The following is a 72,089-nucleotide window of genomic DNA, read 5'->3' on the forward strand; positions in this document are numbered from 1 at the left end:
ACACAGCATTTCTATTAATTAAAAACAAACATTCTGTTACATATTTCTTCCTCTGTGCAAAGAGGGAATCTCAAAAAAAACTGTGCTGCTCTCATAGATTTTCCACTGCTGTGGAGATTACATAAACTTCAGTTTTACAATGAAAAAAAAAATCATTACATCCCCTGTGGTATTCCAAATTATCGCACTGCTGTGCGTTCTATGCTTACAGAAAGAAGAACCAAAAAAAACTACCTTAACATCGTGCGCAGGCACCACCATAAAACTGCCGCACGTAGACCTGTTTTTTTTAACATATGACAACGTGTATATATAAAAAACATGTATAAAAAAATATCGTATATGATACGGGACATATGCCCATAACCAAAATTAAACACATGCCCATAATCATATTAAAAGCTTTCACCAAAAACTGCGTAAAACATTATAGACCATTGATTCCACTACGGCAGTCAACGGGAAAAACTTCCACTCCACTCAAAAATTGATTTGACGCGGGCGGTGGGCAACTTTGGAAATCGACGGCTGAGATCGGGCGCCCTGATCACTTGGCTGATCCAACGAGGTTCACACACCAACCTCGGGCAAAACAAACGGACTTTAGCGTCCGGGGAAAGCGGTTTCGTCGTTCGTACTAGGGACGCGTGGCGGAGTGTGATTGCGGCGGCTCCCTTCATACGGAAACAGCCATTTGCAAATGGCGGTGCGGGGAAGACCGGGCAGTTTTCCAAAACTGCCGCGCTGTTTTAAAATTACAAATTTAACAGTCACTACGGCCTTTGCCACGGTATGATCCTGTCGTATGAGTGGATGTGGCTTCTACGCCCAGTGCGCCTTCAATAAGTGGATCGACCCTATATGACTTGATGCTCTTGCAATTCTTGGTATGGCGAACGTACAGCCTTATCACTCTGGTTGATTGGTTTCTTAGCCTTCTATTGTGTGTTTCTCAATGACTGCAAATGAACTCCTTTGACTCGACCTACGCAATCTTCCATACTTGTGCGGTACGGTGCTTCTCGGATTATGATATTTCAGAATCTACGTGAACCCTCCACTTGTGGTAGCTACATATATGTGTTCTTCATTTACCCTCTGCAATTCATGTGGGCGTTTCTTGTCCAAATCTGGCCTTGAATCTCTGGTTTAATGCATTATCTGGATGGTCGCTCGGCCCTTTTCCCGAACCCACGACGCTGTCCTACTGGTGTCTGGCCCTCACAATTCACCGCCCAACCCACCGCCTCTGATAATAGATCTGCCTAAAGATTAATGTCTTGGCTCTAGATCTCAACAATAGATCAATTTGATCCTCAGCAATAAATCTGGGTATGCAAGAAAAAAACTTAAATTTGACCCTCAGCAATAAATGCAAGAAAAATAGTAAACCTGGGAACACATCAAATTAATTATCTGAAAAAAAAGGGGCCAACTAGGGTGTTATGGTGTACAACAGAAGGTGGGAAATGTCAACTAGGGAAGTTCCCTGCATAAAACCCTTAGGCTGGTAGGATGTTGGGCTATGATACCACTGCAGTATTTTGAACAACGAAATAATCAACTAATTGGTATATCTAGGTGTTTTGTTAAAAATAATTGCAATCAAAACATTGAACACAACGGGATGTGGAAACATAACCTTTATTTATATTAATTTCTGAAGAAAATGCTATATGTTCATACAATAAATTTCAAGCCTTCGCAATGGCATGCACGATCGCTTATCAAAAGACGAGACAAATTGAAGGTGGACCATGGATGGATCCACTGGACAAAATAACAAAATAACACTCAGATGGATCCACCGGACAAATTGGACCTGGTCACACCAAGTTCTCAAGAAAAACACAACAAGATAGATAAATCTGAATGATCCAAATGCTTAGCTTCCACCCCCTTTTATAGGCTTGATAGACTCTCTAAAAACCCTAGTTTATTATTTTCCCTCGAAAACAGAAGGAAAATACTATGGGAAACTACTTACAACTCCTCACACACTGTCTCACACGGTTTCAAAACACTAGTGTTGCTCTCATACTAAGAAAAGAAAACACAGAGAAATTTGCTTATGAAAGTCATATTATAAGATATAAGTTATTGGAGACTTTCACAATTATTTATATTATTGTTAGGGATTCTTAATAAAAACTGTTTAGAATTTATAATCCTTCCAACTTTTTAATGGAAACTCCATCCATCATCGAAAATAAGTTAAATTAGATAAATAATTAGAAATCATTTAACCTAATTCATATTAAAAAATTAAACTCTATATAATAATTAATTTTAAAAAATTAAACTCTATATAATAATTAATTTTAATTAATTAAAATATAATGATTAATAAGTAACCATTTAAATTTAAAATATTAATAATCTTTTTTAATTCAAAATAAGAAAAAAGAAAAATAGGAATTAAAATAAGAATTAATTATAAGAGGTTTACTTCAAGTTCACACTATAAGATGTTTATTTCATCCTTTATTCAGTGATACAAACCTATGCATTGTCACTGCTGCCTAAAGTCTGCTGCAGTGAGAGGCATTGTAGCAGCTAAGTAGGCGCACTGTCTCCTCAATACACCTCTTTTGACATTAAAGGTTTTGTAGCCATGAAATTATGAACAGTTTTGCAATCATTTATTTATAATGTTGTGTCAGCCTGCAATTTGTTAAATGATGTTTAAAGAGTAATTGCATATTGGGTAATAACTGCAAATTGGATATTTATGTATGTTCCAGAGTCCAACTTTATTACTGTAATTGTTATTCTAGCAGGAGCAGGAGGTGTGACCATTGACTTCCTGAATGAATGCAAATTCCCCATTTGGCCATTCGGGGCACAAATAGTTGACGCAGGGCCACAACTGGAAAGAGGAGAGTCATGGACGGTTCCACTCACTGCCGGTTCGAAGTGGCAGAATTTGGGGGTGCACTAGGTGTGTGCCCTGCACAACAGCGGAGTGTTGGGGTGTAGTGTATTGCACAACCGGGCAATGCGAGGGTGAACTAAACTGTCGAGAAATTACACCCGCAGTGACTCTGGTCGAGTACAGAGGATACTCGAACCTCGACTTGTATGACATCTCTCTCATCGGCGGATTCAACATTCCAATTTCGTTCGTACCCTATAACTCTAAGTGTCAAGCGATCTCTTGCAGCAACAACATAACTAACAATTCTCTCGCATAATTAAGGGTGAGGGGCGAGTGCATGAGCACCTGCACTGGGGATTACGAGGGGAACAATTTTCATCCCGACGATGAACCACACTGGTTGGTTCGAAACGCGTCGACAAAAGATTGGTTATGTGATTTTGCGGAAGATTATCTAAACAATTTTCATCCCAGTAACTATTCACGTTTCTTCAAGACACAATGCCGCCAGGCGTATACCTATTCATATGACGACAACAACACCTCCTTCACTTGCTCCGCAGGCAGTGATTACACGGTCGTCTTCTGTGCCGCAGCCGTTTAGTTGGTGATGTAGAAGGAAGATGATGTTATAAGGATTAAGTTGTACTTTGTAAGAAGATTGATTTTAAAAAAAAATATTTCATTTTAATTTTATGTATAATAATTTTTGATAGCTAATTAATTTTTAATAATGTTTTTTTTAGGTATTACTATATATTTTAATTTTTTTTTTTAATAATATACAATGTTAATATTAACAACATCTAATGTGTCTAAGCAATCAAATAAAATTAGAAAACAATATTTACACTGAAATCAATGCATTAATCAAATGAGATTAGAAATCAACATCTACACTGAAACCAATGCATTTAGTGAAAGCAATCAAATAGGATTAGAAATCTAAATCTACAATGAAATAAATGCATCTAGTGTAAGTAATAAAAAGGGATTAGAAATCAATATCTACACTGAAATTAATTCATCTAGAGCAAGCAATCAAATAGAATTAGAAATCAACATCTACACTGATATCAATGCATCTAGTGCAAGAAATTGAATAGAATTCTAAGAAAACATAATCTACATTGAAATCAATGCATCTAGTGTAAGAAATATTCTTCCCTCTCTCTGCCCTCCATCTAATCTTGAAAAATATTTTTAAAGTCTCACGATTAACAACATCCAATCCATCTAATGCGAGCAATCAAATAGGGTTAGAAAACAACATCTACACTGAAATTAATGAGTCTAATGCAAGCAATCAAATAAGATTAGATCAACATCTACACTGAAATCAATGCATAGTGCAAGCAATCAAATATAATTAGAAATCAACATCTACACTGAAATCAATGAATCTAGTGCAAGCAATCAAATAGGATTATAAGTCATCATCTACACTGAAATCAATACATCTTGTTCAAGAAATGGTCTTCCCTCTCTCCCCCGTCCATCTATATCTATATCTCCCTTCATCTCTCTTCCTTTGTCTCTCTATCTCACCGCCTCCCAAACACACACGCTTTCTCTCTCCATATATATCCATCTTTCATTCCCTCTCTTCCTCCCTCTCTCCCTCCCTCCCTCATTCCCTTTTTCCTTCCCTCCCTCTCTCTATCTCTCTCTTCTTCCCTCTCTTCACCTCCAATCTATATATCTATCTCCCTTTGCCTCTCCTTTGTCTCTTTATATCACCCTCAAAGCATACACACTCTCTCTCCACATCCATTTATGTCTCCCTCCCTCAACCTCTCCCTCTCCCTCTCTCCCCCTTTTAATTATCTTCCCTCCTGCTCTCCTCTCTTCCTATCTCTCTCTGCCTTATCACTCCCTCTCTCTATCTCTCTCTCTTCCCACTTTTCTCTCTTTATTTCTTTCTTCTTACCTACCTTTCTCTGCCTCCTCCAACTCCCTCTCTTGTCTCTTTCATGTCTTCTCTTTCTTCCTTCCTCTCCCACCTCACTCTATCTCCTCCCCTCTGTCTCTTCACCCTCCAACTCTGTCACTATCTCCATCCCTCTCTCCTCTCTTCTTCTCTCCCCCCTTCCTTCCATCTCTCGATGTTTGTCTCTCTACCTTATACCAAAAATACACACTCTCTCTCTATCTCTACCTTGTCACTCCCCCTCTCTCTCCACTTTAATTGTTCTACGTCTTTCTTTTTCTCTCAGTCTCTCACCCTCCAACTCCATCTCTCCTCCTCTCTCTCAAGTCCTCTCTCTGGTTCTTCCCCTTTCTCCCTTTCTCTCCTACGTCCCTCTCCCCCCCATCTCTCTTTCTCTCTCTCTCTCTCTCTCTCTCTACCCTCTAACCTTGTCACTATTTCTCCCCCCTCTCTCCCTCTCTATCTTCCCTCCAACCTTGTCACTATCTCCCCCCCTTCCATCCATGTGTCTCCCCCTCTATCTCTTACCCTTCTCTCACTCTCTCACACCTCCCTTTCTCTCTCTCTTCATTCCTCCTCTCCTTTGTGACTCCCTCCATCTCTCCATCTTTATCACTCTATCTCTTTGTTCTTCCCTCCATATATCTATAGTTAGTATATATCATAATATATTAATATATATTATAATATAACAAACTAAATATTATATTAAATTTAATATCACATTAATTCAAAGTTATTAAATTTAATAATATTAATACTATAATATATTAATATATTAATATTAGTACTATATTTAATGAATTTTTTACCATGATAACAAAATTTATAATAAAACTACATCAAATTAATATTTTCAAACATTACACCTTTAATGTGGAAATATTTATGTCCTCAAAGATTTTAATATATCTTTAGGATATGGCTTTTCTTTTAAAGATTCATTTTACATATTTTTAGTTAAAAGAAATATTAAAAGATTTTGGAGCAAGATTTCAGATATTTTCTATTGAATTAACCTTTTCCTCTTATGCTTAAAACTTTACTTAATTTATTATTTTAATGTGGTAATTTTTTTTTGTTAAAAGTAAAAATTCAATATATGATAGAGGAACTATTAAAAGCATGAGCTAATTTAATATCCATTCAAATACATAATTATATTTTAATAATTAATCTTATTCCATTAATAAAATTACAAAATTATATATAATTTAAAATTGCTAAAATTATTTTTATTATTTCTTGAAAATGTCTCATATTTACACATCCAAGTCATACTAAATTGTAAAAACACTTAAAACATACCTCTCATCCAAACCATATAAAAAAAACAATGTATCATTCCTCCCAAAAATATGATAACCAGCCGATGTAATTAATTAATTAATTAATTTCACCTATATATACATAAACCTAAAAAAAAAGGGAATACGGGCTAAACTAATCGAAATGAAGCAATCCCAGATGTCCATGTAAACAATAACATAATAAATCGAGAAACTTGTCCCTTCATGGACATCAACGCAAGGACTTTTTATTTTTATTTTTTTAAAGACCATCGCAATTGGGAAGGACTTATATTTTCGGAGTTGTCTATAATGTGATTTTTTGAAGATTCCAGTGATTAAATCTTGATCTGTTGCAGTTAAAATGGTTTTTTAACTACATATTTGGATTCAGCATCCTGAGAAACCCCTGGGACACTTATTGTGCAGAAACTCACTATCAAACTTGCGATTCCAATAAATTTCTGCAGGATTTTGACCAAAAAAACTTCCAAAAAATCGCATTATAGACAACTGCTATATCTTCTAAAGAGCCGGTCATGAGAGACGTGCAAGACACGCCTATAATGGTGAATGGATCTTACGATAGGTCATAGTCACTACCATTTAGAGGCATTTAACGATGGAGAGGGACGGCATGCCTCTAATTGTCAATGCTTTGGAACCGTGCAAAATATCTAAATGGCTCTTACTATGAATGAACGTCATTTAATGGCAAATCATATGTATTTAAGTTTATATATATATGAACTTAAGTCTATTTATTTTAATTGTTTTTTCTATTTTCTTTAAATTATTTTGATATAAGTTGTATATTAACATTTTTTTAGTTACCATTGTGACCGGTCACAGGGAAATTATAATGATGATAATGAGGATAATTGACTTCTTTTAAATCATTAAAAAAATTTAACTAGTTTATTTATAATTTTTTCAAGTTAATATCAAAATTACTAAATGTCTTCTATTATAATTAGTTGGTCATACATTTACTATAAAAAAATATTTTTTCAAGTTAATATCAAAATTACTAAATGTCTTCTATTATAATTAGTTGGCCATACATTTACTATAAAAAAAATAATTTGCTAAAAACCAAAATAAGAGCTAACAAGATTAAAGAGGCATCATTTGTCACAGTATGACTCGGGCTAGGTCTTGAGCAATTGTGTTAAGTGGAGATTTGAGGCCATACTAGAGGTGACCTTCTATATCTGCTAGGGGGCGTCAAGGTTGACCAAGTGGCAGCGTTGGACATTTTGGATTACATTGATGTATGGAATGATTTAATTGCAATCCTCATACTTTTCTTTGAGCACCCTACCCAAGAGCACCTTCATTTTCTAATGGAGGGTGATGGAATTAAAGTATTGGTTGTGTCATCCCCTAATGTGGCTAGGATGTGGAACACAACTAGCAACTTCAATTTGAATATCAGAATAAGAGTAGACATGACTGTCATTAGTGGTTAAAGCTTCCAATTGTTGAATTTCCACATGGATTTTGGGTAGAAGAACAATAAAAGATGGCAGTGGCCACCTAGGCTTGAATCTGAGCCTGATCTCTTGCCAAATGACCATGACCTCCATACCCTCAGTGAGAGCACATGCATTGGCAAGGCATAGTGATTGGAAGAAAACAAAACACAAGGATCAATAACTCCCAGAGGAGGCGCAAACCAATGAAAAAAGCCAAATTATACTAAGAAAAAATCATAAGGAGTTGTAAGCCATGTGTCTAGGATGACCAGGACATAGGGTGAGGCCAAAATTATAGAGGGAGTGGGTTTGGGGGATAGCTCCAAGCGGGGATAGAAAGCTAATTTTATTGATATAATTTTACGCTCTATTATAATATGGTCATTGATTAATTCCACCTTGCATTTTATCCTTTATTATGGGAAGGTTATTGTTTGCCTTATCCAATATTTTTTGTTTTATTGTGGGCTCATTATTAATCAGTTTTGATTAATAACCAATGCTTAGACTAAAGGTCTTAAATCTTGTAGAGCATAAGTTGATGTAAACAATAAGAGGAGCGACTGAATAAAAGTCACTTTTAATAGAAAGAGATATTAGACAATAAAATTGGAGACCAAAAGGTTGATTTTATTAAAATTGAACCAAGTGCAGAGAAAACCTTGAGAAGGAAAGCTTTTGTGGAAGCTCTTGACCAATGTTATCACATACCGCAACATAAACATTATCATATAAAATAATCTGAGAACAAGTGAGAATGGCAACGGATTGAAATGCTTTGTGCAAGTGTAGATGTGGGAAACTTGCTTTCTACAAATAAATAGTCGTTGGCACTCACAAAAGATAGCCAAATATTCAAGCAACAATAAATGAATTAAAAAAATACAAGATACTTAAGATTTTTAGGAATTACAATGGATTCACCTAGTTTTTCAGGACTTGGTGAATCAAAGGATTCCATCACCTTTAGGATTATCCTCTAACTTATGAGAAATTGAAATCAACAGGAAAAATAATTACCATAAGCTTATAACATACCTTTCTTTTCACAACTCCCTCTTTTGCTTTCATAGATCTCACGTGTTTTTAAAGAGGCCCCAAACAGTTTTGCAAGTTTTCAAGTTCAAAATTACATTAAGTTTGTTTCTAATCAACTTGATTAAATAGCAAAAAGAAAGACATTCTAAAGGTTTTCTACAAAATTGGTTTAAATTAATACTTTGAATCTAGTAGCTGAGATCCTCTCTTTTCCTTATTCGATTAGGGTCTATAACCTTTGTCCCAATTCATAAATGGATAAGAAATATGATCCACATAATTGGTTCATTCCATAAAGCTTCGGCCACACTAATAAACACAAACCATGTCATAAGAAAAACATGACCATAAATTTCATATAGTAAGCTCTGTGCCCTTCCATTGGGTTACTTTTGATTTTGAATATTTGTTAATAAAATATATAAGATTTCATTTTAGAAATATTTTTTGTTTGTTTGAAATATATATTAAATCAATTTTAAATCTAGATTTATCAACATTGGAAACTAATAAAATTTTTCATTAAAAAAGATTACACTTCAAGACATTTACATTAAATTTCTCTTATTAAATCCCACATTAAATTTCTCTTATTAAATCCAACTTTAAAATAAGATAAACCAAGAATAATAATATACCTTGCGGTGTGATTATTGATGGACCCAATTGTCAATGGTGCAGGAGAAACCACACATTTTATCGTGAAGTGTAATGTATGTATTGATCAACCCCACATGGCACGGCCTTTAATGCAAGACCGTGGGATGTTTACTGATTGCATTTAGTAAACGCGCTTTTAATTGTGAAAACCGTGGGATGGTTACTGATTGCATTTAGTAAACGCGCTTTTAATTGTGAATCCTTGTTATGATCAGAAAACGTGGAAAACACGGCTCTAGTTGTGAATGATTAGTCAAACTAGAACTATTCAAAATTGGTTGTTGTTCTGGACGCGTTATATGGCTTTTGTCGGGGAGATGTTTGAGTCACAGCGTTTGCAATGGCGAGAGCAAAGGGAGCTTCGCTGGCGTTCATGGCGGTGTTGTCCTGTTGCGTTGTACAAGGTAATAACTGCAGAGTTTCTCTGGCATTCATGGCAACTTTATGCACTTGGGTTATAAAATGTAATAACTGCAAATTGGATATTTATGTAGGTTGAAGAGTGTAACTTTATTACTGTATTTGTTATCCTCGCAGCAGCAGGAGGTGTGACCATTGAGTTCCTGAACGAGTGCGAATTCTCCGTTTGGCCAGGCGGGACACAAATAAACCGAATGACAGAGCTGGACACAGGACAGTCGTGGACATTCCCACTCACTGCCGGTTCGACAGGTGGCAGATTTTGGGGGCGGACTGGGTGTTACTTCCAACAGTCCTGCGCAACCGGGGAATGCGAGAGTATAGAAAACTGTACAGCGACTATGGTTGAGTACAGTCTCAATCAAGTATCCAACCTCGACTATTATAACATCTCTCTCGTCGGTGGATTCAACCTTCCAATTTCGTTCATACCCTCTAACTCTAAGTGCCAATCGATCGCTTGCAGCGGCAACATAACTGTCAATTGTCCCTCAGAATTGAGGGTAACGAACTCATGCATGAGCGCTTGCAGCGGCACGTCCAGTTGCCCCGCAGGCACTAACTATACGGTCATCTTCTGCGGCGCTGCCACTTCCTCCCCTTCTGCGGCCCCTTCTGGTATTGAATCTCACTAACTAAAAGCAATTTCTTGTGGGTCCATATAGCTGTTCTTTATTTCAATTTTCTCTTCTAATATAGCTGTAGCAGCTAAGTAGGCGCACTGTCTCCTCAATACACCTCTGTTGACATTCAAGGTTTTGTAGCCATGAAATTATGAACAGTTTTGCAATCATTTATTTATAATGCTGTGTCAGCCTGCAATTTGTTAAATGATGTTTAAAAAGTAATTGCAAATTGGGTTATAAACTGTAAATTGGATATTTATGTATGTTCAAGAGTCCAACTTTATTACTGTATTTGTTATTCTCGCAGGAGCAGGAGGTGCGACCATTGAGTTCCTGAATAAGTGCCAATTCCCCGTTTGGCCAGCCGGGACACAATTAATCGACGAAGGGTCACACGTGGAAGGGGGAGTGGTACAGCTGGAAAGGGGAGAGTCGTGGACGGTTCCAGTCCCTGCCGGTTCGATAGCTGGCAGAATGTGGGGGCGCACTGGGTGTCGGTTCTGCACAACGGCGGAGTGCTGGGGTGAACTGCATTGCACAACCGGGCAATGCAAGACTGCACGAAATTGTCAAGGAATTACACCCGCAGCGACTGTGGTCGAGTACAGACGATACGCGAACGTCGACTCGTATGACATCTCTCTCATCGGCGGATTCAACATTCCAATTTCGTTCATACCCTCTAACTCAAAGTGCCAAGCGATCGCTTGCAGCAGCAACATAATTGCCAACTGTCCCGCAGAATTAAGGGTGAGGAACGCCTGCATGAGCGCCTGCACTGGGGATAACGAAGGGAGCAATTGCCGTCCCAGTAACTATTCTCGTTTCTTCAAGACACAATGTCCCCAGGCCAACACCGATTCAGATGACGACAACGCCGCCTCCTTCAAATGCTCCGCAGGCAGTAATTACACGGTCGTCTTCTGCGGCGCTGCGGCTTCTGTTGCAGAATCCTCTGGTATGGAATCTCACTAAGTAGAAGCAATTTCTTATGGGTTCATATAGCTGTTCTTTATTTCCTCAGCTTTAAGATTTACACTATTTGCCGCAGGCGATTTTGTCAAAACACAAGAACTATGCACCACAACAACACAAAATCAGAGAGCACAGACTCAAACACTTAGACACAAACACTTAAACACAGAACTTCGAACTTGGAACTTGCCTTCATTTGCTGATTGAACAGATATTTGTACAGGATAGAGATCTTTCTAGAGTTCCATGGGGCGGTGGCTTCTTTAGGAAGCTTGCCCATTTTGTCAATGAATTCTAGAAACTCCATTTAAAACATCTGGTGAATTCTAGATTAATCCAACGGCTGTAATAATGGTGGGTAGTTGGAGTTAATTCCTTCCAACACTCCCCCTTAATTCCAACCATATAACAAATATATAAGACACTGTTAAACATACTCTTAATTGATATTACTGTTGGTTTAAGTCTCAGCGAGGCGTACAATATAATCTTGATTTTCTACAACACATAACTTACTTCTACAAAACTCAAATTTTGCCTTTCCAAGAGGCTTAGTGAATATGTCAGCTACATTCTCATTTGTATTACAGTGCATTAGAGAAATTTCTTTTGGTTGGACCTTTTCTCTTACAAAATGATATTGTGTGTCTATATGCTTTGACCTTGCATGATATACATGATTGTTCTTTGATTATCACATCTGATCATTGTAGGTTCTTGTTGACCTTCACCAACATCTTCAAGCATTCTTCTGAGCCATATAGCTTCACAGGTGCTACTACATAATGCTTTATATTCTGCTTCAGTTGATGATAAAGAAACTGTTGACTGTTTCTTGCTGCTCCATGATATAGCTCCTGATCCTATGTTGAAGATGTATCCAGTGGTGGATTTCTTGTCATCTGGATTTCCAACCCAATCAAAATCAGAATGACTTGTCAATTCAACATTACAAGCATTAGTATATTCAATACCAAAATTGATAGTTCCCTTTAAGTATCGAAGGACCCTTTTTGCAGCTATCCAATGGCTTTCATGAGGTTTAGCCATGAATTGACTAAGTATGCTTACTGCATAAGCAATGTCTGGTCTAGTGGTAGTGAGATAATTCAGACTTCCCACTAATTGTCGATACATTGTTCCATTCACCTCTTTTGTTCCATCATCACTTCTTAATTTGATATTTTGTTCCAATGGAGTATTCACTGCTTTACATTCATTCATATGGAATCTCTTTAGTACTTCATTTGTATATTTGCTTTGTGTGATTAAGGTTCTTCCATTATTTCTCCATACTTCAAGACCTAGACAATAATGCATCTCACCAAGATCCTTCATCTCAAATTCCTGTGATAACTTCATTTTTATATCTGTAATTAATTTATCAGCACTCCCTGTTATTATTAGATCATCAACATATATAGAAAGTAATACTATATCCCCATTTTTATCTGTCTTGACATTCAAATTAGGATCATTTTTACTCCTTTTAAATCCTTGCTGGAAGAAGAATTTGTCAATTTTCTCATACCAATATCTGGGAGCCTGTTTTAGTCCATATAAGGCCTTTTTTAACTTGCATACAAGATGTTCTTGACCTTTCTTTACAAATCCTTCTGGTTGAACAAGATAAATTTCTTCCTTTAAGTCACCATTTAGAAAAGATGACTTTACATCTAATTGATGTAGCTTCCAATCATATTTAGTTGCCAATGCTATCATTATTCTGATTGTATTCATTTTTGCAACCGGAGCAAAAGTATCTTCATAATCTATTCCTTTTTTTTGAATAACCTTTTGCAACCAATCTTGCCTTATACTTGTCTATGCTACCATCTGCATTAAATTTTGTCTTGTACAACCATTTTGATCCTATGGGGACTTTATTTTTAGGTAATTCTGTTAATTCCCAAGTTTCATTTTTTATTATAGAATCATATTCTTCTTTCATAGCTTCCATCCATTCTTTATGATTTTTGGCTTGTTCATAATTTAAGGGCTCAAAAACAGTCATTACTTGAGACATTAAGGCATAATCTTTATATCTGATGGGGGCTTGAATCCGTCGTGTTGTCCTTTTTAGAGGTTCATTACTTTGTGGAGTACCTTCTCCTTTTCTTCTCTGTGGAGTGCCTTTATCACTTCTTTGTGGACTTTGATCCCTTGATGTGTCTTTTGGAATGTCCATGTGTTTTAGTTCTTGGGTTGATTCCTCAACTTCTTCTTCCTTGAAGTTTTCATAAGAAGACTGTCGTGTATTATGTTCATCTTCATTTATTTGTTTATCTACATGCTCATGAAATATAGCATCTCTACTTGCAAAGACCTTGTGAGTGCTTGGATCATACATTTTATATGCTTTTTGATCAGTGCAATATCCAATAAAAATACATTTGATGGCTTTGGCATCTAACTTTCTCCTTTCATCTTTAGGAATATGAGCAAAGGCCTTGCATCCAAATATCCTTAAATGATTAACTTTAGGTTTAAAGCCATAAAATGCTTCAAATGGTGTTTTGTGCTCAAGATACTTAGTAGGGCTTCTATTTTTAAGATATACAGATGTATTCATGGCTTCAGCCCAAAAACTATTAGAAAGTCCTTTACTTTTTATCATACTTCGAGCACATTCAACTAATGTTCTATTCTTTCTTTCAGCTACTCAATTTTGTTGAGGTGTATGTGGCACTGTAAATTGTTGCATAATTCCATTTGTTTGCAATATTTGATAAAAGCTCCTGAAGTGTATTCACCACCTTTATCTGATCGAAGAATTTTAATGCTCTTTCCTGTTTGCTTTTCAACCATATTCTTGAATTCTTTAAAGTATTCAAACACGTCACTTTTGTTTCTTATAAAGTATACCCAAGTGTATCTAGTGCTATCATCAATAAATATAAGGAAGTAATATGCTCCACCAAGTGACTTAATTTGCATTGGACCACATACATCAGTATGCACCAGTTCAAGTATTTCACGTTTTCTTCTATTTTCATGCACAGGAAATTTTTCCCTATGTTGTTTTCCTAGTGCACAACCTTCACATTCAAAGTGTTCACCCTTAATAATTGGAAGACCTTCTACCATCAATTTCCTTTATAGTAACATTAGGTCATTATGATTTAAGTACCCATACCTTTGATGCCAAAGTTCTATGGTTGACATGCCTGTTGATGCCAAAGCTTGATGCCCATTCTTCATTACATCCAACTTGTATAAGCCTCCAACTCTCATTCCTTTTGCAACAACCTTGTAGTTGTCATGTACATCCTTTACCAAACAATGTGATTTCACAAATTCAACTTTTAAATGTTGATCTGTGATAGTAGATACTGATATTAAGTTTTTCTCTAATCCAGGAACATACACTACATTTTGAATTTGTTTTTCTTGTCCATTAGGCATTATAACACTTATATTACCATATCCTTTAATTTCATGTGATCTATTATCTCCTAAATAGATGTGTCCTCCCTTATTAATCTCATGATAAGTATCAAACCAATCTCTTTTTCATGACATATGGATTGATGCACCAGAATCTATAAACCAAGCATTATCATCATCAATTTCTGCTGATAAAGCACCATTGGACACAAACAATTTAAGATTGCTAATATCTTGATTAATTGCTTCATCAACATAATTTCCTGAATGCCTTCTTTGTTTAAATTGATCAGACCTCCTTTTCATGCAATTCTTAGCAAAATGACCAGGTTTTCCACAGTAATAACACACATCATCTCTACTGGATTTGGCATTTGTCCTTGGTAAAGGGGTTCCTTGAAATGATTTTCCCTGTGGCTTTTTGCCTTTATTTTTCTCCCACTGTTTACCTTTGAAGGACTTCTTCCCTTTGGCCATCAATGCTAAATCTGAATTAGGAGAATTCTATTTAATGCTTCTTCTCCACTCTTCTTCCTGCATAAGTATACCTGCCAACTCATCAAAAGTAGGAGCCTTCTCTCTAGCTGAAAGACCAGTTATAAACATTTGATATTCATCAAGCATTTCACTTAATGTCACAGTAACCAAGCCTGTACTAAATACTGATTCACCAATGTCACCTAGTTTATCCTTTAGATCTTTAATTCTAGAAATGAAATCACTAACACATTCATTTTCTTCCATCTTAATTGAAAGAAGCTTACTCTTTAAATATAATATTCGATTTGTAGTCTTCGTCTCATACAAATTTTTGAAAGTGTCCCATGTCTCCTTGGATGTTTTGCACTTTCTAATGTGTGAAATAATGTTGTCCTTAACTGTCATCCGCAGAAGCACCTTTGCTTTGTTTTCTCGTCGCTCCCAATATTGAATTGCAGCATCTGTGGCTTGAGGGGACATTGGCTTAACTTCAGCTCCAGACACAATCGCCCATGTATTGTTGCTTTCCATCAAAGTCTGCAACTTAAAGTTCCAATTTGCATAATTTTCACCATCTAACTTGTTAGAGTCGGTTATATAAGATTCAGCCAATATATTAGCCATTGTTACTTATTTTCTCCTTACCAATCACCAAAAATTACTAATTTTTATAAATCCTCAAAATTTTTTATCCAATATATGGCTGCCTTTCCTTCTTCCTCTTTTTTTTTTCACAACACCATATACCTTATTAGACTTCGTTCACAAAAACGTTATTCCAAAAGTTACATTACATAGAAAACAAGTTTCATTAAGAGTGGGCTATTCCACGTGGTAAACAAACAAAAGAGCTTGGATAATTAATAAATGTGGAATTATAGCATGAAATCTCTTAATTTACCTATACAGCAACCGGGCAGGACCGAAAGCTCTGCAATACAAATTCTTTACAACAGTTTTCTCCTCGTTGACAGGGCTGATACACATATGCACTTCACCAATCATCTATTCAGGCTCCTTCAAAAAGTGATAGTCCTCCAAATGTAGCGGGCTCTATTTTTGGTTGTCAGTTCATGCCTCTCAATGATGAACACAGTCTTCTCCACACATCAAAACGAACAACGCACGCCAAACACAAGTCTCCTCTCAGCTCTCCCTCGGTTTTAGCCGACTGCAGTTTCTCATGGACACGTCATATGCGCCTCTTGAATCACTTAATAAGAAGGGCTCTTCAATCAGTGCCAACAACAGGCAACACTTACTCATAACTCAAGAAAAAAAAGGGCCTACAATGCCAATAGTAGCCACAACTCAACGTGCCTCAGGTCCGCTTCAGGTTCACCACACTCCACAACTTGGAAATCAGTGACCATCTCACTACCAGCACGCCGTTCTCCCTCCAATAGACTGCAGCAACTCAACACAGAATTTAGTCACCACGCTCACGGCTCAGTCGCCCATGCTCACGGCTCACCAACACCGAGCTCACAGCTCTTTACCAGCACTCAACCTCACACCTGCTCTGATACCAAATCAGAGAGCACAGACTCAAACACTTAAACACAGAACTTGGAACTTGGAACTTGCCTTCATTTGCTGATTGAACAGATATTTATATAGGACAGAGATCTTTCTGGAGTTCGATGGGGCGGTGGCTTCTTCAGGAAGCTTGCCCATTTTGTCAATGAATTCTAGAAACTCCATTTAAAACATCTGCTGAATTCTAGATTAATCCAGCAACTGTAATAATGATGGGTAGTTGGAATTAATTCCTTCCAACGCACAAGACACTCAATTTTCTCCACTAACTAAAAAAACAGAGTCTCTAGCTTAGAAAACCCTATGTGGGTAAGTGAATACAAATTTACCCAACATCTCTTCTGGATGAGAAATCCGTGCACACGGCTCTCACAATTGCAAAAACCCTAGTACTATGATAATAATAAATATAAAATTTACAAAAACATACAGAAATCTGCTTGTGAAAGCCACACTATAAGATGATTGCCTCGCCCCTTTTTTTTTTTCCAATCAGAAAATACTCTTTCTACTAATAGTAAAGAAAGTGATTACAACAGAAAACATGTATCAGTATTTCGACTGAAAACAGAGTAACAGAGAAACTTCACTGCTTTGAAAGCCCTGCAGTTATCCATTATCACAGTAAAGAGATTCTTCCTTTAAACCAAGAGACAAAAAGTAACACAGTTGAAAATAGACATCAATACAAAAACTAATAAGTGGATCTGAAAACCTCCAGCGATCAAGAGAAAAGTGGAAAGATGATGATACAGGGGAGCCTGCAAACAGGTGTGGAGAGAAACATCAGCGAACAAATCCATCCTGAGGCTACAAAATTCAAACAAAGAGCTTCGACCTGGAAAGTTGAGATCTTAAATCTGAAATTTTCCTTCCTCCTATAGGATGTCGTTTTCAAAAAAATGGAAGGAGATCCAATTAGTCGCCGCAGAGCAGCCTGCAATAGATAATCGATCTGCTTCACCATCCTACCTTAGATAATCGGTAGGCTTCACCATTTCCATTTTGTGCTGGGTAGATGTGTGAAATAGATAGTTACGGTGTTTACGCTTGTGGAATTCAGGGATCAGGGCTCTAATTCTAGATTTCCAAGGCTCCAGAAAAGGGGAGAAGAAGAACCTCTCTTGTTTGACCACTCAATTACTGACCACTCAATTACAGACTTGGAATCTCCAAAAACAGTGAGCTCCCGTAGTCAAATGACACAATGTAGGATCCCAGAAGGCCTTGCCCTTTTACATTCATTTATTTATGTTGTTTTAGTCTGCAATTTTTTTAATGCTGTTTCCAAAAGAGATCATAATTTTTGTTTGGGAAATTCAATAAATTATGTAAGATATTCAAATTTCAGATCTTGAATTTCAATTTGTTTTCCAGCTTGTAACTCTTCTTTAAACTTTTTTGACCCGAAACTCGTCTGTTAGCAAAAACGAACAGGCTTTTAATCGGAATAACCATAAGCGGAGCTTTAATAGCTTTAGCAATGATGGTGGCTATAGCTGTGTATTGGAAGAAATTCAAGACTAAACAACATCTCAATGAAGGTTAGGAAGCAACTTGAAGTTCAGATATATTTTAAAGTCCTACTGTGAATTTACCCTATGAAAACACCTAATCTTTGATATATTGTAAATTTGCAAGGATTGCAGATTACTCGACAATTATACACCCAAATCCAACAAAATCTCGTGCCTTCAAGTTAAAAGAGATAATGGAATCCACACAAAACTTTAATGAAAAGATTGGGCAAGGCGGCTTTGGATCAGTATTCTTTGGTAAATTGGAAGGAAGAGACATAGCAGTGAAAGTGCTCTCCGTGTTCTCTACAGAAGGACTTCACCAATTCCAAAATGAGGTAATTTTAGGGTTTTTAAATTATAGTATTTTTAATTATATTGACATTATTATGTGTATAAAAAACTTGAGTGGTTTCACTGGATAAACAGGTTGATCTTCTTTCGAAAATCTATCATAGGAATTTGGTTTCTCTACTCGGATTCTGTAATAAATCGAAAGAGGTTATGCTGGTATACGAGTATATGTCTGAAGGGTCATTGAGGGACCACCTTTATGGTAAATATGTTACTAAATAATATTGTTATCATTTGATTGAGTTGGTGTATATACTCATATTAATTCCAAAAGTAAGTTTGAAAAATGTATATTTGATCTTAAATTGTTTTCCAGGTAGTCGTGCAGAGATTTCCCCGCTAAATTGGAAAACAAGGCTCAAAATAGCTTTAGATGCAGCGCAAGGTAAATCTTTAAATAAATTAGTGCACAGTACATCTATGTATACAAAGTTGGTTCATTTGATATTTGTACCTTTCAATAAATAATGTTTTAAGTATAATATTCATGTGATCCACCTGCGCTTGATGTTGAAAGGATTGGAATACCTGCACATGGGTTGCACTCCAAAGATAATTCACAGGGATGTTAAGACTGCCAAAGATAATTCACAGGGATGTTAAGACTGCCAATATCCTTTTAGATGGCAATATGAATGGAAAGCTGGCTGATTTTGGTCTCTCAAGGATCTCAGTGGATGGAGAGGCTTCTTATGCTAACACTGCAGTAAAGGGAACAATAGGATACCTCGATCCAGAGTATATATTCATATGCCTTCCTCTCTGTGTGCAATATTCTTGATAGTATTGTACAAGTTCTGTTAATTATTGAAAACAGGGGCAATTTCATTTTCTGTTGGGGATTTTCTGCAGTTATTTCCGGACTCAAATGTTGACTGCGAAGAGTGATGTATATAGCTTTGGAGTGGTGTTGTTGGAAATCATATGCGGCAGATCCCCCATAGATGCAAATCTAGGTGAAGAGGAGCTTAACCTCATTGAATGGGTAAGGAATCCGATTATAATTAATCGTTTAAATGATGAACATATTTTACGATTTTCAGGTGAAAATTAGATATTATGTTGACGTCATGTATAGGTGAAACCGTATGTGACGATGGATGAAAACGGTAGCGACATAGAGGAAATTATAGACAAGAGGTTGAACGGAGACTACGACATGGGATCAATAGTTAAGGTTGCCAGACTTGCGCTCAGATGTGTGGAGGGTACACCATCTTGTAGGCCAAGCGTGTCTGAAGTAGTGGCAGAGATAAAAGATGGCATCACATGTGAAAATGAGAATAATAATACTCCCTCTCCTCTCATTTTGGAGGGTGTTGGTATTGAACAGAGAAATTTGCAACCTGCTGATGTCCAACCAGGGATGGAATCCATACCCAGAAAGATGGAGTGGGCTGATAACAGCTCTAACCTACCTCAAGTAGGTAGATGACTTGAAACTTCCAACATATCCATCAATGGACCCGTAAAGCAGTTCGCCCATCTCTATGAATAAGGTCCGTCAAGCCAATGTTGTTTTTCCTGTTTTATATGACTCAAGTCAGTCAACCAAATATGCATTCGTAGGCTATTCATATACATTTTCATGATATATATTATCAAACATTTTAATTCTATATTCGTTGATTTTTCTCAGTGGTTTTCAAAGGTGTACATATTTTTATTTTTATTTCTTTGAACTAGGAATTGTGATTGCTCTTAGATATTAAATTTAAACAAATTGATTATATATATATATAATTTAAATTTATAATCTAATATTTTTAATTATTAAATCTATACCAACTATATCATTAAAATTATATAGATTATTTGATAATAAATTTCTTTTAAAAATGATAATTACATTTTTATTTTCTTCTTATTCAATTAATTAAATTAAATTGATGTACAAAAATGGATTCATTTATATCTAAATAGGGAAGAAACATAACCTTTTTATTAAAAATTAACACTTTACAAATTAATATAGTTTTTTAATTAAAAGATAACATTTAAAATTTTTAAATATTACAGAATATTTAAATTTTGGATCAAATTTTTTGAGTACATATTTTTTTAGAGTGTAAAATTTGAAAAAAGGTTTGCAACTCAATAGATTTGGTCTATCTTGTTACTTGATATATTAGTGGTTAAAATGAGTATATATATTTTCATGGTTTAAATTGTATTTTTTAATACAAAAATGAATTCAAGGCTTTGGAAATCTCTTTGGCCACTTGGATTGTGTAGATGACTAGGCTAAAATTTGCAATTCCAACAAATCTTTGCTAGATTTCATACAAAATTGCTAAAAAAAGTATACCTAAAAAAGACCAAAATGTAGAAGAATAAGACTATTTAAAAATTCTAAACATCATATTTTATTTTATTTTAATCAAAATGTGATAAAGATTTTTAAAAACATTAGTAGTTGTTTAATTTGTAGAATTCGACTATGCCCTAGGTTTTTCATGGTGTTGAATCCATTTATGCATTCAAATGCATTGAAAATGTATTTTAAATAACAAAAAATCATATTCTTGCTTGAAATTGTATCGTTGGATTACTGTGAAAAAAGACTATTTCATCTATAAGTTACACAATCTCTCTCTATATATAATTTTTCATTGTTTGAATAGTAATTTTGAATACTATATAAAGTAAATAACTTCAAAAATCGGGTGAAAAGAATTATTCTTGCTTGAAATTGTATTGTGGGATTACCATGAAAAAGATTATTTCCTCTATAAGTTACACAATCTCTCTCTCTATATATAATTTTTCATTGTTTGAACAGTAATTTTGAATACTATATAGAGTACATAACTTCAAAAATCGGGTGAAAAGGATTATTCTTGCTTGAAATTCTATAGTGGGATTACCATGAAAAAGCCTATTTCCTCTATAAGTTACACAATCTCTCTCTCTATATAATTTTTCATTGTTTGAATAGTAATTTTGAATACTATATAGAGTACATAACTTCAAAAATCTCTGCGGATTCTCGTGAAAAAAGATTATTCCTTCTATAAATTAGAAAATACACACACATATAAAAAGATTATTGCTTCTATAAATTAGAAAATGCACACACATATATATAGATATAATTATAATTTTTAATTTTAAATACTATATAGAATACATAACTTAAAAAATATTTATTAGATTTAATGGAAAATTGACAAATTAATATACAAAAAATAAAACAATACATTTATATTTCTAGCATTAAAGTAGGCATAATTCAAATTAGCTTATATACATACACTTTTTATGTTATATGTTTATTTATATAATATTTGAGTGCCATTTATGTATATATAATTCTTAGTTAATTTATGCATTTTTTTATTGCTTTAACTTAAATGACACTTAATTCAAATCACTAAAATAGATAAATAAAAATATAAAATATTTGAATATATATATATATATATATATATATATATATATATATATGAATAACATTATAATCTATGATATTATATTAAACTTGAAATATAACTCTTAATACAAATTCTACAACCATTTTAGGGTTTCTCTACTAAACATATCTTCATTTTTTATTTAAATTATGTATTTATATAAAAACATAATAATGTATATACAATTATATAAAAAAGCAAAGCATATATATATATATATATATATATATATATATATATATATATATATATTATATACAAAAACATGAATTTAAAAACACATATAATTATATAGAAACACACCTATATATAATCACTCATAAAATTGCATCTCTTTGTATATATTTAATTAAAATACATTTGTTTAATAAGCTCAGTCCACCAAAAGGAACCATGTTGGCTAAAGAGATTCACACATCAAAAGATCATAATTAAATAAATTATATATCAGAGTGTAATATGTACAACTTCATGTAAAGAATTGCAAAGGAATTTCTACCGTTAAAGACACATATAAAAAAAATTATCATTTAAGGTGATGGCCCAGCCCTGGCGTTTGCTGACGTATGTAAGTCTGATGTGGAGGATAGCCACCCCGCCGTCTGTCACAGTTCCTCTCGACCCTTCTGCAATTAATATGGCCTAACTTCGGTCCCGTCCGGGCGTACCTCTGTATCAACTTCTAATCTGGAAATTTAATGCCGTCCCTTTCCACCGATTGAAAGTGTCACTGCCGGTGCCCTCGGTCCAACGTTCCCGCGTTTCCTAAACCCTAAGTCTCCGGTTTAATAGCACTCTGCCATTTCATTGTGCCAGTTTACTTTGTTATGTTTCGCTCTGCTGGAGCGTTACCTTCTGGATAGGTCTATATGCGTTAGGGAAAGGGTTTCGGTTTCCTTCAGTGTTCTTGAGCGAACCCTGCTCTGCTATGATAGCTGACTCCTTCGTCGCTGCTGTTGGTTGCCCGAACCCGCAGACTCAGGTTAACTGTTCACTACTCAATTTTGTCGTTTGGAAATTGCTAACATAGGGATTGTCTTTACTGTAACATTTTTTCGAGTTTCTGTTCTGGATATCTGACTGTATGCGATGATGCCAGGTTTCGTTCCTTCGCGCTCGGGGTTGGAGGAGTTCAACTCTGCTCCCAAGGTAATTTAAGGTTCTATGCCTTATTCGTTGTCTTTATCTGCCACTGTAACTTACGAATTTCTGCCCCTTTTCTTTAGGCTTGAGTTGGTAACTCGTTGCCGCTGGTTTCTCAAGCAAAACAAATGGGTAAGTCTGGAGTTCTGCGCTTTCCTTCCTTATTTCGTTTTGTTCTGCTTGTCTTCTCGTTTCTAACCCTCGCTCCTTTTACTTGCAGGTATTGGGAAGGGTCGGCTTCCGGGGTTTTGCCGCCTGCAACTTTGGAAACCCTCCGCCTCTCAAAAGGGTAGGGTCGTTCCCGTCTATACTTCTCTGTTTTAGTTATAGGGTACCAGGTTCGATCCTGGGTTTGTCCGCCTTTCGTTTTTGGTCCACAGCTGGGATATCCTGTTCTGTTGTATTCTTTGTACACGGTGCTGGTATATGTGTTTATTCTGGGCCGAGTGCTGTTTGCTCGAAATGTTTTGTAATAGAATTTGGGACTGTAAAAGAACTCGGTTTTTCTTCCTGTGCGATTGAATGATATTAAATTAAGAATACAGAGAAACAGTTTGTTTTTGGTACCTGGTTGTTTCGTTGTGGGGTTAGCACGTTCCGCCTTTGATTCAAATATGTGTTTGTTGTTGTGGCACTGTCGCGTCCTCTGATAGTTTCCCCTTTCAGTTTCTGCTGGAAACAAAAAAAACTCTGTGGCAGTCTCGTGGTCCTTGTTTGTTCTGTTCAGTTCTATAAATTGAATATTTTCACAGGCATTTACAAATGTATGGGTCACATGACAATGTACAGCTTTGCAAATATTAGATAAATAGTTAACTAGAACAAATGCTTTATTAGCTTGCAGACAGAGGGTTCAATTTCTGTAGTTGTTTACTTTTCTCGTTCAGAGGGGGTCTCCCTCATTACACTCTTTTCCTGCTTTTTATTCATCAACTCATAACCGCTTTCCTTGCGGTTGAACTATGCCATCCGGTTATGGCAACCGACTGACAGTTTACTCTAATAAGAATGTTAAGCAACTGTTTTAACTTCTAGACTACAACAAAACAAAATTACAACTAAGATGCTATGGTCGTTAACGACCTTCTAGGAAATTAAAATAAATAAAAAAACACAATGATTAACAGAAAGTAACAACCACCAGTGTAACGACCTGTCCACCTGGCATGTATTCCTTGTCCCGTAACTGGTCTCCCTCCATGAAACAGTTAACTGTCCGCTGTCCCCTCAGAGCTGGATGCTCCTGCATCAGGCTTCCGGGGTGACAAAAAGTCATGGCTCCGTTCCATGAGGTCGTCAACAGAATAGCCTGCTTTCTGGATCTGAGTCGCATTAAGCCACGAACTGTCCTCTATTGGACGGTTCTTCCATTTGACCAAATACCGTAAATATTCCTTTCTGCGCGTGTGCCTAGCTACCTGTGTGTCCAGAATCCGTTCAATCTCGAGGGGTGGTGCCATGGGCATCTGTCTCACCCATGAACTTTCCTCATCATTGGTATCCTGCGGTGGTTCTGCTGCTACCTGGTCCTTCGAATCTGTGACATAAGGAAACAAATCTGCCACGTTAAAAATGGGAGAAATACCAATCCCTGGTGGCAATTGTATCTCATAAGCGTTCGCAGAAAATTTTCGAAGGATTTTACAGGGACCGATTTTCTTAAATTTTAGCTTGCTGTACTCCCGTTTTGGAAACCGCTCTTTGCGCAAGTACGCAAGGACTTCATCCCCAACGTTGAACTGTACTTCCCGTCATTTTGAATCAGCTCGCTGTTTATACCTTTGACTGCTGTCCTGTAATTTCTGCTTGACTTGCTCATGCAGATTCTTCATTGCTTGAGCAAAATCTTCTCCATCAGCGCTTCGTTTTTCGAGCTTCCCCAAATCCCGTAATTCATGCACCCCTCGCGGATGCATGCCGTATAAAATCTGGAAAGGACTAAGACCAGTACTGCGATTTGGTGAGTCGTTATACGCGAATTCCGCCTGAGCTAGTACTCGGTCCCATGTCCGGGAATTCTCACCAGTTAAACTCCGAAGTAAGTTCCCTAAACTCTGGTTTACAACCTCTGTTTGGCCGTCTGTCTGTGGATGGTAAGCCGAACTGAATTGTAACTGGGTGTTCAACTTCTTCCACAAGGTTCGCCAAAAATGACCGGTGAACTTCACATCCCTGTCGGAGATGATGGATCTTGGAAGTCCATGCAAACGAATAATCTCATTGAAAAATAAATGTGCTACATAAGTAGCATCGCTGGTTTTCTTACAAGGTATAAAGTGCGCCATCTTGGAAAACCGATCTACCACAACCATCACGGAATCAAAACCTCGCTGTGTCTTAGGTAAACCCAAAACAAAATCCATGCTAACGGAGTCCCACGGTCGGTCTGGAATGGGTAGCGGTAGATAAAGCCCTGTATTCTGACTGTGACCCTTTGCTAGTTGGCAAACTTTGCACCTACTCACGTACCTTTGCACGTCTCGCTGCAATTTCGGCCAAAAATAAAAATGTCGTACCTGAGCAGTCGTTTTATCTATACCAAAGTGTCCAGCCAAACCCCCACTGTGTTTTTCCTGAATAATGTTATCCCGCATAGAACAATTGGGAATACATAGCTGTCCTCCCTTAAACAACAACCCTTCTTGTAGATTATAGTCCAACCACATGCTGCTGTTCCTCAATAGAGGGTTTTGGCAAGCCTCAAAGGCTTCCTTAAAGTCAGTATCTGTGGAATACAACTCCTTCAGGTGCTCAAAGCCTAGAACCTGCACTGTACCCTCCTGCAAGAGTAGTATCCTTCTACTCAGTGCATCTGCCACCTTGTTTGCTTGCCCACTGATATGTTTCAGTACAAACGTAAAATTCTGTAAATATTCCACCCATGCTGCATGCTTGTGGTTCAACTTATGTTGCTGCATAATGTACTGTAACGCAGAGTTATCTGTAAACAGAACAAACTCATTACCCAACAGATAGTGCCTCCAGTGTTTTAACGCCTGGACAATTGCATAAAATTCCTTGTCATAGGTTGAGTATTTCTGTCTACTCTCGTTCAGCTTTTCACTGAAGTATGCAACTGGTCTATCCTCCTGACTTAATACTGCCCCAATGGCTGTATTACTGGCATCACAACGAACCTGAAAAGGTTTGTTAAAGTCAGGCAGCCTCAATATCGGCCTTTCAGTAATCTTCCTCTTCAAAGTCTGGAAACCTCTTTCCGCTGCCTCAGTCCAGTGAAATGGCTGATTTGTCTTCTTGATCGTATCCAGCATAGGTGCGCAAATCTCGCTGAAATTCCTGATGAATTTCCTGTAGAAGCTCGCTAATCCATGAAAACTGCGGACTTCAAATAAACTTCCCGGTGAAGGCCAGCTAACTATAGCTGCCACCTTTTCTGGGTCCATTTTCAGCTCATTTTCTGCAATTACAAAGCCCAGATATATTAACTCCCGCTGAAAAAGGTACACTTTTTCAGATTGATCAGCAGTTTATTCTACCGCAACTTCCTCAACACATCGCGTACATGCCTGAAATGTTCTTCTTCAGTTTTACTAAAAATCAAGATGTCGTCCAAGTAAACTATCACAGATTTTCCAATAAACTCCTTCAGCACTTCATTCATCAAACGCATGAACGTACTGGGAGCATTGCTCAACCCAAATGGCATCACCAACCACTCATATAAGCCTTCGTTCGTCTTGAAAGCTGTCTTCCACTCATCTCCTTCTCGAATTCGAATCTGGTGATATCCACTTTTTAAGTCAATTTTCGAGAAATAAGCTACCCCGCTCAGACAATCCATCATGTCGTCCATTCTTGGTAAGGGAAATCTGTACCGAACCGTAATTTTATTTATGGCTCTGGAATCTGTGCACATTCGCCATTCACCTCCCTTCTTTGGAGCCAGCACGGTTGGTACTGCACAGGGGCTCATGCTCTCTCGAATCAACCCTTTGTCTAATAACTCCTGGACCTGCTTCCTGATTTCCTCATGGTCCTTAGGACTCATTCAATAAGCTGCTTTGTTTGGCAGACTTGCCCCTGGTATAAAGTCAATGCAGTGACTAATACCTCTCCTGGGTGGGAGTTCATCCGGAAGGTCATCCACCACAATGTCCCCAAATTCCTGCAGCAGCTTCTGAATTTCCTCGAGCAAATCTGAAATCTGTGTATGCAATATCACCGCTTTTGGTCTTCGTATGACAGCAAAATTTACTTCACTGTCCTCCATCTGTTTTATAAATTCTTTTCCGCCCATCAGCAATGCCTTCACTCCACTGGCTTCTGCGGTATTTTCCTCTTTGATGGGTACAAGCGTGTGCTTGATCCCATCTTTGACAAACCTGTAACAATTGGTTTTTCCATCATGGACTGCGCTCCTGTCAAACTGCCAGGGTCGTCCTAGCAAAATATGATAGACATCCATCGGCATAACATCGCAGATGATTTTGTCTTTGTACTCACCTATCTGAAACTCCACCTCACACTGTTCATCCACCAACAGTTGGTGTCCCTTCTGCAGCCATGACACCTTATATGGAGTGGGATGTTTCAGCTTTTTCAGACCAAGTTTTTCCACCATCTCTACCGCTACCAAGTTGTTGGCACTTGCCCTGTGACTTGCAAACAGTCCGGAATAGAGCTTTTCGCTGATCAGGTTCTGCAATTTCTTTTGCTGGTTTTAACAGCACCTTATTCAATACCAAAGCCTTGCCTGTCTTTGGGGCATTTTCCACTTCTTGAGGTGCTGCTTCAGCATCCTCCGAATGAGCAACATAAGCTCCCCTTCCACCTACAGGTTCACCCTCAGGACAATCATATGATTTGTGTCCCAACTTATGGCAACGATAGCACTGGACAGTTCCCCTGCCCCGACCACTTCCTCGCCCTTGCTGAGCTGGTCGTCCTCCTCTAGTGCTATTGTCCCTCTCTGCTGTGCCAGCAGACTTAGAGCTGCTGCCTTCTTCGTTGGAACCTGCACTTCTACCTCTTCCAAAAACCTTACCTTTTCCCCTGCCAGTTCCACCTCCTCTCTTGGCGTTTTGCTTCTGGTTAATTTTCTCCTCTGCCTTCAGTGCAAACTGGTAGGCTTCATCCAATGTTCGGGGTGAAAGGATACCGATTTCATCCAGTATTTCCCCCCTCAAACCATTCACAAATCTGGCTTTTTTTTTTCTGGGGTATCTTCCACATACCCTGCCCGCAAATTCAGTTTATAGAATTCCTCTGTAAATTCTTTAACAGTCATTCCTCTTTGTTTCAAGCTCTGCACTTGTCTGTATAACATAATTTGATAATCCTTTGGCAGAAATTTTTCCTTTAGCTTGGCCTCCATTCTGGCCCATTTCTTTATAGGTGGTTTCTGCTGTCTTTTCCTCTCTGCCTGAACGCTGTCCCACCACAAGGACGCATGTCCTTTCAGCTTCGTGGCAGCGAACTTCACCTGTTTGTCCTCACTGGTTTCCTCAAATTCAAAATATTTATTTACTTCGCTTAACCAATCTAATAATACATCTGCAGATAGGCTCCCGTCATAGGTGGGCAGCTCATGCTTAGGCTTATGACTAGATAGCAAAACCGACTTTAATATCCCTAATTCTGGTGTTACCCCCTCAAACTCATCTTCAGGTTCTGCCACCTCTTCATCGCTGTCATCTGCTGGGTTTCTCCTTCCCCCAGCTTCTAGCACTGCTAATCTATCTCTCAAAACGCGGATCTCTTCGCGAAGTCCCTCTTCCGCTATCCTTCTGATCGCTCTTCCTCTTCCTCGTCCTCCTCTACCACCTTCCATTCTACCTACTGTCCAACCTGCTCTGATACCACTTTTGATGGCCCAGCCCTGGCGTTTGCTGACGTATGTAAGTCTGATGTGGAGGATAGCCACCCCGCCGTCTGTCACAGGTCCTCTCGACCCTTCTGCAATTAATATGGCCTAACTTCGGTTCCGTCCGGGCGTACCTCTGTATCAACTTCTGATCTGGAAATTTAATGCCGTCCCTTTCCACCGGTTGAAAGTGTCACTGCCGGTGCCCTCGGTCCAACGTTCCCGCCTTTCCTAAACCCTAAGTCTCCGGTTTAATAGCACTCTGCCATTTCATTGTGCCGGTTTACTTTGTTATGTTTCGCTCTGCTGGAGCGTTACCTTCTGGATAGGTCTATATGCGTTAGGGAAAGGGTTTCGGTTTCCTTCAGTGTTCTTGAGCGAACTCTGCTCTGCTATGATAGCTGACTCCTTCGTCGCTGCTGTTGGTTGCCCGAACCCGCAGACTCAGGTTAACCGTTCACTACTCAATTCTGTCGTTTGGAAATTGCTAACATAGGGATTGTCTTTACTGTAAGATGTTTTCGAGTTTCTATTCTGGATATCTGACTGTATGCGATGATGCCAGGTTTCGTTCCTTCGCGCTCGGGGTTGGAGGAGTTCAACTCTGCTCCCAAGGTAATTTAAGGTTCTATGCCTTATTCGTTGTCTTTATCTGCCACTGTAACTTACGGATTTCTGCCCCTTTTCTTCAGGCTTGAGTTGGTAACTCGTTGCCGCTGGTTTCTCAAGCAAAACAAATGGGTAAGTCTGGAGTTCTGCGCTTTCCTTCCTTATTCCGTTTTGTTCTGTTTGTCTTCTCGTTTCTAACCCTCGCTCCTTTTACTTGCAGGTATTGGGAAGGGTCGGCTTCCGGGGTTTTGCCGCCTGCAACTTTGGAAACCCTCCGCCTCTCAAAAGGGTAGGGTCGTTCCCGTCTATACTTCTCTGTTTTAGTTATAGGGTACCAGGTTCGATCCTGGGTTTGTCCGCCTTTCGTTTTTGGTCCACAGCTGGGATATCCTGTTCTGTTGTATTCTTTGTACACGGTGCTGGTATATGTGTTTATTCTGGGCCGAGTGCTATTTGCTCGAAATGTTTTGTAATATAATTTGGGACTGTAAAAGAACTCGGTTTTTCTTCCTGTGCGATTGAATGATATTAAATTAAGAATACAGAGAAACAGTTTGTTTTTGGTACCTGGTTATTTCGTTGTGGGGTTAGCACGTTCCGCCTTTGATTCAAATATGTGTTTGTTGTTGTGGCACTGTCGCGTCCTCTGACAGTTTCTCCTTTCCGTTTCTGCTAGAAACAAAAAAAAAACTCTGTGGCAGTCTCGTGGTCCTTGTTTGTTCTGTTCAGTTCTATAAATTGAATATTTTCACAGGCATTTACAAATGTATGGGTCACATGACAATGTACAGCTTTGCAAATATTAGATAAATAGTTAACTAGAATAAATGCTTTTTTAGCTTGCAGACAGAGGGTTCAATTTCTGTAGTTGTTTACTTTTCTCGTTCAGAGGGGGTCTCCCTCATTACACTCTTTTCCTGCTTTTTTATTCATCAACTCATAACCGCTTTCCTTGCGGTTGAACTATGCCATCCGGTTATGGCAACATAAGGATTATATACACTATGCTTTACAATTATCATCACTAGATAAACTATTAAAATGGTGAAAATATATCCCAACTATTTAAATTTAATGATCATAATATCTATAAAAATTCATATAAAAATTATCTATTTGATAACAACAACAAAAATGACAATATCAAAATGTGCATTATGTGTGTAGTTGTGAATATATGTGGTAAACAATGTGAGCTCTGTCATGAGATTAAATTCCAATTTCTTGTAAATGAATTTCAAAATATTAGTATTTTCATTTACATTTATACACAAAAGTATGATTACATGGGAGGTTAAAAAGTGAAGAAATATTAACTAATAAAAGAAATTACTTTTTACATAATATTTATCATTTCATTTAAATAATCTATGTGCTTTGGAATTAAATAACCCTTATTTATTAGAGTTAATTTCATTTTCAATATTATGGTGAAATTAAGGAAATATAAAAATTACTCAAATTATAAATAATATCCTTTTACTTGATACGAAAATGTTATTTGAATATTTCAATAAAATCATTTTATTATTATGCATTTGGCATTATCTACCTTATGATATATAATTATCATCTTTTCATAAGCCATTAAAATAGTTAAAATAGATTTATAAAAATTCATAATAAAATTATTTATTTAAAAATAATAAAAAAATATCATAAATTAGTCTAACAATATAAGAGTGTGTTATGTATATGAACATGAATAAATGTGGCTGGTTCGTTCTTTCATCAGATTACATTTGAGTTCCTCATTAATAAATTTTAAATTATTAGTATTTTCATTTTCATATTTTTTTTAAATAAAAGGTAATTATATGTAAAATGATAAATAGAGTTTAGGTTAAAAAGACAAGGTACTAAATTATTTTTTTCATAACAGGTACCATTTCATCTAATTAGTTTTATGTAGTTACCATTTCATCTAATTAGTTTTATGTTCTTTACTCTTAAATGACCTTTATTTGCTAGAGTTAAATTCATTTTCAATATTAAAATAACATTTAAGGAAATATATAAATTACTCAAATAATATACTTATTTGCTATGAAGATGTTGTTTAATATTTCAATAAAATCAATATTAATTTTATGTGTTCTTTTTTACTTTAGGATTATCTACGATATGATTTACAATTATCATCCTGATCATATTATTTATAATTATAATAATTCATAATAAAAATGATTTATTTAAGAACAATAAATTATTATATCATAGATTATGTTGACCATACCAGAGTATGTGTTAGATATCTATGTATATGTATATGTGGTAAAAATGTGGCTAATTCATTTTTTATTTTTATTTTTATTATAATTAATATTATTTTCTTTATTTAGATAACATTTTGTTTTTATTTTAAAATATATATGTATCCACTCCACTTTGAGTAGGGACAAAATCACACTTTTCCTTCAATCTGGACTATAAAATGTGCCTCTGGGTGCAACTATTTCACATTTTGTGAAACATGGTTTCAACAATCCTTTAAAATATATCTATATATATATATCTATATATATATATATGCTTTTTCTTATTTCTCATTTTAATTTTAATTTTAATTTTATAATTAAAATCAACATTATTGGAATAAATATAACGTATATTGAAATAATATCATTATATATTATTTATACGTGATGTTGTTTTTTAAATGTTTTTTTAATTAAATTTAAATGGTTATATATATATATATATATATATATATATATATATATATATATATATATATATATATATATATATATATATATATATATATATAATACTATGGTGAATCAATGTTTCTTGGATTAAGTCATGACTTCCTTTATGGAATTTGAAACTAGCTGGAGGGGATAACATGCCATTGTGCCAACCACTCGGTTGTCCTATGAGGAGACAATTATTATATTAATATTAATATTAATTCTTATCTTAATTCATAAGTATTTTTTTAAGACACCATTTGATATTTAGGTCATTAGTTAACTAATAACCAAAAACAAAAGAAAATAATGTTCTATTGTAGCGGCTGTAACACTCCCCAAAATTTTGTCCGACATCTAATTTCAGAGCCTTCCTTGGGTTTCTCCTTGATGTTCGCAAACACTCGGGCTCATCCCGTGAGCTCGTGTTGAGTCTTTGCACCCTCCTCGCTTAACCATTCACCGGACATCTTTTAGCACGTTGGTCACAATGTCATGCTTGCAGCCATGTTATGGCTATGCAAAAGGTCTGTCTTCATGTGTATAAGTTGTATTCACTATGTAAACATATGCCGCACTCACACATAGAGTTGTATGCAATGTCGCACAAGTGTCGTTGCGTTCATTCAACGATCTTGTCTTGATGGTTCGAGGTGTCTTGTCATCAGGCCATGTTCAGTGTATGTTCGTAAGGTCATGCATGTATGAAGTCACTTTTTCACACACTTAGTCATTTTGCTGAAGTTATGTCGATCAGACCAACCTCAACAGCTAGACCTCCGCTGAGCTGCACTACACAGTTTCAGCCCTCAGTGAACATGTATTGCTACCCAGAATTGAGCAGAGCTTGAGGCTGCCTCCCAGGCAGTCTGCACTACGCAATCCTGAGTTGACCCAATTGACTATCACCCAGAACAACGCAGAAGTTTCTCAACATGTCATCTCAATCCGCACTGCCCGCAAGCAAAACCACCAAGCCTCCAAGTGGTCAACCAGAGAGTTTGACCGGATAGTGACCCCGAGCCTAACTGTAAGGCCTTCAGGCGCGGGCGCGGTTGGGCGCCGGGCGAGTCGGTGTGCACGACGGGCACGCGGGCACACGGCCGGGCATGGGCGCACGAGCGGGCGCGCGATGCGACGGAGTTGCGGAGGAAATGCGACGTTTACACAAACTTCATGCGACGAAAGTTCAGAACTTCACGACACTTAGTAAAATGCGATGGACGTTGGGGGAGTTTATATCCTATATGGCGTAGGTATGTTGGGGGCTGGCCGACATACTCCAAGGCGCTATGGAAGGGGTGTTTTAACATGGTTATGTGGTCGGCCCAAGAGCCACCACACCCCACTACCACGCATATATATATGAGTGCGTTGGGAGTTCATAAAACATTCGATCACCTTTGATCTTCGCTAAGGACTCAAGAGGTAGTGCACAGAAAAGGAAGGAGAATGCGCATAACTCATGCGCATGTCTCATAGAAGGCTGTACACTTGGTAATATTCTTGGAGTTGGACGGAGGTTCGGCAAGGTGTGCTCGGGTGTACGAACGGGTGCAGATTTGTGTAAGGCTTGAGGAGGGGGTCTTGGTGACTCGGGTGAGCACCCTCCCACCGTGTAAGGTATGCACGAATGTTGTAAAAGGCAGGGTTGCCTCTATTGTAAAAATTGGCTAAGTATAGACTTGGAATTTGCCAAGTATACTTGAAGCTTGTATTATCGAAAGACTGATTATTATATATTGTTGGGTAGACTTGTTTGGGAGTTGCCCCTCCCTTTATACTGTGCAATTGTTATTGTCTTTTATAATTACTATTGATAATGAATGAGTATGTGTGTTCATTGGTATAAAGGATAAACATAATTTTACTTGGTTGCGAAACACAAACTAATTAAGGACAAGTGAATTAGGCATAGTCCATGAATGTTAGTATTGGTGAAAAGAAAGCGTTCGGTGGTGCCGCACCTCGCTATAAGCGGTTGGAAGACTACCGCAGGTGTAGGGGCGTGACAGGTAGTATCAGAGCAGCTGATTCGGGCATTGAAGGTTGAAGCTGCTACACAACTTCACCGAAGTGAAGTTGGTATCAGAGCTCGGTTGGAGCTGGTGAGCAGGGTTGCTCGTGACAAAGTGCAGGTGTGGGTACACTTGGAAGCTTGACAGTTGATGACAGTGGAAGCAAGTACTTGCAGGTGAAGGAAGCTAGTTTCACATACAAGTGGAACAAGGGCCGGTTCATGGTTGCAGGAAACTTGGTGAAGCTGGTAAAGGTTGGAACCGGGTGTCGTAGAGTTGGGCAGGTGGTACTACGTGCCGGTCATACGATTTTGGCACTTGTCAGGTGGGCAAGTGGGACTGTGTGTGGGCAGGTATACACGGTTTGGGCGTCTGTGGACCAAACGAAGTACGAATCGGGGAAGACGAAGTACAAGGCATGGTAGGTTTGGAAGAATGTGAAGGGAAGCTCTTGCTTACCTTATACAAGTTGAAGCGGATGAAAGAGGAGAATCCCCGGATTCGAGAGAAGCTTGCAGTCTTGGAAAAGAATGTTGAAGACGAACTTCTTCAACTTGGTTGGACAATGGAGCAAGATGAAGTTTCAGATTGCGCTATCAAGGAAGAGTAAGTGATGATAATTGAAGATGTTGCAGATGTGACAACGATGGAGGACGAGCTTGAGATTGATCAAGTTGGACCAGGATCGTGTAGTTTGCAGACATGTATGGATGAGGGTACTCTCATGGAGGAACCTCATGATGATGAAGTAAGTATTGATACTTGTGTTTCATTTGAGCATTTGGTAGATGGACCGTATGCAGGGAAGGGCAAAGTCAGTTTGCCGATGCTAGGGGGCATCTTACCATGGATGTCTATGATGAGACCTTGTATGGAGAGGTAAGGATTGTTGATTGTTGCAGGAGTTGTTGGGGTTGTTTGTGACCTTATGGTAGAAGGTACAAAGACCCGTGACAAGGGTGGAACTTGATGATTGTTGTGGATGAATGGGTCATGCTTTAGCCACATGGCTAAGTGCCCGGCATGACTCATGGACAGATTGGAGGGCACACTCTTGGGTGGACTTCTCATGGACGAGAACAAGAGATAGTCTTGGTGGACACTTTGGTGGAGGAGCTATGATGGAGGGACTCATGACATGATGATATGGTTGGGTGACCGAGTTCACTAGACCGAAGATTGAAGACTTGGATGAGGATGATCGATTGTTGTGATGAGTCTACTTGGTTGGACTACATGGACAACTTAGTCATGGACATCAGGTTGGAGACATGGAACATGGCAGTCTTATGCAGGGACATTATGTGGGAGCACTTATAGAGGTGTCACTTATGGGCATCCAATGAGGAGTGCCAAAGCAGGGATGTTGTGCAGGTGAATTTGCTAGTGTGACATGGAGACTTATTACTTATGAGCCGATGGGGAGGTTGTGCACTCTTGTACAACAAGGCCATAGACTTGGATGGAGTTGTGAGCAGACTATGGGGCATTCTTACTACATGGAGAGCTGAGACATCTTGTAGAGACCTTTGGGGCCGAGGCTTGTATGCTTGCTAGAGTGTTGGTTGGGGATGAATTATGGAGCTCATGATGACATGAGGTTGTTGTGACTTTTGGGGACTTCATATATGGTGGACTTGGAGGATCTGATGCATTGAGGAGCTTAGGTCAGGGACTTTGATGCAAGTGCATACTTTCAAGTACATGCATGGGTGTGACTTGAAAGAGTGACTTGATGTGGAGGATCGATATGAGACACTTTGGAGTGATGGAGTTATGATGATGATAATGCCTTGGTGGCAACACTTGGGGCATGGGTTGAGCCGAGACTCAACTACTTTTTACACATGGGAGCTGATTGATCTACGATCATGGGTAGCACATGGATAGATGAGACAGGTGTATACTTGTTTCTATGGCAGACTTGAGGGATGACACATTGCAGATGTGATGGAGGTTGCTTCATGGACTTGGATGTGACACACTGAGAGTTGGAGTTTGATGAGATGGTCTCTTCATATGGAGGAGGCACACATATGGATGATGTTGGGATAGATGTGGCTAGCTTCATGTAGCACATTGACACCAAACATCATGGACAGCATGTTGCAGATGAGATGAGGACTACTTCATGGACCTGAGCATGGCTTACTTATACGGATGGATTCTTGATCGAGTTCAGGATGTGACAGGATGTTTTGAGAATCGACTGATGGTGGCATGAGGATGTGCATTCCCATGGTTTGAGCGTGACAGTTGGACTGATCACCCGACTAGTTCAAACATGGGGACTAGTAGTGTACAGAGATATGTTAGCATTGTATTGGAGTATCATGGCAGCAGTTCACATGAGGACGACACATGATGAGGTTGACACGATATGTTGCAGTAGGCATGTAGCTTGAGATGGAGGGACCAACCTTCCACGATGGAGCAGCATGTGGAGATTGTGACATGGTGGTTGATGAACATGGATTGAGATGACTTCCGATATATGACATATTGTTGAGATGAGATGTTGGCACATGGTTGAGGTGTGTTAGCACTTATTGACATATCATGGGCAGTTTTGCACATGGTGGTGATGACAAGATGGAGTTTGACACATTGTTGCGGTGAACATGTAGCTTGAGTTGGAGGGATCAACCTTCCATGGTGGAGAGCAGCATGGGGAGATTGTGACAGGGTGGTTGATGATCATGGACATCTGATATATGACATACATTGGTATGGAGTATCTTGGTGACAGTTGGTTTCTAAGATGAGACATGGTGGAGATGGAGTCATACATATGTTGCAGGGATGTTTGCCATATGTGAGGGGAGTTGACATCATGGATATTGATGCTTGGAGGATGGTATGTTGTCGAGGACGACAACGACTTCAGGTGGAGGAGGATGTAAGGCCTTCGGGCGTGGGTGCGGTTGGGCGCCGGGCGAGTCGGCTTGCACGACGGAAAAGCGGGCACGCGGGCGGGCGCGTGGGAGCACGGGCGGGCGCGGGTGCACGGGCGGGCGTGCGATGCGACGGAGTTGCGGAGGAAATGCGACGTTTACACGAACTTCATGCGACGAAAGTTCAGAACTTCACGACACTTGGTAAAATGCGATGGACGTTGGGGGAGTTTATATCCTATATGGCGTAGGTATGTTGGGGGCTGGCCGACATACTCCAAGGCGCTATGGAAGGGGTGTTTTAACATGGTTATGTGGTCGGCCCAAGAGCCACCACACCCCACTACCATGCATATATATATATGAGTGCGTTGGGAGTTCATAAAACATTCGATCACCTTTGATCTTCGCTAAGGACTCAAGAGGTAGTGCGCAGAAAAGGAAGGAGAATGCGCAAAACTCATGCGCATGTCTCATAGAAGGCTGTACACTTGGTAATATTCTTGGAGTTGGACGGAGGTTGGGCAAGGTGTGCCCAGGTGTATGAACAAGTGAAGATTTGTGTAAGGCTTGAGGAGGGGGTCTTGGTGACTCGGGTGAGCACCCTCCCACCGTGTAAGGTATGCATGAATGTTGTAAAAGGCAGGGTTGCCTCTATTGTAAAAATTGGCTAAGTATAGACTTGGAATTTGCCAAGTATACTTGAAGCTTGTATTATCGAAAGACTGATTATTATATATTGTTTGGCAGACTTGTTCTGGAGTTTCCCCTCCCTTTATATTGTGCAATTGTTATTGTCTTTTATAATTGTTGTTGATAATGAATGAGTATGGGTGTTCATTGGTATAAAGGATAAACATAATTTTACTTGGTTGCAAAACACAAACTAAGTAAGGACAAGTGAATTAGGCGTAGTCCATGAATGTTAGTATTGGTGAAAAGAAAGCGTTCGGTGGTGCCGCACCTCGCTATAAGCGGTTGGAAGACTACCGTAGGTGTAGGGGTGTGACACTAACCCCTCCAAAAAATTTCACAGAAGTTGCCAAGCATGCTCATTTCTGCTGTTTGAAGAGATTTCATAAACATGCCAGATAGACATCCACTCCCTGTCACTGCACTACCATAAAAAATTGCGTAGATTTTCTAGCCAGTCACCATGTTAGTCGACCTGCTGCTCCTCTTGAAAACTGCGTAGTTTTCATGACCAGTCTTCCAGCTACCCAACATATTGCTCAACCTAGAAAATGCGCAAGGATGTCCAGTGGGATAGCCTCCCAAATCTGTGCAGTTTTTGCCAGTAGCCTCTCGCAGCCCCCTGCCAGCCTCCCCGAAGAAATTGCGCAGTTTTCACTACTAGTCTCCGCTTGTTGTCTACATTGTCTCCCTAAAAAAATTGTGCAGATCTGGCCTCCAGCCGAGCCAGATCCCATGGACAGTCACTTCCGATTCAAATTTCCCATCTCAGCCTCCGAGTGACCTCTGCACAATTTTCATGGACAGTGCCCAGAACCCGCATCGTGGCTTGAAATGTGCCTTGTGCAATTTCAGAGCCTTGTCCTCTCTCCCGGTCACCTGCACCCGAAAGTGACAAATAATGCATAATGGTAGACTAGGAGATTTCTGGATTTGATGTCGTCTCGTCATGAGTGATTGCAGATACAAGTACATGGATGAGACATGACACACATGACGAATGAGATGAATAAGGAGTGCATGCAAGGAGACTTGTTCGCGAATGGACGAACACATGGCTCATGCCAAGTAGAAGCGAAGGAGAGACTTGCATGTGCAACATCAAGTGAACACCAAGACCATCGAAGACTCAGCACACCTTGTCGTGCGAAAGTGAAGCTATGATACACCAAGAGCACATCCATCACTCAGCAACAATGTATCTCGACATGCACACCACCATGAGCATGAACATACCAACTCTATCATGTTGAGTCATGTCATGAGTCATCTCAGCCACAACACTACTATGGGCCACACTGTTGTAATCAAGGTAATGTAATGTGGAAGTCCAAGAGACCCACATGTAAATCTAAAGAGTCATGTAAAGTTGAAGAGTCATGTAAGTCAAACAATCATGAGGGAAGTTGAATAGTCACAAGGGCCAGTTTTACCCTTGGCTGTAAATACCCCTCATTTGTACATGCAAAGGAATTTTCAACTTAACTCCTCCCACATAGCCTTGAGAGTCTATAGTCTTTTCTTTGAGGAGCGAGCAGTGGCTCCAACTCCCCGCTATCAGGTTTAGTGATGTATGGTGTACCGATGTGTCTTGGAACTTACGCTTAATTCAGAAGCCTGATAACAGGCCAACACATTTTCACACATGTATTGTATCTGTTTGTAAGACTATTGTTTGGAAACTTGTAATGCATGTTTCTTTAACCTATGTTAAAATAGTTGAACTATTTCAGTTGTTCTAATACATATGCTTACAAATGTGTTGTATAAGTTGTTAATGTTGTCTCGCCCGTGTGGGCTATCCCACCAGACACTCGACAGAACCATTCCCATAAACTTGTTATAACGACGTCACACTCGTGTGGACTACTCCGTTGGGTGTTGTACATGCTATCCGTTCACTGTGTGTTTGTGACTGCTGCATCCATGTGGACTACTCCGTTGGAAGCTGCGCATGTCCTGTTGTGTTGTGTGTCTCTGACAAAGTTGGGACTATTCCCTTTCGACTTGAGACTCACTTCCACCCTCTCCCTCTATGGTGAAAGAACCTTGACACAAGTAACACTAAGCACTCACCAGGCACACAGACCTCGTTGTTCGAAGACAAAGAAGACCACTCTCATGTGTTGACAAGCAAGAGCTAAGGAAAGCCTTTAAGATAATGGAAACTGGGCCATCATGCCAAATGGGACTCCTACACCAAACAGTGTGAGGTCTAGTTGGGACTTCATATCGGAGAGATCCCCTGAATGTTGGTGGGTCCAGCACCATCAATATTTCTGGCACTAGAAGGAGGGCCACTAGTTGTTTATGGCTGAATGTCCTCTCACCCCCACTCATCAATCATCTGGTCAATGCAGTAACTCACACTCCCTCTCACTTATGCACAACTATGAAGTTGGTTACTCCTCATCTCCTAGACGTAAACATGAAATTTTGTATTAGCACCTCCGCTCTGTCTGTCCCATCACCCGTCAATTCGTGAAAGTAGTTAGACTGATCCTAGGAATACAAGATCTTCCATACGCATCAAGAAAGCCAAAGACCACTTCCACAAGAGTTGTTGTACCATAATTAGAAGAAGCAGTTCTTGCCACACTCAAAGGTCTGGCAGAAGTTGTTGAGAACAAAGAGGAACCTCTAGTCTTCTGACAGGAAGAACGAGATACCCTCATGATCTTGGGCTCAAATTCCGGTACACAAGGTGGAGGGGAAGGTAGTGGAGGAGGCAGAGACAGAGAGGAACCAACAGACTCAGAGTTAGAACCATCAAATTCTAAAGAAGAGGAGGAGGAAGAAGAAGAAGAATACATGGCTAACCAAAACTTGGAATGGATGACTCAGGGACCATTGGCTCTCTTGGGTGCTTTGTACAGGATGCCAAAGTTTTCAGAGAACGCTCACAAAGTATGACCCTGACAGAGAAGTGAAGGAAAAATATCACTTGGACAACTTCTACCTAGAGCTGCAGACACTCGAGGTATGATATGATGACGTTTCATGTAGACTGTTCCCATGTACCTTGGATGGCCGCGCAACAGTATGGTATCACAACCTTCCTGTCAACTCCATCCATAACTGGGGTATATTCAAACGCATGTTTCTAGAAAAATTTGCTGATGACAAGACCCGGGCCATGTTGCTCAAAGGATTGGGAAACCTGAAGATGGAAGCGAAAGAAAAGGTATAATATTTTAATCAGAGGTTTTTGCACATTGTAGAGCCTCTATTCTACACCTACTTGTCTACCATTTTCCTCAGTTCTTCCTTATCTTTCCTTCACTTTTGCCTCATTTTCACCATAAAACCTCTCAGATCATTACATTAGGTGTCAATAAGCATGATCAAGCAAGTTTTGCTAATGGATGACTATTTGTTTAGATTTTGACTTACTTGCAGGAATCCCGCAGCTATCTGATGATCCCGCAGCTATCTGAAGATCCTGCAGCCTTTTTGTTAAACACAATGATCCACGTGTCGGTTTGCTAGATGAGCCACATGGGCACTCAGGTATCAACGTGCTCGAGGTTCCTGTCCCATTGTTCCAGCCATCCACGTCATCTTCACCCATGGTCAAAGCTGGTTAAGTTACGGTCAACTCAAGGCTGTTTAAACGGTGATTGAGAGCTGCTTGGTCACGTCATCTTAAATGGTGATTTGTCCATGTTCTACAGGTGGCAGGGGACGCAATCCAACATGGGATTTATTATCCATGACGACAGAACCACTAAACTCGTCCACGCAGCCGTGATGTGTCAAGGGACCATAAATACGCATGACTGTTTATTGTTTTTCTGTTAATTAGCTGTACGAGTAGGCTATCTTAGAAACTCCTATAAATTGCTGCGTCTGCGTACGCTCAAGGAACTTTTTATTAGTTGTAATTTTCTAAACTTGTGTGGAATTTAAGAGCTTTGTGAACTCTGTTTTCTAGTGCTATTCCAGCACTCTGTTTTGTATACTTTTTGCAAATGGAGGAATAGACATAGCACCGTTTTGAAGTTTCCAGATCTCTGAGTTTTCTTGTGGCTGAATGAACAGAGGGCCCCTGCTCATCTCAGCCTTTGTAAAGTATTTTATGTGCAGTATTTCGTTATTTTCTTATTTATTTCCTTAAGCATGTATAGTTTCATTTACTTGTTTTTCTTTCTTTCAAGCTGATCAGTGTTATTTCTTTGCAGGTTTCTTTTAGCCCGGGATTTATTATTTTATATGTGTGTGTTTGCTTTACAGCTAATGGTATTTGAAGTTGACAATTCAAGTGCTGCCTTTGTCTTTATAGTTGATTTTTAATCTTATTTCTCAAAGAGCTGTTAACATACATGAATGATCTTCATCATAAACTATTATCTTTTAAGATCAGAATATCACTAATTTGCAGCTAGTTTGAGTGCTTTTTGGACTGTTCTTTCACTACTTTCTATCTGTGCTTTACACAGTACATGTGCTTTGAAGCATTGAGTTAGAAAGAGCAAATCATCACCACTAGTCTTTAAAGTAGAAGTTTTGATTTTAAGTGCTTATTAGACTATTTTTCTCACTACTTTCTAATCATACTTTGCATAGTACATATGGCTGAAGTAGAGAATTAGAAATAGCAAATCATTATCATTAGTCTTTCAAGCATATTTTTCTCACTTTTCTAATTCCACTTAAGCTACTTTCTATCCGTGCTTTACACAGTACATGTGCTTTGAAGCATTGAGTTAGAGAGAGATAATCTTTATTCTTGGGTTTTAAAAGTGACTCTCTTTTCTTTTATTAGCAGCAACTTGAACGGTGTCTAGTGCCATTGGTAGTGGTCATTTGCTTTCAAGTTTATTTCAAGTCATTTCAGTTCACTTATTCTTTTCAAGCATTTCCTTTCAAGCAAGTAGTTAGAGATCACTCAACACACACTTTCACTCATTTATGATTCACTCTACACACACACCATCACTCACTTGTTTATAAATTCTCACTCCATCTTAGGAACATAATTAACCACAACAACACCCCCAATGATAAGAAAAACTCTAAGAGGTTACTTAAGTACATATAGTACACCCTCACTTCATCAGCTTACGAGCCCCGGGTTGACAATAAATACTAGCAATTTAGATAGCACTAAATTGACTAAACATTTTGGCGCCGTTGCCGGGGAAGTGAAATTAAGTGGCCATATTCTTAGAAGAAAAAAAATATAAAAAAATTTCAAGGAAAGAAGTTAATAGCCTATCTAAGTATGCTCTCCTCTTGCACTTTAGAGTGATCTGGAGGATCAGAAAGGAGAAAGTTATTAATTTAGTAGTCTCTTGAGTATGCTCTCTTCTTGCACCTAGAGTGAACTGGAAGATCAGAAAAAGAACTATTAACTTGACTTGAAGATAAAATAAAAAAATGACATGCATAGAGCTAGAGATTCTAGGGGAAGGTTTTTAGCTAGAGCTCGAAGTTCAATTTTTACAAGTCCATCTGCTTCAAGAGATAGACAAGAGACACCTCCCTTATCTCCAACCGAAACTCCTAGTCCTGAAATTCAAGAGCCAAGAGTTGACTCTCCTATACCTTCTATTGAGTTTGAACTAGGAGGAGACTCTTCTCTTTCTCCTACAAGAAAACCAATTGTAATTGAGGAAATAGACTCACCTGAGGAGGAAGGAGAAATCTCTTCTCATTCACCCTTTGTAGAAGAACCAGAAGATTTTGAAATCCCTAGGAGAATCATCATGGTAGAGGAAGAAGGAGGTGGTAGAGGTAGAGGTAGAGGAGGAGGAGGAAATAACAATAATAATGGAGGAGGTAGAGGTCCCATAGGAGGAAATAGAGACGGGGATAATTCATTTGGGTTTCCCATTGTTAATGAGGATTCCCGAGCCACCATGAAAAACATATCACCATCCGTCCTCCCAAATTTTCATGGATTAAGAACTGAGGACCCTGAAACATTCTTGTTTGAATTTGAAGTTGTGTGTCGAACCTATGACTATCTGGATGATACTCAGAAACTCAAACTGTTCCCATCAACATTAAAAGATCAAGCTTTGAAATGGTTCATGGGGTTACTTACTCAATCCATTAGGACCTAGGATGAAATGAAACAGACCTTTTTGGATAGGTATTTGGACTATTGTATGCCTACTAATCATAAGGATGACGTTTTTAAAATGATGCAAAAAGAAGATGAGAGCTTAGAAGATTTGCTTGAAAGGTTTCAATATAACTTAAAAAGAGCAAAGATGAGCAGCCTGGATGAAGAGACCTTAAAAGCCCTCTTATTAAAAGCCATTAGGGATGAATGGATAGATATCTTAAACATGATGGGGAAGGGGGATATTTCTCAACTTTCTCTCAATGATATAGCAGAACTTTGTATCCATCTCTCAAGGGGCAAATCAAAAACTCAAAAAGGGCCTAGAGATCCTTCTCTCCTTAGGGCAAATAAATCTGCAACAGGATCAGTGAGTAGGGCTGAAATCGGTAATATGCTAGATGAATTTAAAACTGACATCTTAGGGAGTCTTAGTGAACAAATTGATACCCTTAAGATTCAGAATAAACAAAAAGCAGAAGCTGAGGCTATGACCATCTTTTGCCCGAAGTGTAGAAAGAAGCATGCTTTAAGGGAATGTCCCTTGGAAGCACAAGTTGTGGAAACCTGTGTAATTTGCTCAGAAACCCATGAGACCAAGGAATGTCCTTCAATCCCTGGCCTCAAAGCAGTCTTTCAAGAAGATCCAAGTACGCTTGAATCCCTTTGTTTTGTTGCAAGAAGACCTTGGCAGGGGCAGCAAAATCAAGGGTTTAATAACTCTATGAATTTTCAGCCCCCACCAAATTGGAATTCTTGGCAACAACCTTGGTCACAACCACAAAATCCTTTCCAAGCATGGTTGCAAAGCATGCAAATGCAAAATCCTTATGGGAGATTTGCCCAATTCTATCAATATCCTCAATCCTTTCAGAATCAGCAAGCTCCCCAACTTCCAAATCAAGGTCAACAATTGTCATTACCATTCCCTCAACAACAACAACCTCTTCCACAAAATCAAAATTCTCAACTCTTGTTACAATCTCAGCAGAGGCCAAATCAACTTCCCTCTCAACCTCAACCAAACCCCAATAATAGGAACCCTCAAAGTGCTTATGTGATGGAAGGTCAACCACTTATGGAAGGTCAACCATTCCCTACCTATATGGTTGTCCCTCTCAATGAGGTCCAACTCAGATCAGGTAGAATCTTAGACCAACCTTCTACAAGTGCTCAACAACCAAGCATTTCTGAGGAAGAATCTCTCAAAGCCAATAAGGGTTCTGAAGTATCCCTTCAAAACCCAAGCATTAAAGAAAAAGAAAAAGAATCAACTCCCTTAGTAGAGCAACCCACATCTTCAGCTATTCCTCCTTTTCCTGAAAGATTGCAAATTGATAAAGGAGTGGAGAAGCAGATTTGGTTGCCTGACTATAGCTTTCTAGATGAATTGAAAAATGTCTGTATCAAGATTCCCTTGTTAACAGCCATTAAGGAGATTCCCATTCTAGCAAAGACAATAAAGGAGATGAGTTTGAAAAAAACAATAAAAAGAACCAGAGACACCAAAAGGATACATCTAGTTGGAAAAATTGCAGACATTATGATGGGTAAAATTACCATGCAAAAATATGTAGATCCCGGTAGCCCTATTGTTAAAACTCATATTAATGGGGTTGAAATCCCAAATACCTTGATTGACTTAGGAGCCGCTATCAACATTATGAGTAGACAGACCATGGATCAGTTAAAACTTCCTAACCTTCTCTTTACACCTACTTTGTTGCAACTTGCAGATAGATCAATCATTAAACCTGATGGTGTATTGGAGGACATTCCAGTCTCACTAGACTCTTGGGAATATCCAGTTGATTTTATGATTTTAACTCCCAAGAACAATCTAGGAGGACATCCTCTTATTCTAGGAAGACCTTGGCTGGCCACAGCTGATGCTTTCATAAGTTGTAGGTCGGGGGACATGTATATATCAGATGGTAATTCTACCAAGAAATTCAACTTGTATCCTCCCGCAAAGGCAATAACAGAAATAGGAGAAGATGAGTGGATTGATGATGAGGATACTCTTCAACCTGATCTAACCATCTCTGAAATCAGTGAGGACAGTCAAATTCTAAATACATTAGAAAATTTTGAGGTACCCTTAGAATATGACTCTTCACAGTTCCAGTTAGATGCAGATATTGAATATCTCTCCTCTAGACAGATGTCTCTCTTCTCAATGGAAGAGTTTGGTAGTTCTACAGTTGAAATCTTTCCAGGAAAAACATTAAACATTAACAAGAACTTGGAAAGACTACAACAAGAAGAATTAACTAAACTGTTGCAAAAACATTCCACTGCCTTTGCATGGGAATATACTGACATGAAAGGAATCGACCCTAAGACTTGTATTCATCATATTTATATTGAAGAAAACAGCAGACCTATTAGGCAGCCACAAAGATGGATGAATCCAAATCTTAGGGAAATTGTGAAAGAAGAACTTCAGAAATTGCTCAAGGTAAACTTCATTTACCCCATTTCAGATAGCCAATGGGTTTCTCCCTTGGTTATAGTGCCCAAAAAGAATGGTAAATGGAGAGTTTGCATTGATTATCAAGAATTGAACAAGGCAACCTTAAAGGATCATTTTCCTCTACCTTTTATTGATAAGGTATTAGACACTTTAGCAGGTAAAAAGTATTTCTCATTCTTGGATGGTTTTAGTGGTTACAATCAGATTCAGGTAGCACCTGAAGATCAAGACAAAACCACCTTTACTTGTCCTTGGGGAACTTTTGCGTATCGAGTACTCCCTTTTGGTTTGTGCAATGCACCTGCTACATTTCAAAGGGCTGTACTAGGAATCTTCTCAGATCTGATTCATGATTGTGTAGAGGTATACATGGACGATTTCACAGTCTATGGTAATACATTTGAAGAAGCTTTGGCAAATTTGGAAAAAGTACTGGTAAGATGTAAGGAAACAAATCTTTCTTTAAGTCATGAAAAGTGTTTTATGATGTTTACTGAAGGGATTGTTTTAGGACATCATATTTCAGGAGATGGAATCAAAGTTGATAGATCTAAAGTAGAAGTCATCTCTAAGTTACCTGTTCCAAATTGCCAAAGAGATGTTAGAAGTTTTCTTGGGTTTACTGGTTATTACAGAAGATTTATTGAAAACTTCACTAAGATAGCATCCCCTCTTTTCAAACTACTTACTAAAGATTGTGAATTTAAGTGGGATCCTGAATGTCAATCTGCCTTTGAAGCTTTAAAGACTAGAATATCTAAAGCACCCATTTTAAGGGGTCCAAATTGGAAACTCCCTTTCCACATTTCTACTGATGCTTCAGATACAGCTTTAGGAGCTGTTTTGGGACAAAAGGATTTGATCCCTTATGCCATTTATTACACGAGTAAGAATTTGACTCCTACTGAGTTAAATTATACTGTTACTGAAAAGGAGTTTCTAGCTGTTGTTCATGCTATAAACAAGTTTAGACACTATATAACCGGCTATGAAACCTTTGTCCACACTGATCACTCTGCCATTAGATACCTCATGAACAAACCAGTCACTAATGGTAGAGTTACAAGATGGCTTTTGCTTTTACAAGAATTCAACATAACTGTGTTAGATCGACCAGGTAAACAGAACACAATAGCTGACTTCTTGTCTAGAATCCAAAACACTAATGAGGACTCTCCTGTAGAGGATAAATTTCCAGATGAGTATTTGTTTGCAGTAACTACCAAAACTCCGTGGTATGCTGATATTGCTAATTATTTAGTTACTGGAAAATTACCTTTACATTTATTTCCTAATGAGAAAAGGAAAATCATTCAGGATAGTTCACTTTATTCTTGGATTTCTAATGAATTGTTCAGAACAGGGCCAGATTTGATGATCAGAAGATGTGTACGGGAGGATGAGATGCCTGACATCCTTAAGGCATGTCATGACGAACCTTGTGGTGGACATTTTTCTGATAAGAGGACTGCCTATAAAATCCTTTCATCAGGATATTATTGGCCTTCTCTCTTTAAGGATGCAAAGCAATATGTTAAAAGGTGTGACAGTTGTCAAAGAACTGGGAGACCAACTCTTTCGAATGAAATGCCACTACAGCCACAGGTATGCATCGAACCTTTCGAGAAATGGGCTCTAGATTTTGTTGGACCAATTAATCCGCCATCCAAGCAAAATAGATATATACTGGTTTGTACTGATTATGTTACCAAGTGGGTAGAAGCTATAACATTAACTTCTGCTACTGAAAATTCAGTTGTTCAATTTCTTTTCAAGGATATTTTCACTCGTTTTGGTGTCCCAAGAGAAATTGTAACAGATCAGGGAAGCCAATTTACATCAAGGATGGTGGAAAAGCTGATGGAGGAATATAAGATTAAGCATAGAACATCTACTCCATACCATCCGCAAGCGAATGGTCAAGTAGAATCTACAAATAAAGTTCTTGAAAGCATCATCACAAAGACTGTTCATCTTCATAGAAGAGATTGGGCAGAAAGGCTTCCCAAAGCCTTATGGGCCTATAGAACTACATGGAGGAACACCACCGGACATTCTCCCTATGAACTTGTTTATGGGAAGGAAGTCCTGTTCCCCATTGAGTTCCAAATTAAGACCTTCAAGACAGCAGTTCAATTGGGGATGAGCTTATCAGAAGCCCAGAAGCACAGAATGGACCAGTTAAATGAACTAGATGAAATGAGACAAGATGCAATTCTAAGAACCGATCTAGTTCAGCACCAAAGAAGCAAATGGCATGATCGACATATCAAAGAAAAGAAGTTTCAAAAGGGTGATTGGACACTCTTGTTTGATTCAAAATTTAAGGACTTCAAAGGAAAATTTCAAACTCATTGGCTTGGGCCATATGAGATTGATGAAGTCTTTAATAATGGAGCAGTTAGAGTGAAGACTATTGATGAACTTCAAACTCCCTTTATTGTGAATGGCCACCGGTTAAAAGTCTACCACAAGCCACTCTCAAAAGAGGAGTTTGTTAAGTTATTCCAAGACGATTCTGAAATGAGGCTGGTGGAGAAGAATTCTTCTCCTCCATCAGCCTAATCTCTGTTTCTTTCAATTTCAATAAAAAAAAAAAAGAAAAAAAAAAGAAAAAAAAGAAAAAAAGAAAAAGAAAAAAAATGAATAAATGTATGAGCCTGAAAACTAATCTCTGATTGGCAGTCTCATGCAGAAAACATGAGGTGAAAATCAGGGTCACCTGACACCTCATGTTTTCCAAAAAAAAAAAAAAAATCTCTCTCTTTCATTTTTATCTCATTTATTCCATCTCACCATTTCCTTCCATCTTACCATCCTCACTTCACCTCACTGTTTTCCACTCACTCATTCATTCATTCCTTCATTCCATTTCACTTCATTAATAAAGTTTTTTTTAGGCAACTAAAGTATTTTATGCAGCTGGAAGACTTCATTACAGTTCCTGCAGCTATTTAACAATTCTGCAGCTGTTTAGCCTTCCTGCAGCCTTCTGCACCTGCACAAGAAACACAGTTTGTCTGAAGAAAATATTTACAGTTCAAAATCATCAAAGACAAGGAGGAAAGATCATGTGCTAGCAATAAAGTTAACAAAAGGTTAGTAGCAAATCATCAGAAGCCAAATCAAATGCGGATCCGAGGTATGTTTAAAACTCTAAACCTATGGTTATTTCATTATGCGGAATTTTCTGGGTTATGTTTTGTTGGCCACTAATCGTAATGATTACCCATTTTCTTTTCCCATGCGACCACAAATCTACGAATCCTCCACGTCTACCAGCTCATAATAACCACGATTTTTGAAATCACATATGGCTGTTTCTGTCATTAAGGTCTCGTACCCTAATGACGTAACCTACCGTATTACGTCTCTCAGTTCTCGTCCCGCAGCCATGTGTCAATCCACAGCCGGAATCGGAGAATATAGCCGTTCCATTCATCATTTCGAAACTCTCTATGCTTATAACACTCCATTCCTCGCTATCATCTCCATTATTCCGTTTCACTCACTACGATTACCTCCATAAACCATCCTTTGTTTTCCCTCTGCCGTATAGCCAGTAAACCTGTGATACAGTCGTATTACGACTGTTAGTCACCGTTTCACTGTGTCCACGCTGTTATCCTCCGCTTAACTCTAGTTCAAGCCGTGAACTCTCGGTGTCTGAGGCTGTTGATGCACCGTATACCCTCTGTTCCACAAAGTCTGAACAGGAACCGAGGAGTTACTGTGTAAAGTGACGGGGTTACTGTGTAAGGTCACCATCAAATTCGTGTTTTAAATAGAGCTGAGGAGTCGATGGGAAAGCTTTTAAGGGCTGAACCAGAAGGTTCGAAATTCTTGGAGGCATACCCTCAGGTTGAGGAAGCATTACAAAAAGCTAATTGGCTACAGTGCATCAGGAAGTTTAAGGGCTACCACAAAGAAGTGACAAAAGCCTTTGCAAGATCATTTAAGGACAAAGACAGTCAAGCAGAAGTGGGTGATTTAACATTTACAGTCAGCGAAGGAAGCATAGCAAGGGCTACCTCTCTTCCACAAACCGGTGAACGTTGGTTCAAAAACCGGGCAGTCCAGGATCAACAATGGAAGCGGATTTTTAAAAACCCAGGTATGGACACAAGTGTTTTCACCAAAGGAATTCCAATCTCCCATGTTAAAGAAGAATGGAAAATTCTATTGTTGTTAGTGCAAAAATTTTTCACGTGTGAAGGGAGATTTGGAGTGTTGTACGTTTATCATGGTAAAATTATGCTGCAATTTCAAGGAGAACATGATATAAATCTTCCTTACTTTCTATTCCAAAGCCTTAGGAAAATGTGTTCCATGGCTCAACGAAATCCACGAAACGTAGAAGCTTACCTCTGTCACCATGGTCTTGTAAAGTTATTGATAGAAGAACAGTTAAAAAAAAAACAAGACACATGGGAGAAATTCCTTGTAAGGAATCATTTTGCAGAACCTGGAGAATCTTCTATACCTAGAAAAAGCAGAAGGAAGAGAAAAGAAAGTATCTCTGAGACTGACATCTTAGAGGAAACTGTTCAAAGACAAACTGTAGAGGAAATAGAAGTCCATCATCCTGAACCTGAGATTGAACCCACTGAGGACAGTGCTCAAGAGGTCATCTCAGAAACCCTCGCTGAACTTGCCAAGGAAGCTACCAAGAAGAGAAGAGAAGACAAAAAGAAACAAAAACAAGACAAGGGAAAATCTATAATCCAAGAAACTGATCAAACCCCAGAGCATTCTAGTGATGAAGAAAGAGATAACCAGCCCTTAGCACAAAGGGTAGCTAAACTCCATGAGAAAACTGCCCTCTCTGAGAAAGTAAAGGTTCAAAAACCAAGGGAAAAGGCACAAAAAGAAACACAGAGTGCTGCCACTGTAAGAAGGAGTAGTAGATTGCAGAATAAAAGGAAAGCCACAAAGACACTCTTCGTTGATCTTAGCACACCTGAGAAGGGTGCTACAAAAGCAGACCTTGAGGATAGTCCATCACATGAGGCAGCTACTCCTCCAAGAGAAGACAGTCCATTTCAGCCGGAGTTTGAAACTGAAATTGAGCATGAATATAGTCCAAGGAAGTCACCAATTGTTGACCCAATTCAACAAGAGGTGTACAACTATTTTGAAACATTGGAGCAAAACACTGCTGGCCCAAGTAATGTCATACCTCATGAGCAGCAAATAGATTTACTTAAACAAGAAATCTATGAACTTGAAGTGCTAAACCGTCACATTAAACAGAGAAATGAAGAAATGAAGCAGCAAGCTGAAATTGCCAAAGCAATCCAAGATAACACCTTTCTTCACATGAGCATGTGGCAGAAGAAACACAGCAGACTCAAGAAGAGATGTAGAAGGCTGAACAGAGCCTTAATCAATTTGAAATTCAGATGCATGTTCAAGAGGCCAAAGGTTAATGTTTCTACACAAAGGAAGAGAAGGAGATTGGATGTCCTAGCTGAGGCATCCCAGCAGATGGACTGAATTGTGTTTTCATTGCATGAGGACATGCAATACCCTCGGAGTGGGGGTATGTAGAGCCTCTATTCTACACCTACTTGTCTACCATTTTCCTTAGTTCTTCCTTATCTTTCCTTCACTTTTGCCTCATTTTCACCATAAAACCTCTCAGATCATTACATTAGGTGTCAATAAGCATGATCAAGCAAGTTTTGCTAATGGATGACTATTTGTTTAGATTTTGACTTACTTGCAGGAATCCCGCAGCTATCTGAAGATCCTGCAGCCTTTTTGTTAAACACAATGATCCACGTGTCGGTTTGCTAGATGAGCCACATGGGCACTCAGGTATCAACGTGCTCGAGGTTCCTGTCCCATTGTTCCAGCCATCCACGTCATCTTCACCCATGGTCAAAGCTGGTTAAGTTACGGTCAACTCAAGGCTGTTTAAACGGTGATTGAGAGCTGCTTGGTCACGTCATCTTAAATGGTGATTTGTCCATGTTCTACAGGTGGCAGGGGACGCAATCCAACATGGGATTTATTATCCATGACGACAGAACCACTAAACTCGTCCACGCAGCCGTGATGTGTCAAGGGACCATAAATACGCATGACTGTTTATTGTTTTTCTGTTAATTAGCTGTACGAGTAGGCTATCTTAGAAACTCATATAAATTGCTGCGTCTGCGTACGCTCAAGGAACTTTTTATTAGTTGTAATTTTCTGAACTTGTGTGGAATTTAAGAGCTTTGTGAACTCTGTTTTCTAGTGCTATTCCAACACTCTGTTTTGTATACTTTTTGCAAATGGAGGAATAGACATAGCACCGTTTTGAAGTTTCCAGATCTCTGAGTTTTCTTGTGGCTGAATGAACAGAGGGCCCCTGCTCATCTCAGCCTTTGTAAAGTATTTTATGTGCAGTATTTCGTTATTTTCTTATTTATTTCCTTAAGCATGTATAGTTTCATTTACTTGTTTTTCTTTCTTTCAAGCTGATCAGTGTTATTTCTTTGCAGGTTTCTTTTAGCCCGGGATTTATTTTTTTATATGTGTGTGTTTGCTTTACAGCTAATGGTATTTGAAGTTGACAATTCAAGTGCTGCCTTTGTCTTTATAGTTGATTTTTAATCTTATTTCTCAAAGAGCTGTTAACATACATGAATGATCTTCATCATAAACTATTATCTTTTAAGATCAGAATGTCACTAATTTGCAGCTAGTTTGAGTGCTTTTTGGACTGTTCTTTCACTACTTTCTATCCGTGCTTTACACAGTACATGTGCTTTGAAGCATCGAGTTAGAAAGAGCAAATCATCACCACTAGTCTTTAAAGTAGAAGTTTTGATTTTAAGTGCTTATTAGACTATTTTTCTCACTACTTTCTAATCATACTTTGCATAGTACATATGGCTGAAGTAGAGAATTAGAAATAGCAAATCATTATCATTAGTCTTTCAAGCATATTTTTCTCACTTTTCTAATTCCACTTAAGCTACTTTCTATCCGTGCTTTACACAGTACATGTGCTTTGAAGCATCGAGTTAGAGAGAGATAATCTTTATTCTTGGGTTTTAAAAGTGACTCTCTTTTCTTTTATTAGCAGCAACTTGAACGGTGTCTAGTGCCATTGGTAGTGGTCATTTGCTTTCAAGTTTATTTCAAGTCATTTCAGTTCACTTATTCTTTTCAAGCATTTCCTTTCAAGCAAGTAGTTAGAGATCACTCAACACACACTTTCACTCATTTAGGATTCACTCTACACACACACCATCACTCACTTGTTTATAAATTCTCACTCCATCTTAGGAACATAATTAACCACAACAACACCCCCAACGATAAGAAAAACTCTAAGAGGTTACTTAAGTACATATAGTACACCCTCACTTCATCAGCTTACGAGCCCCGGGTTGACAATAAATACTAGCAATTTAGATAGCACTAAATTGACTAAACACACATATTGAATAAGCTTGCAGTGAATACAAAACCTCATGAATCCATCACTGTCAACTACTACACATCAACATTGCCAACCAACATTGTGCAGTTCGTCAAGCGAGCTGCGAAACCAACATTACTAGAAAATTGTGAAGAGGAAATCGCTATAGAGAAGGACGTGTGCGCGATTGGAGTCATCAAGGATGATGAACTAGTGAAAGATTCCAGAGGCGGAAGTAGGAAGCCCTAGGTTGCGGCGAGCAAGGGGAAAGACAAGGAAGCAAGTGATATTGAAACCCTTAATCGTCTTGTCAAGAACTTGACAACAAAAGTGTCTGAGCTCAAACAACGAATAGTTGACACATCTGCGAGCAACTGGTCGCCTAGACAACATAAAGGAAGCATGTCATCAGGCAACAAACGCTTCCCTACTAAAACTGTGCAGAGCTCCAATTCAGTGTTCCAGTTAGAACAGTGCACGAACAATGAATTTTTCTCATTCCATGAAGACGGTCACCCTGAAGGGTCTTGCTCGGAATGGAAACAAGTTGTAGGCTCAATATGAAACCACACACTTACGTAGTGAGCAGTCCACAGTGCCAGTCCAGAGGTCCCACCTTTCTATGATATGTCAAGCTCTGAGTCGCTGGCATAGGATAAGTCCAATGGTGATGAGTTTTCTCCTTAGGCTCTTGGTGGGATGTCTTCTTCGGCCACACATCCTCCAGGTTCTCCCTCTCTCCTTCCTATTGTTTATTCCCTTGATATTTCTTTATCAAGTCTAGGTTATGATTGGGATCTTGTATTTGGTGGGATTGGTTCTATTGTGTCACAATATGTTTCGAGGGTTTCCTCTACTCAATTTTTTTGTCCCCTTCCCTCTTCCCCGATGGCATTGTTATTCCTATTGTTTCTAATTCCTTTGGGAATATATCTGTTTGAGGGATTCTCTATAACCTTTGTTCTAGATATCTATTCCCCTCTTTTGAAGGTCGTCCTAGTGGCTTTGGCCAATTAGTGCTCTCCTCTTAGAAGTCTCATTAGCAGAAATTGGCCTTGTCAAAGGCCAAAGAGAATACCAGGGAAGAGATGGTTGTTGGCAGAAAATTATCTATTATTTAGGTGCTTAGATAATTGAATGCATAGGGCATGGTATCCTAATGAAATTATTATTGTTGAATTGCAGAGGTTTGGCAAGTTCCTCTAAAACACGTGCATTGAAGAGGTTTCTTAAGGTTAATGGTTTGAATGCCATTTTCCTGTAGAAAACTCTAGGGGCTACGGAGATGATCTATAAGTATCTTGGATTGATGTTTGGAGGGTAATGTTTTATTAATTTGAATTTCCATGGTCGTTATGGCGGTCTCGTTATTGGTTTGGATACTCACAATATTTTTGTTCTCAATTTCCAGAGTATTAGTTTTGTGCCAGGGCTTGAAATTTTCTCTTCGGGGTTAGAGGCGTCTCCCATATGTATTAATATATATGAGCCTTGTGAAGGTTGAGTGGAGTTTTGGAATATTTTTTTTGATTTGAAGGTGTTGGAATCTGAAAATATGATCATTGGAGGGGATTTAAAGTTCTCCATGGGTGTTGTTGAATTATGGGGGCCAAGAGCTATACTGAATAAGCTCTCTAATTTATTTTCCAGTGAGCTTATGGATAAAATGTTATTGCATATAGAGAATGAAAAGCTAACAACCTTCTTAGAGAAACCACCGTGCTGGGGAGGATCAAGTTGCTAAAAGGATTGATATATTTTTAGTGGTAGAAGCGATGGTGGAGTGATTTAATAATATCTGTTAGTGGATTAGGTTTGGGGTAAGTCTGACCACTCACCCATATTGTTGGAGATTAAAAATCATGGTCACAAGCCTGGAATCACATTTGAACTAAATTCTTCATGGATAAATATGAAGAGTTTGTAAACTTGTTTAAGGATGGTTGGTCCTCTTATGTCCCTAACAATGGAATTTCAGTTGCCCAAAATTTTGAATAAAATCTCAAATGGGTCAAGAGTTTGGATGTGGACTGGGTTAGGAAGAAATGAATAAGAGAGGATTAGGAGCTTACTAATATCGAAAGGGAGATTCTTTATGTTTCTGATTCTAGGGATGGGGGTTTCTAAATGATGAATCTAGAGATACATTGATCCAATTAGAGTCTCGTAGGAAGGCCATCTTAGAAGCTCAAGAAGTTGCATGGAGGTTGGAAAACAGGGCCATATGGTGATGGAAATTTCTGGTAATTTCAAACACAAATTAACTGAACAGAGAAAATGCTCTGTTTTTGTCACAGGATCTTTAACACAAGGAAGCTAATAAAATTTCTGAGAACAGAGATTTTTCACACCCATAATAAACTTGTATTAATTCATAAAAGGCCTGATACAAATTTCTTCCTCTGCTAGAGGGATTCACCAAGAACTTTCACCAAAACAAAATTACTCTGCCTCTTTTACAAATAATTTTACACTGCTGTGTAAAATTTTCTTTCACTGCTATGTGAAAAGTTTTTACATTCACTGCTGTAAAATAAAAATTTTCTTACATAGGTTTACTGCTGAAAAAAAAAATTCTCCATATGCTCCTGCGTATTACAAAAACCTCCAGCAAAAGATTACATACTCTGTCCCTCCAGAAAATTTTACACTACTGTGTAAAATTTCTTTACATTCACCCAAAAAAAATTTCTCACATGCCTTGCTGGTTTTTCACATTGCATTTAACCAAAGTTTACATTTGCGCTACTGCGCCACACCATACATTTCATTTCTATGCATTTCAATGCATATGCTCCACAAAATTTTTATTCGCACTGCTGTGCGTTGGTTTTCTTGTATATTGTTCTTTGCTGCCACAAGCCCTCTTTTTATCCCGTGTTACAATACAAAAAGTCAACACACAAAAATTTTTATCACGCTGCTGCGTATTTCAAAATGTCTTCATTGAAAAACTAATCCCCACTCTGGTTTTGCAACCCTCGCTCTGGTTTCGCACTGCTGTGCCCTCTTTTCGTTACACATACATTACATATGTGAATGAAGACCAAAAACAAAACATATACCAAAACAAAACAAACTTAATGATGCGTTGACTTACCCATACCTATCTTTAAATTCGCCATACTTCCGTGCAAAAGAAAAAATATTAAAACTGAAACAGCTCACCTACAATCTACGAAACAACATAAATCACATTAATTCCTTCACGTGGGCGGTCAGACAAAAGTTCAGGCAGGTTGAAAATGATCCTGGTCCGTTGATTTAATCGGACGCATATCGCTTGCTTTAGTCGCACAAACCAAACGAAGTTTACCACCCGGGAGATGGGCAGTTTTGGAGACGTACACTGGACGCGTGTCATTTGGTCGGGGTGTTCGGAGGCCCTCTGACAAATACAGCTTTTTGCGAATGGTGGTGCGAGGAAGATACCGGTGGTTTTGATGACGCGCAGGTGAAATTACAACTTCAACATATGGAACAAAGGAGGGGATGAGAACACAAAATTCTTCCAAGCTTATGCTAAGGGAAGGAAGATGTGTAATACAATATGGAATCTTTTGGATGAGGAGGGTGGGGTTGTGTCAAATTTTGACTGCCTTACTTCCCTTAGCTGAGCATATTTTTAGAAGCTATTCAAAGAACTTGAAAGGGCTAGTATTGCCCAAGTATTCGGGGTTGCCCAATTATTTCCCACGTTAGTGGAGAATGAAGACAATAGGGCGTTGACGGAGGAGGTCTCAAAAGAGGAATTAAAGGGTATTCTTTCATAAAGAAAAAATTATTGGCCTTGATGGGTGGGGGATTTAGTTATTTGAAGGCTTTAATGAGATTATTGGCTTGGACTTGTTGAATGTTGCTAATGAATCTAAAAGTGAAGCTAGGGTTCTGGCGGCCTTCAACACAACTTTCATTGCCCTTATCCCTAAAGTGGATAAGACTTCCTCATTTGAGGGCTTTTGTTGTGTTTCACTTTGCAATTATATATATATATATGGATGGAGCCACTAGGGGTTCCATAGCATAAAAAGTCTCATATTAAAAGGATTTTTCATCAAATATTACCTTTCTAAGGCCTTCTATCATGTAAGTTGGATATAAATCAAACTTCTCTTTTTGTGAATTGGGTGATGGGTTGCATTCAATCGGTCTCTATTTCGATTTCAGGCCCAAGGGAATTTCAATCCATCAGACATTTCAGGTAAAGCTCGTTCGCATTTAGTTTCTTCAACAGTTTTTGGTTAGTGGTTTTGGCCTAGTTGATGATTTGGAATGAATCTGGATTTGTAATAGTTTATAAAGGATATTTCCTATTGAGAAAGGAGACGAGTCAATGCGATGTTTTTGTTTCAACTTAATTGCAAGGGACATTTGAGCGCGTTGGTCATTCCTGATAAATTTCGTTTTTATAGTGGATAGGTTTTAGTTCTGAAGTAGTTAATGATTTGAAACGAAATATGATTTGCAAGAATTAAATAAGGAGGTTTCCACATAGAGAAAAAAATTGAGGGAATGAGATAATAACAAGTGTTTCATTTCTTCTTCCATAGGAAGGTTTGTATGGTTGGTAACCTTTATAAATAATCAGAATGACTGCAGAGGCAGATATTGAGATAAGATGCTGGATAGGACAGACTATGGATACTAATATTTCTAGAAGGAAATTGGGAAGCCGTTTGTTTTTTAAACCCTTTCACTGTTGTTGGCCATATTTTCTCTTGACTATTTACATTTTATTATAATAGAATTTCTTGATAGGATTCATAAGTGCTCTGTTTTGGGATGTCAAGACTCTGGCTGTGTTTTGTAACTCTGGGATTGAATGCTCTTGAATCTCTATGATGTGTATTCTCAAACTTGTTTTTTGTAACTTGGACGCTACATATGTAGTTAGCAAGATAACATTGGTTCTAATTTATACTATTTTATTAAATTGTAACCTCCTCTTTCTTATTTATATGCATTGCAACGTAGCACAAATTTCTACCGAGTCACTTAGCAACTTATTCCTCTGTTGTGATTTTTGGTAAGTTCGTTTCATTGCTTGTGCAACTCTGTATCTTGGTTTGGGAACTATATGCTACAACTTTCTTTTTCTAGTGTCATGTTATGGGGAAGTTGCTTTCTTCCCACAAGCGCTATTTTTTAGCATATTATGAGTAATACATTGAATTCTTCTTGTTCTGTTCTGTTCTGGTGACCTTGCTGTATATATGCCAGTCAGAAACTTCTGTTATTTTACTATTCCAAAATCTTTGAGCATACATTGCAGGATAGATGGATATATCTTTCAACTAATATGTTTGAAGTGCTTTGAACTTATTATGCACGTCTCACAGTTCATTTTAAGGCATTTGAACTATTCAGTTAGAGATTTCGTCACTATCTTTTTTGACATTTTAGCAAGGTCAACAGATTTGGTTGTTCAGCTGAATCCAGATCTGATACATCTCTAGATACTGGGATTTGGAAAGATCTTGATTCTTATCTGTACAACTTGCAAAATCAAATTTGATACTCTGCGTGCAGGTAGAAAGGGGAAATTTTTTAAAAGAATTAAAATTGTTAAATAAATTTCTTATCCATGGTATTTGAATCTGCAGGCATTTCCTGGGGTGTCATCATTTGTGTGTTTTTAAACCATTTATAACTTGATAAAAATTTATATGATGTAATACTATAATCTAATATACTCTGCCAAATATCCCGGATGCGGGTGGCTCCAGCGCGTAGCAGGTTAGTGGCTCGTCACATGGGCATGTGTCAGCCCGGACGAGCCACACAATACAGGTCCGGTGATCATTTAAGATCGGCGGCGACAGTCCATCTGCGGGATTTAATACAAGTCCTTTCGGCATTAACTGCTCTCCTTGGTAGCGGGAAAATGGAGTTACAAAGGCCTGGCACCTCTGTCATTCTCCCGCAGTTCTGCATAAGGTTTGGGCGTTCGGAGGTTGCGTTGGCTCACTCTCTGGTTCTGAGGGAGGTCACGAAGGGGTACTCCTGCTCTCTGGCCAATTTGAGGATGCAGCGTGAGCGCCAAAGGATGATTAGCAGGCGTGGAAGCTCCAGAGGACGCGCTTCGTCTCAGCGGCAAGCTAATTCCCCCTCTTCCTCAATTGAGGTTTCTTCTGACCACCGTCGCTCCAGAGGACGTGCAGTCGGCCGTGGCAGGGCAACGGAACACCGAGAAATAATGGATTGTGGCCACTCTGCGCATCCCATGGTGAGATATCGAATTCCATGCACTCTGGCAAATTCAACTTTCATAGTTTCGGTTTCGGTGGAGCATTGTAGCAATCCTGGTTGTCACGCCCCCAAGCCTACGGTAGTCTTTCAACTGTGTCTGGCGAGGTGTGGCACCACCGTACACTTTTTTTTTTTCAATACTCGTGTATATGGACTACGCCTTAACCGATATAAACATGCTTTAACTGTTATCTTATAACCATATGAAAGCATTAATCTTCATAATTCATCATAAACCATTCTTAACATCTTTGTGTGTAATTAAACCGAATAACAATTACAAACAACCGTGAAGAATGGGAGGGGCAACTCCTGGTAAAGTCTGCCCGATAATATATTATGATAATCTTCAATATTACATCCACAAGTGTGCCTGGCAGAATCTAAGGCCAACACTTAGCAATATTTACAACAAGGCATAAGACAGCCTTTTACATACACAATTATGCACCTTTGCCTACGAGCGGGTACCCACACGGGTCACCAAGACGCTCATACAATTCTGCACCAAACCGTGTATAAAACTCCCTCAACTGAGACCATACTCCACATGAACCAATCTGAAATATGCGAAGTCCCCTTATTCCTTATGCGCATGAGGAATGCGCATTTCCTTTAAGACCTTCGCACTTTACCCTTGTCTCTTATGCGAAGATGCTTTGAGCGAAGTTCGATGGTTCAAATGGCATTCCAACATGCCATATATATATGCTCCATCGTATGTTTTTAAGAGGGGGTGTACAGCCTTTGGCTGACCCCCATATTTACCACATACGCCGACAAACATACGTTTTAACATGTCGGCCTTCTGCCATTCGTTCCATTCATTAATACATACGCTCTCCATATGTTTTAAGGGGGTGTATTACTCACGGCCGTCCCCCATTATTCACATATAAGTCCACGTATATGTTATATTATATTTTAATTAATTCCACATATTTACATATGCGTGTAAGCCACCATATAATATGTGATTATGTGTTTTAACATATGCGCTCAACACTTGGTTCATTCAAGCGTTTCCTTTCGTCGCACATACGTTTTGTCGCACGCCGCCCGCCACCGTTTTGCTGTTCGTCGCATCCGCCCGTCCGTCGTCCAAAGTTCGTCGCACGCTGTCGCCTCTCGTTCCGCCGTCCGTCGTATGCCACCGCCCATCGTGTAGCAAGGCGCGCGTTCATCGTGCACGGGTCGCTCGCCGGGGCGCCCGCCCATCGTGCACGGGTCGCCTGCCCATCGCTCACGGGTCGCCCGCCCGCCATGTCTGCCAACTCGCCGTGCCTATCTGCCGGGACGTCGTGCACGCCCGCGCCCGCACCAGCTCGTCGCACTGTCCTCCGGGTCGTCGTGCACGCCCGCGCCTGCACCAGCTCGTCGCACTGTCCGCCGGGTCGTCGTGCACGCCCGCGCTCATCAACCCGTCGCCCCGCCGGGTGACTCGCCCGTTTGTTAGCTCGTCGGGTGACCGCGCCCGCCCATCGGCTCGCCGGGTGACCGTGCCCGCCATCGTGCACGGGGCGCCCGCCCATCGTGCAAGGGCGCCCGCCCACTGTCGTGCGTGCCTACCCGGGTCGCGCCCACCGCTCAACCGTCGTGTGAAGGGGTGTTTTCCCGTCGCACTCCTGCCCGAGTCGCGAGGGCCTTACATTCTCCTCCACCTGAAATCGTTGTCGTCCTCGACAACATACCATCTCGGTAGCTCTCCACCAAGATCAACATCAACAGGAAGTCATCTCGATCCATGATGATCAACCACCATGTGTCATCCCCATGTGAACTGCTGCCATGATACTCCAACATAATGTCAACATATCTCTGTACATGTCGGCCCCCATGTCTGAACTAGCTGAGTAGCTAATCCAACTATCACGCCCAAACAATGAGAATGCACATCCTCATGCCACCATCAGTCGTTCCTCAAAGCATCCTGTCACATCCCCGATTCATCAGGAATCAACTCCCAAGTCACAACGATCTCATGTCAACATGAGCTCCAACCTGATGTCCATGACTAAGCTGCCCATGAAGTCCAACCATGTAGACTCATCACAGCAATCGGTCATCCCCATCCAAGCTGCTATCTTCGGTTTAGTGAACTCGGTCACCAACCATATCATCATGTCGTAAGTCCCTCCATCATGGCTCCTCCACCAAAGGTCCACCAAGACTATCTCTTGGTCTCGGCCATGAGAAGTCCATCTAAGCATCATCATCACGAGTCCCTTCCATCACAGCTTCCCTACCAAGACTGCCTCTTGGTCTCGGCCATGAGAAGTCCACCCAAAGTGTGCCCTTCAACCTGTCCATGAGTCATGCCGGGCACCTAGCCAAAGTGGCTAAAGCATGACTCAATCATCCACAACGATCATCAAGTTCCACCCCTGTCACGGGACTTTGCACCTTCAACCATAAGGTCACAAGTAACCCCAACAAGTCCTGCACTAGTCAACAATCCTTGCTTCTTCATACAAGGTTCCATCATAGTCATCCACGGTAAGATGTCCCCTTGCTTAGGCAAGCTGATCTTGCCCTCTCCTACACATGATCCATCTACCAAATGTCCAAATGAAACACAAGTATCCATACTTACTTTATCAATATGAGGCTCCTCCATGTGAGTGACCTCACCCATCCATGTCGATAAGCTGCACGATCCTGGTTCAACTTGATCACCTTCAAGTTTTGCCTCCATCGAGTCCTCATCATCATGTGATTCTTCCATGTGAGTGTCCATCCATGCTGCCAAACTGTATGACCCTGCTTCAACTTGATTAAACTCAAGTTCGGCCTCCATCATACCCTCATCATCACACGGTCCTCCCATGTCTGTCCATGTCCATGAGCTACATGATTCCGGCTTAGCTTGATTATCTTCAAGTCTAACCTCCATCATAGTTAAGTCTTCAACATCTTCGGTCATCATGACTTCCTCTTCTTGGTCTGCAACTTCATCTTGTTCCATTGCCTAACTGATTTGAAGAAGTCCTCCTCGTCCAAGCATCACATCAATGCCATCTGTTTTTATCACTACGAAGTCCAGTTGACCTCTACATCCTTCCATATGTACAGGTACATCTTGTATCGAGCCTACTGCCAAATTCCACGAGGTTATTTCCCAGTTTTCCATAGTAGATATTAGCCCCACTTCCTCTACTAACCGTGCTGATATAAGGTTATATGAGCCACCTGTGTTTGCCAATGCTTGAACATCTTTGCCACAAATCTTCAAGTTTACAAGACCTCGGTTGTTCTCCATAACCTTATCTTCACCTGTCACTTCCTGTCAACTGCCACGAGCAACCTTTGCTCTGATACCACCTGTCACGCCCCCAAGCCTACGGTAGTCTTTCAACCGTGTCTGGCGAGGTGCGGCACCACCGTACACTTTTTTTTTTTCAATACTCGTGTATATGGACTACGCCTTAACCGATATAAACATGCTTTAACTGTTATCTTATAACCATATGAAAGCATTAATCTTCATAATTCATCATAAACCATTCTTAACATCTTTGTGTGTAATTAAACCGAATAACAATTACAAACAACCGTGAAGAATGGGAGGGGCAACTCCCGGTAAAGTTTGCCCGATAATATATTATGATAATCTTCAATATTACATCCACAAGTGTGCCTGGCAGAATCCAAGGCCAACACTTAGCAATATTTACAACAAGGCATAAGACAGCCTTTTACATACAAAATTATGCACCTTTGCCTACGAGCGGGTACCCACACGGGTCACCAAGACGCTCATACAATTCTGCACCAAACCGTGTATAAAACTCCCTCAACCGAGACCATACGCCACATGAACCAATCTGAAATATGCGAAGTCCCCTTATTCCTTATGCGCATGAGGAATGCACATTTCCTTTAAGACCTTCGCACTTTACCCTTGTCTCTTATGCGAAGATGCTTTGAGCGAAGTTCGATGGTTCAAATGGCATTCCAACATGCCATATATATATGCTCCATCGTATGTTTTTAAGAGGGGGTGTACAACCTTTGGCCGACCCCCATATTTACCACATACGCCTACAAACATACGTTTTAACATGTCAGCCTTCTGCCATTCGTTCCATTCATTAATACATACGCTCTCCATATGTTTTAAGGGGGTGTATTACTCACGGCCGTCCCCCATTATTCACATATAAGTCCACGTATATGTTATATTATATTTTAATTAATTCCACATATTTACATATGTGTGTAAGCCACCATATAATATGTGATTATGTGTTTTAACATATGCGCTCAACACTTGGTTCATTCAAGCGTTTCCTTTCGTTGCACATACGTTTTGTCGCACGCTGCCCGCCACCGTTTTGCTGTTCGTCGCATCTGCCCGTCCGTCGTCCGAAGTTCGTCGCACGCTGTCGCCTCTCGTTCCGCCGTCTGTCGTATGCCACCACCCATCGTGTAGCAAGGCGCGCGTTCATCGTGCACGGGTCGCTCGCCGGGGCGCCCGCCCATCGCTCATGGGTCGCCTGCCCGCCATGTCTGCCAACTCGCCGTGCCTATCTGCCGGGTCGTCGTGCATGTCCGCGCCCGCACCAGCTCATCGCACTCTCCTCCGGGTCGTCGTGCACGCCCGCGCCCGCACCAGCTCGTCGCACTGTCCGCCGCGTCGTCGTGCACGCCCGCGCTCATCAACCCGTTGCCCTGCCGGGTGACTCGCCCGTTTGTTAGCTCGTCGGGTGACCGCGCCCGCCCATCGGCTCGCTGGGTGACCGTGCCTGCCATCGTGCACGGGGCGCCCGCCCATCGTGCAAGGGCGCCTGCCCACCGTCGTGCGTGCCTACCCAGGTCGCGCCCACCGCTCAAGCGTCGTGTGAAGGGATGTTTGCCCGTCGCACTCCTGCCCGAGTTGCGAGGGCCTTACACTGGTGCTCAGGAGGAAGCTTTGCAGGCAAGCCCTCCTCGGAATCCAGGGTTGGTTCCCACAGTCGACATGCAAGTCCCTGCTATTGACATGTTGCGCCCTGACAAAGATAGTTCCTCCCCAGACCCTCGGGCAGGCCCCAGCGAACCTGCGCAGAGGAACAATCTTCCCGACCTGGACATCCCCAAGCAATTCAGATGCAAAGAGGAGGAAGATCCGCACACCACAGATGATGAATAACTCGACCTGCAGTTCGCTACAAGTCTCTGAGAAGGGAAAGTTTTCTCCGTTTGCTCTCACCGTTATCTTGTATGTGTCAGGACTCAGTCCTTATGTATTTCAGTCCTGAGTCCTTATGTGTTTCAGTCCTTATATGTTTCAGTGTCGGATATCCATATATGTTTCAGTCCTTATGTGTTTCAGTGTCGGCTATCCATATATGTTAAGTGTCGGTCTTATGTACTGTCCTGTGTCGATACGCTTCCAATTTTGTTCCCATGTAATTTTGGACATGATTATTCCTGAGCATTCTGTCAATCTCTCGACAGGAATCACAGGGCTACGGCTCTGTTGTAACACTGATGCTGTAAATTTTGACTTTTTGTAATATAATAGATTAGTCTGATTCAGAAAAAAAATAAAAATAAATAAATAAATACTCTGCCAAATAAATAGTGATAAATTGTGGAGTATAATAAATCTAATGAATGAGATATCAAGTAACGGTGTAAAATTGTAGATTCTTAAATGTTTCTTTCATTATGATATTTAAAGTATCTATTTTAGAGATTAACTTTATTAATATTTTGTTTTATCTTGAGTTGTGTTATTTAAACTTGTTTTTTGACTCTATATATGGATTCAACAGTCTAAAATTTTTTTTTAGGATACTTGGATTGTGCAGGGATTACCCATCAAATTTGTGATTTCAATAAATTCCTACCAAATTTTAGAGAAATTAGACCTAAAAATCCACCAGAAAAACTTCCAAAAAATTGCACTTCCAAAAAATCGCACTAAAAACAATTCGATCAGATATAACCATGCCCTCTTCTCAGCCAAAGCAAAGTACTTCTTTACTTATAACTTATAATGACACTACAATTATGGCCATTTTTGGCAGTCGTAACTGTCTTGTCTTCCCAATCCTATCTGATTTCTAACCCATGTACTTAGGAAAACAACGTTTTGTTGACCTATGCCAGTCAATCCTTGCCTATGACTTCATACATAACATGGAAAACAACGTTTTGTTGACCTATGCCAGTCAATCCGTGCCTATGACTTCATACATAACATGGAAAACAACGTTTTGTTGACCTATCCCAGTCAATCCGTGCCTATGACTTCATACATGACTTATATCGATTGCTGATTTGCCAGATTTTCGGCAATCAGTCGGAAATGGTCGCGGTCAATGATTTAATCGCGCTCATGTCTATTTGATTACTCAATATTTGGCAAATCCGCCATCAAGATAAACTCAAGGCACTTGGGCGAAGTTCGATGCTCAACAATCTAAGATCGCGTAGCTTAACTTAATCCAAAGAGTTCTTGCGTTTAATAATTTCAAATTGATGCTTTCAGTAGGTCTCATTTGATTTGTATCGTTGTATGTTTCTACATTGGGTTCGACATACTCACAGTTATTGATCCATTAATTATATATATATCTATATATATATATATATACACGTTTTTACGCTAATTAAATTTTGATCACCGGTTCCTGTTCTTCATCATCAAATATATATATATAAATTCCTCTAGTTATTTTTTTACAAGTAAATTTCAGATAATAATATTCTATATATAACAATTATATATTTCTCTAACTTCTTCTTGGGAAAAACTAGTTTCAAGCAGTGAAATTATAACAGTGAAAATTCTAGGAAATATATCATATACTTTAAAATCTACAATATTTCCATAAAAGATTTCTCAATTCGTGATAGTTACCCAAAGTTAACTATTTTACATGCTTTCTATAAATTATAGAGAAAATTATGGAAATTTGACCATATCCTTAACGTTCACAATATTTCTGGAAATTGAAAAACCTTTAAAAAATTTCTACGTTTATACGTTATAGTATGAAATTAGTTTATTTACTATAATTAGTTTATTTAAATGTTAAAACAGTGAAATGCTTTCAAATTTTGTTACTGAATCCTTCTGCTTCATATTTTGTATATTGGCTTCATTTGAGAATATACGAAAGATGAAAGAAGATGACAAACAAAAGTCACGAAAAAATCAAAGGTCTTTTGGGAGAGTGAGAATGCCATGAATGAAATTTGAAGGCTTTGGACTATAGGTGTGAAGTTTTGGATGAATAGAGTTTTACATTGGATGCCATCCAATTAAGTGGTAGAAGACAGAATATGAGAACTCATGGGATTAAATTTACTCATTATAAATACTTTTCTTAAATATTATTAAAAATATATTTAATAATTAAAATAATAATAACTAGCATTTACACAAATGTTGCAAAAGAAATGCTCTAAGTTATAAATCCAGGAACAATAGTAACATGTGAATGGGCATTGAAAGTAAGGATTTATAAAAAAGATTGAAAGCAAGGGTGGAAGATTGAGTTATAGTTGCAGCTATATCCTTGAGTTACTTGTGAGTATTCCGAATATGGATATTTTGTAAATAAAAATAGTCTCATGTAGAGGTTATCCATTATCCATGTAGTTGCTATGGTTTGTGTGAACATGTTATGGTCTATTATTTTAAGGTTTATTGTTTTTAATTTTAAAACAAGTTTGAAGGATACAAGATTGCAAAACATATGATATTTTTCTTCATTTATACTATTTTTCCATATGCTACCTATTTATGGGGTTGCTTTTGCTTTTTTTGCTTTTTGACATCTGGGGCAATTGAGGAATAATCATGACATGTGGAAGGTTATTGAAAATAATAATTAATAAACAAGATTGCATGTAAAGGTGGAATATAAAGTTAAATGATTTACATTAGGTGAAATTTACAGAGAGTATAATGTTTGTAACAAAGATTGCCTCTTGATCATCAAAGATGCTTTTTTAAGTTTAAATAAAAAATTACAAGTAGTAGATTGTAATGGAAGAGGTGAAAAGAAAATATAACATTGTGAATAACATCATGGTTGTCATTCCATATTTGAAATTTCATCAAAACTTGTTGGAGACATCAGAGACTTGAAAAAGAAGTAATGAACCAAAATGTATATTTCATTCAAATTATGTAGAAGCATTATTAATATTTCAAATATATAAATTAATTTATGGAAAAGGAAAAAATAAACAAATTTGTATGAATTCTTGAGGAAATTAAAATAGTAGAATAGTTTCCACATCTTCACCCTTAGCCACCCCTTCCATGTCTCAACCCACATCTAATGTAGTGTACAATCCACTATCAAATATGTAAATTAATTTAGAGAAAAAGAAATAATAAACGAATTTTTATGAATTCTTGATGAAATTAAAATAGTAAAAGAGTTTATGCATCTTCACCCTTAGCCACCCCTTCCATGATGATGGCACTATGTCTCAACTCACATCTGATGTAGTGTACACTCCACTGATTCAGGATCTGAGTTCGCATTCTAAACCAAATAAAAATATTTCACGATTGAATCTACCAAGCAAGGAGGTGGTAGATCCAAACCATTTGGTATAGGAAAATACTTGGTGATGAAAACGGATAAAAACATCTTGGTGCTGGGAAGTAACACACTTTTACGCATGTAAGGTCTTACGGTGTAGGTACCATGGTCTTTTGTCTACTTTGCGCTGTCACTAGATGCAATGTAAACCTAGTAAAACAGTTCATCTTATGACTTTGTTTCCTTTTAGTGGGTAAATATGCATTCGAGCAAAATCCTGGTTAGTAACCCTCAGTGGAGACGCCCTGTTTGAGGGGTTTATATGCATTAGGATTATTATCACAAAACCTTCCCTGATGGAGGGAAAGAAATAGTTCAAGGAAACTAATGACAAACATGCAACTTTATTTTTGCTTATATGCATGTATATATTTTTGAACAGTGATTATATGATGTTACATATTTTTTGATAGGCCATAACATATATATGCACTTGGTGAGGATGGTCTGCGCCCTTAGAGCAAAGAACAATCTTTGGCTATTACAATATGTAATTTTCATCATCTTTTTTTATCTTTTTGGAAAAATATATATAAACTATTTGTAAATTTTGATTGTTTAAGTTGCATTTTCGCCTGTATATAAAATGGATTCAACGTCTTCAAAATTTACTTTTTTTAAATTACTTTATTTGTTTATAAGTTAAAATAAGATTATGTTATTTCATATTTCCTATGGACATCTAAATTTTTACCACTTCTCATTAGTGTGAACACGATTATTGATATTTTATAATACTTTTAATTAAACAAACCAAACACACATATCTCAAATACCCAATTTCAACAGTCAGCTATTTGCTTTTCACACAAAAATCAAAGTATACAAGATATACAAAAACTGGGATTTTAACAGCTTCGAACCATCACAAGCCAGTGCAAAAGATGCTTGCATGATACTCAAACTTTTATCCTCTGTGATTAATCACTTCAATAATCTTAAATACCTAATTTCAAAACCCGGCTATTTACTTTTCACACAAAAATCAAGATACTCAACCAAGAAAAACACAATTGTTGATGATGGTTTTTTTCTAAAGTTGTTTATTTAATTTACAGTGGTCCTTTTGTTAAGCCACTGCACTATGAGAGTGATCGATATGCCATTAAAAGCATCCGAAATTTTGCACATGGCTTCATTCACACCCTTATGATTGGGGAGCAAAGCTATGAACCCTTGAATAAACCCTTCAATAGTGCACAGGAGAGTAGCATCCAATTAAACTCACATGCTCTGCCCGACTCACTTATTGTACCCTGATTTCAACCTTGCTCTGTCAATTAGACAACAAGATATCAGCCATCGTCCAACAGAACAACTGCTTGGGCTGGATTACTGCGTCGACTCCAATCCACCGTGGCGTAAGATTTCTAAACATCTTATCTCTTCTACTTTGTTTCCTTCTCTTTCTACCTAAAGAAATGTTTATGTAAGTTGAGAGTATTTTTCTGTACTCTGTTTTTGGCATAGGCCTCTCAGTTTCTAACAGTGCGAGAATCAATGCTTTTTTTATAGTCAGTGTGCTTGCTTCCAATGGCTTAAAATAGACTTGGGAAAATAGTTCTGTTGAAGACCGTGAAGAGTTCATAAATATCATTAAAAACACAATTAAAAAACAACTAATTAAATATTAATTGAATATAAATTATTGCTGGAAAAAATTACAAAACTGATTTTTACCATATTTAAATAAAAAATACTAATAATAGTGGTTGACACGGAGTTGAACTTCCTTGAACTATAAATAAAATACGTTAACACATTATTACAAATATGGTTAAACTAGAATGTTGAACTTGACCATAAATAAAATATGTTAACACATATTACACATATAGTAAAACGATAATAAATAGCAATACCAATAGCAAACTGTCCAATGTAAAACATCTTGGAGGAGAGGCTCCACTATTATGCTCTTTAACGCAAATAAAATCAATACCGTTCTTGAGATTCGAATTTCTGGAAAGTCTTGTCACCTCCCAATTTCAACAACACGGTTTCCTTCAATGACGCGTATTTCTATTCTAGATTCTGCTCCTTTCAAACCCTTCAGTTCTACTAAAAACTGCTTGTACTTTTCTTCCTCCCTCACCCTGCACTGTGGTATTTGGATTTCCATGGTTTGGAGGGCAAGAGCTGTCTCAAGAAACTAGTATATCACAACAATTTATCTATCATTTAAATAATGTAGAAACACATTTACTGTCCAAACATTGAACAAAGGGAAATCTTGACATGATGGGTTGGGAGCTCCCACAAACTAAAACCAGTCACAGAGTTTTAGAGGGTGGAAAGCCCTTCAATCTCTTTCCTCTTTTTTCTTTTTTACACAGATTTCAATCCGATGGTTTCTCCACTGAATGAATTGAAAGCGTGTAAATAATTTGACCATGATGAACTTGACCGAATACTACAAGATTTCAATCTGATGGTTTCTCCACTGAATTAACTGACAGCGTGTAAATAATTTGACCATGACTTGCCACTTGGTAAAAGGAAATCATATCAGATACATTAATTAACTCCAACCATGACATGTTATAAACATAGTTACTCTTTAGCAGATAGAGAGATGCACATTGGAATTAGAAGAAAAAGTAAAAACAGTGTACAACGGAATTAGAACAAGTAAAAACAGAGCCCCCACAAACTAAAACCAGTGACAGAGTTTTAGAGGATGGAAAGCCCTTCAATCTCTTTCCTCTTTTTTTGTTTGAAAATTTAAACATTGTCTTGCCAAAAATATGCATTCATGCCACCCAGAGATGTAGAAGGTATTTTCTATTCCATCCAAACTTACCAACTAAAAATGCATTCGTTTAAACCCTGACCACATTTTTATGTGTTATGAGCTTTAGAATAAAAAATATGGGTACACTTATAGGACAAAGCTTACCAGAGGTATAGGATTACAAATGCCTGTGAGAACATCGACTCTTCCAATGTTCTCGTAGCTTGAAACCGCCCCAAGTGGAGATGAAAGAATCTCTAGACAAGAGCGTTCGGGTTGGACAAATAGTTCAATACCCAACAGCCACAATAACCCTGCATAAAAAGTATAAATTTTAAGTTATGGTTTGCACGATAGAGTGGGGTTTAACATAAAAGCCCTCAATTTTGCTTAAAGACTCTAAAAATACCAATTTGCTTGCTCTGCCATTGAGGATTAAGTTGCCTTGGTCCACGGGAAGCCCTCCTCCAGAATATCCTTGTAGCATTTAGTGGTGCCATAAAGAAGCTTGTAAGCCAGGGGTTCGGCCATTAGAAAGCTGGTTCAGAGTTTTACCGAGGGCAGGCATGGCTTTCACAAAGAGACGAGCGATCATCCCCACTTTAAGGCCTTCATTGTGGCCGTGCTTCATCGCTATTTCTTGCAGCACCTATTTGCCATTGCACTGAGGGGGTCTAGTCGCTTGAGGATTAAGTGGCCTTCGTCCACCGAAATTCCTCCTTGAGAATATCTT

The 72,089-nt window shown here is 38.8% G+C and overlaps 3 protein-coding genes across 7 annotated transcripts; all 3 read left to right on the forward strand.

Moving 5' to 3' along the window:
- Positions 1-9,529: 9,529 nt before the first annotated feature.
- Positions 9,530-20,158, forward strand: LOC149174345 (PR5-like receptor kinase). 5 transcript variants are annotated; one of them, XM_089422579.1, is made up of 10 exons: positions 9,530-9,677; positions 9,811-10,311; positions 10,633-11,277; positions 18,125-18,244; positions 18,350-18,555; positions 18,647-18,773; positions 18,888-18,956; positions 19,089-19,309; positions 19,424-19,556; positions 19,650-20,158. In XM_089422579.1, exons 1-8 carry the CDS (start codon positions 9,614-9,616, stop codon positions 19,172-19,174), a joined length of 1,818 nt encoding a protein of 605 aa, XP_089278705.1. In that variant the 5' UTR covers positions 9,530-9,613; the 3' UTR covers positions 19,175-19,309; positions 19,424-19,556; positions 19,650-20,158. The 5 variants fall into 5 exon arrangements, with proteins under 5 accessions (XP_089278705.1, XP_089278706.1, XP_089278704.1 ...); XM_089422578.1 differs by having other exon boundaries at positions 9,532-9,677; positions 9,814-10,311; positions 10,627-11,277; XM_089422576.1 differs by having other exon boundaries at positions 9,535-9,677; positions 10,627-11,277.
- Positions 19,203-20,006, forward strand: LOC149174346 (putative serine/threonine-protein kinase PBL1). Its single transcript, XM_089420814.1, has 3 exons — positions 19,203-19,309; positions 19,424-19,556; positions 19,650-20,006. The coding sequence occupies exons 1-3, from the start codon at positions 19,203-19,205 to the stop codon at positions 20,004-20,006; spliced, it is 597 nt and encodes a 198-aa protein (XP_089276940.1).
- Positions 20,159-29,238: 9,080 nt separating the features above from the next.
- LOC149174347 (uncharacterized) lies at positions 29,239-30,038 on the forward strand. Its single transcript, XM_089420816.1, has 4 exons — positions 29,239-29,399; positions 29,517-29,566; positions 29,644-29,692; positions 29,781-30,038. The coding sequence occupies exons 1-4, from the start codon at positions 29,346-29,348 to the stop codon at positions 30,036-30,038; spliced, it is 411 nt and encodes a 136-aa protein (XP_089276942.1). The 5' UTR covers positions 29,239-29,345.
- Positions 30,039-72,089: the final 42,051 nt, after the last annotated feature.

This window comes from Pinus tabuliformis, chromosome 4_1 (genome assembly GCF_031772625.1).
Source record: "Pinus tabuliformis cultivar Carrire ecotype Pingquan chromosome 4_1, CPIR1, whole genome shotgun sequence".
In the NCBI taxonomy this organism is placed as follows: Eukaryota; Viridiplantae; Streptophyta; class Pinopsida; order Pinales; family Pinaceae; genus Pinus; species Pinus tabuliformis.

Coding starts and splice junctions, on each gene's coding strand:
- LOC149174346 (XM_089420814.1), top strand. CDS start 19,203: ATGAATGGAAAGCTGGCTGATTTTGGTCTCTCAAGGATCTCAGTGGAT. Junction 19,310..19,423: donor ATAGGATACCTCGATCCAGA/GTATATATTCAT, acceptor GATTTTCTGCAG/TTATTTCCGGACTCAAATGT. Junction 19,557..19,649: donor AGCTTAACCTCATTGAATGG/GTAAGGAATCCG, acceptor CGTCATGTATAG/GTGAAACCGTATGTGACGAT.
- LOC149174345 (XM_089422576.1), top strand. CDS start 9,614: ATGGCGAGAGCAAAGGGAGCTTCGCTGGCGTTCATGGCGGTGTTGTCC. Junction 9,678..9,810: donor GTCCTGTTGCGTTGTACAAG/GTAATAACTGCA, acceptor TTATCCTCGCAG/CAGCAGGAGGTGTGACCATT. Junction 18,245..18,349: donor TAAACAACATCTCAATGAAG/GTTAGGAAGCAA, acceptor CAAGGATTGCAG/ATTACTCGACAATTATACAC.
- LOC149174347 (XM_089420816.1), top strand. CDS start 29,346: ATGATAGCTGACTCCTTCGTCGCTGCTGTTGGTTGCCCGAACCCGCAG. Junction 29,567..29,643: donor AGTTCAACTCTGCTCCCAAG/GTAATTTAAGGT, acceptor CCTTTTCTTCAG/GCTTGAGTTGGTAACTCGTT. Junction 29,693..29,780: donor TTCTCAAGCAAAACAAATGG/GTAAGTCTGGAG, acceptor TTTTACTTGCAG/GTATTGGGAAGGGTCGGCTT.